The sequence below is a fragment of the Camellia sinensis genome, chromosome 11 (assembly GCF_055761805.1).
Source record: "Camellia sinensis isolate YWXY chromosome 11, ASM5576180v1, whole genome shotgun sequence".
Lineage (NCBI taxonomy): Eukaryota > Viridiplantae > Streptophyta > Magnoliopsida > Ericales > Theaceae > Camellia > Camellia sinensis.
In genome coordinates this window covers 9,231,018-9,303,106 of record NC_138971.1, presented here as the reverse complement: position 1 = coordinate 9,303,106, position 72,089 = coordinate 9,231,018, and the positions used below count along the sequence as shown (strand labels likewise).

Here is a 72,089-nt window from a genome sequence, read left to right as displayed (position 1 = left end):
AGATTACAATATACCCGATGACGTCCACTTGATTTTAGCCGAAAAAGATGTCATACCCTGGGGAAATGAAGGCTTTGTCCCCTTCACCCTTTTGTCCATAATTGAAACCGGACTACGATTTCCAGTCCAACCCTTAATTTGTGAGTTTCTTAGGCAAACCAGACTATGCCCAACCCAGCTATCCACCAACTCATACCGTATCATAATGGGAATAGCCGAACTAAACCGCCAAGCCGGTCACAACCTCGGTTTGGCCGAAATCTTCCACCAATACTCCATTGGTTCAAAAGAAGATGGGTGGGTCTACTATTTAAGAATACGCCGTCGCCGAGAGAAGATAATTAAATATACACCGGATAAAGACTTAAACGATGACGATTTTTTCTTGGTGTCTGGGAACTTTGAGGATCATCAAGCCCAGATTCCTGGCCGACGTATAAACTGGAAAAAAGGAGAACCCGGTATATTTTACTTCGGTTTTCTTCCGTGCTTTACTATTTTTCGGTTTTTCAATCTTTCAGCCGAACTAACAGTTGTCTTCTTTCGCAAATTCTGCCCACCTCCATTCTTTATACAGCTACCCAGATCTAGCGACCTTGCACGCCGCACTACGGTATCCAGAACGTAGTTGGGCCAAGCTGCTAAAGTTCGAGCCGACCTATAGATACAGCGGTCGTCGAAAAGCGAGGGTGACCGACTTTCTACTAAAGGAGGCCCCAGAACCGGACCCAACCTTGCCAGAAATCAGATTAATCCCACTAACCGCTGAAGAAGAAATGGCTAAAAGGAACAGAGTAAGGGCGTTTCTAACCGAAACTAACAGACCCGAGGTATCACAAACCGGTCAGACGACGAAGACCGTGGTAGCCCTTCTATCCCAGCAGCCATCCTCATCTCGGGCGAACAAGCGTGCCTGGACAAGCCAAACCGAGCAACGCCTAGTCGACGAAGACGAGTCCATCCTTCCACTAAGCCCTCAACCCAGCCTTCAACCGAAACAATCTGACCGAGCTGACTCCTCCAAATGGGCTCCAATTCTCACCTTTCAAAACCGAAATATCCAGGAAACTGACTCGATTGTTGTTGAGAAGGATCACTTGATGGCTTTCAATCTAGCCAAGAGTGTTTGCCTTCCAAAAGATATGGAGCACCACAACAAGCAACTAAACACCGAGCTGAAGGCCATCCGGTCATCAACAAAATCAATGATCCTGGTAGGTGGCTCTCTGTTTTCTTTGTCTAACTTTTTCCCAACTGTTAGTCCGGCTAAAGAGAGTTATTATTTTGCAGGCCATTCAGAAGAACAACATTGCACATAGGAAAGTGCTGGAGCTCCGGAAAACAACGAGACAGGCAATGGCGGAAGCCGAAGCCAAGACTGCCGAACTAAAACGCTCTCAACAAAGGATGGCTGAGCTGGAGGCCGAGGTAACACGTCTAACCGGACTAGTTGCCTCGGCTGACAGTGATAAACGGCGAGCTGTTACCGAAGTGAAAGACAAATATTTGTGGGAGATGGCACAACTTGAGGGCGCTAAAGATGCCGAAATAACGGTTCTGAAGAAGAAGGCTAAGGACGCCGTGGTGAAGGGTTTCAAGGATGGCGAGGCTGCGTACATCCAACAATGTGAAGCTGCGAAGGACTTGTTCTTCAAATGCGGCTGGAGGGGTGCTGTGAAGCAGCTCAGTTGTGGGCTTGACACCGATGTCTACAATGCTCCGCAGTATTTCATTCCAGCCTCACTGGTGGAGTATGCTGCCGACCTCCAGAAACAATTTCTTGATGCGTCTGACAATGAAGAAGAAGATGAGCAAACTGAGACTCCGGTTGTCAACGCGGCTGTCAACGATCAATTAGCTCGGTTGGAGCCGGTAGTCGAAGACTTGACGACCGAAAATGTGCTTCCAACAGAGACCATGCTTCCAATTGAGACTGCTCGTCCCTCTGAAACCGGAGTCGGTGTTGAAATTGAAGCCGATCTCGATGATCTTTTTGACTAATTTTGTATTTTTCTTTTTCTTGGACTTGTAACCGGGCTAAGGACCCCCCTTTGTATTTCTTCTTTGATGAATGAAAAATTCTTTTTTCTTATTTCGGTTGATCTGTATGTTTGTACTTGTAATGACTTTTCCATGATCTTTTCACTTCCAACTGTTATCTCGGTTTAAATTCTTGCTTTCTAATAGAAGAATGGCCGAGATACTTTATTTCGATCTTATCTGAGCAATCTGATTGAGCTTACTAGCCAACCACTCTTTAGCCGATGTCCTTACTTCGGTTAAAGAGTACTAAAAGTTGGTTTAATCCAGCCAAGCACTCTTTGCCGATGTCTTTACTTCGGCTAAAGAGTACTAAGAGTTGGTTTAATCCAGCCAACCACTCTTTAGCCGATGTCCTTACTTCGGCCATCGGCTAAAGAGTACTAAGGGTTGGTTTAATCCAGCCAACCACTCTTTAGCCGATGTCCTTACTTCGGCTAAAGAGTACTAAGTGTTTGGTTTAATCCAGCCAACCTCTAAGTTAGTTTTTCCAGCCAACTTAGAATAAAATGTTTGGTTATTCCGACCAAACGTCCTGCAGCCTGGATCCTTATCCTGGGCTTAGGAGGGGTGTTAGTTTAGTCCAGCCAACCTCTAAGTTAGTTTTTTCCAGCCAACTTAGAATAAAATGTTTTGGTTGTTCCGACCAAACGTCCTGCAGCCTGGATCCTTATCCTGGACTTAGGAGGGATGTTGGTTTATTCCAGCCAACCTCTAAGTTAGTTTTTCCAGCCAACTTAGAATAAAATGTTTGGTTATTCCGACCAAACGTCCTGCAGCCTGGATCCTTATCCTGGGCTTAGGAGGGGTGTTGGTTTATTCCAGCCAACCTCTAAGTTAGTTTTTCCAGCTAACTTAGAATAAAATGTTTTGGTTGTTCCGACCAAACGTCCTGCAGCCTGGATCCTTATCCTGGGCTTAGGAGGGGTGTTGGTTTATTCCAGCCAACCTCTAAGTTAGTTTTTCCAGCCAACTTAGAATAAAATGTTTGGTTATTCCGACCAAACGTCCTGCAGCTTGGATCCTTATCCTGGGCTTAGGAGGGGTGTTGGTTTATTCCAACCAACCTCTAAGTTAGTTTTTCCCGCTAACTTAGAATAAAATGTTTGGTTATTCCGACCAAACGTCCTGCAGCCTGGATCCTTATCCTGGGCTTAGGAGGGGTGTTGGTGTATTCCAGCCAACCTCTAAGTTAGTTTTTCCAGCTAACTTAGAATAAAATATTTGGTTATTCCGACCAAACGTCCTGCAGCCTGGATCCTTATCCTAGGCTTAGGAGGGGTGTTGGTTTATTCCAGCCAACCTCTAAGTTAGTTTTTTCAGCCAACTTAGAATAAAAATGTTTGCAATGTACCTAAACTTCACTAAGGCTAACTTTTACAGAGAACAACTCGTGCTGAAAAGAATCGATTGTTTTATTGAGGAAAAAGAAATTACACATGTTTGAAAAGAAGAAAGCTAAAAATAAAATAACTTGAGATTGGCCGTGTTCCATGGCCTAGGGATTGCTTTGTCGTCCTTGTCTTCTAGGTGGTATGCCCCTTTGCTTGCTAACCCAACCACTTTGTAAGGACCTTCCCAGTTTGGCCCTAACTTGCCATCTCCTGGTATCAAGGTGTTTCCCATCACTTTGCGCAGTACCCAATCTCCGATCTTGAATTGTCTTGGATGAACTGTTTTATTGTATTTCTTGGATAACTTTTGTTGATACGAGGTGATGTGAACCAGTGCTCTTTCTCTTCTTTCCTCTACAAGGTCGAGTTCCAAAGTTATGGCTTCGCCATTCAAGTCAGGATCAAAATTTTCACTTCGAATTGTGGGGAGACCAACTTCCAGTGGGATCACTGCTTCCATGCCATAAGCTAAGGAGAATAGTGTTTCTCCAGTTGATCGTCGTGGTGTAGTACGGTAAGCCCATAAAACATGAGGGAGTTCCTCTGCCCACTTGCCTTTGGCTTTTTCTAACCGTTTCTTCAGTCCATCCAATACTATCTTGTTTGATGCTTCTGCCTGACCATTTGCTTAGGGATATGCCGGTGTAGAATTGTAGAACTTTATCTTGTACTCTTCACAAAAGCCTCTGAAGATTCTGTCGTCGAACTGAGTGCCGTTGTCTGAGATTAGTGCTTTTGGTATGCCAAACCGAGTGATGATATTCTACCAAACAAACTTCTTCACATCTTTTTCTTTGATTGATGCCAATGCTTCTGCTTCTACCCACTTTGTAAAGTAGTCTGTTGCTGCGAGAAAGAACTTTCTGTTTCCGGGTGCTGTTGGAAGTGGTCCTACTACGTCCAAGCCCCACATTGCGAAAGGCCATGGGCTAGTCAATGGAAGGAGTTCTCTAGCTGGTTGATGTATTTGATGTATGAATTTCTGGCATTTCTCGCACTTCTTCACATATTTCTCCGAGTCTGCCTGCATGTATGGCCACCAGTATCCTTGCGAAATGGCCCTGTAAGCTAGCAATCTTCCACCTTGGTGGCTTCCGCATACTCCTTCGTGTATTTCGAACAAGAATGCTTCCACTTTGCTGGGATGAACACACTTTAGATATGGTCCTGAAAATGACTTTTTGTATAATGCCAAAGATGGGAAGAGCCAAAATCGCTACGACTTCGCTCTTATTCTGTTGGCTTCTTTTTTCTCTTCTGGCAAGATGTCGTCTTTTAAGAACAGGATGATGGGATCCATCCAAGAGGGGCCTAGTTCTGTGCAACATACCTCTTCTGCTTCGGGGTCCTCAATACTTGGTCTAGGTAGGTAGTCGATCAGTAGTGGATGAGGTATGGAGGTATTTGCTATTGAGGCGAAGCCTGCTAGTTCGTCTGCTCTGCTGTTTTCCTCCCTGCCAATTTGTTCTATCCTTACTACTTCGAATTTCTTGATCTCTAGTCTGACCAATTCTTGGTATTTGGCCATCCTGTCATCCTTTGCTTCATAGTCGCCAGAAATTTGATTTACCACCAGCTGTGAGTCGCTGTAGACCATTAGTTCGGTGGCCTTCATATAGAATGCCGATTTGAGGCCTGCAAGAAGCGCTTCATACTCTGTTTCGTTGTTTGATGCTGGGAAGCCAAGGTTGATTGCCTGCTCCACTACTAAGCCGTCTGGAGAGATGAGGACTATGCCAAGTCCTACACCATGTCGGTTGGATGCTCCATCCACAAAGAGCTTCCACATCTCTCCAACGAATAACTTCCAGCAAGTGGAGGGGTCAGATGATGTTGTGGGATCAAGAATGTCGCTGGTGTTTTCTTCAAGGTCCATGCTTGCTGTCTGCCCCTCGCTATCTGATTGTACCAAGTCTTTATTTGTTGGTGAGTCTTGATTTGGAGTAGTATGGTTTGGCTCTTCCTTCTTTGCTTTGCTTTGATCTGTCTTGGCGTCTGACTGAGTATCCTGTACTAGGGGTTGCGCTATTCCTGCGTCAACTTCCATCCCTAGTTTGGTTATGTCAGTTAGGTCGATTGGGCAGATATGATGACTTCTAGGAGTAAACTCTGCGACGAAGTCTGCCAAAGATTGGGCCTTTACTGTGGTTCTGGGTTGGAACTTGATGTCGAATTGTCCCAACTCTACTGCCCGTTTCAATATTCGCCCAGAAAAGTTCGCTCTCTCAAACAAAGCTTTTAGTGGAAAAGCTGTGAGGACAACTATGGTGTGGGCGTGAAAGTAGTGTGCCAATTTCCTGGAGGCCATTATTAAGGCCAATGCTAGTTTTTCCAGTGGCAAGTACCTTGTTTCGGCTCCCAACAATGTCTTACTGACATAATAGATGGGCAGATGTTGAATTCCTTCTGCACGAACCAACACTGCGCTAATTGCGTGCTGAGAGACTGCCAGGTACAAGAAAAGTTCTTCACCAGGTACTGGGGTAACAAGCAGTGGTGGGGAAGACATATATTCCTTCAAGCTTTCCAGAGCTTGGTCGCATTCTTCGTCCCACTCGAACTTGGCTTTTAAAGCTTGAAAGAATGGTCGTAGTCTGTCTGACGACCGGCTTATGAACCGATTGAGCGCGGCTGCCATGCCGGTGAGATGCTGCACTTCTTTCACTGAGTTTGGTCTCTCCAAATCCTGAATTGCTTTGATCTGGGAGGGGTCCACTTCTATACCCCGGTTGGTCACAAAGAAGCCCAGGAATTTACCAGATCCTACTCCGAATGCACACTTGGATGCATTGAGGCACAGCTTGTGCTTCTTCAGGATCTCAAACATTTCGCCTAGGTCCTTAAGATGGTCATTCTCATCCTTGCTCTTGACCACCATGTCGTCGATGTAAGCCTCCATTGTTCTGCCTAACAATGGTTCAAACATCTTGGTGACCATCCGTTGGAATGTTGCCCCTGCGTTCTTTAGGCCAAAGGGCATGACCTTGTAACAGTATAGTCCTCTTGGAGTTGTAAAAGATGTGACCTCCTGGTCTAGTTCATGCATGGCGATTTGGTGGTAGCCTCTGTATGCATCCAGAAAACTAAGTCAGTTGTGCCCCGCCGTTAGGTCTACTAGTTGATCTATCCGTGGTAGAGGAAAGCTGTCTTTTGGGCACGCCTTGTTGACTATTTTATAGTCGACGCAGACACGCCATTTGTCATTTTTTGTTGGCACTACGACCGTGTTGGAGATCCATCTTGGGTAGTGCACTTCTCTAATTGCTCCTGCCTCCAGCAGGTTACCCACTTCTTCCGCTACTATCTCGACGTGGTGGAGTGCCGATCTGCGTGTGCGTTGGATGATTGGTCTGGCGGATGGGTGGACATTAAGTTGGTGACAGATGAAATTTGGATCAATGCCTGGCATGTCGTAGGGCGTCCAGGCGAACACTTCGATGTTAGAGGTTAAGAATTCCAAAACCTCTAATCTCTCAGTGCTGGACAACGACAAACCGAGCAAAAAGAACTTATTCGGGTTCTTTTCATCTATTCTTACCTCTACCAAGTCCTCCACCGCTTTCTGATCAGTCGCTTTGCCGACATCTGTGAATAGCTCATTGCTTTCAGGTTCTTCCACCGAATGAACGTATCCTTTGGCAGCGCGGCTGCCCTTCACAGTGGCGAAGCATTGCTTCGACATGATCTGATCTCCATAGACCTCTTCAATTACCCCGGTATCGTTAGGTAACCGCATTACTTGGTGGTAGAATGACGCCACTGATTGCATGGCATGCAGCCAAGTTCTGCCCAAGATGATGTTGTAAGTGGAGGGGACTTTCAATACCCAGAACTCCACTTGTTTCGTCACGCTTCCTACTCTAACTGGAAGAATTATTTTGCTGACGGGCCATTCTGGCATGGAGTTGAATCCAATTAGGGGAGATACAGCAGGCGCCAAGTCTTTGTCTTGTAGCTTCAATTGTTTAAATGTTTCGTAGTACATGATTTCACATGAACTACCCTGGTCAATCAGAATCCGCTTGACGTCAAAATCCTTGACTCGGAGAGTGACGACCAGGGCATCATTGTGAGGGCAGTATATTCATTCCAAGTCTTTATCCGAAAAAGACATGACGTTTGTTGCCTCTGTCTTCCCCTTCTTGATGGGAGGTTGGGCACTTAACACCTCTTTAAAGTGTTCAGCCTTTTTGATTGATCCCCTGAGCTCGCATACACGCTTAGGTTCAAAGATTCCATGTATCACATTGATAATGCCTTGAGGTGGGGCGTCAATTGGCATTCCGTTGGGGTGGTTATGGTCCTGGGGGGCTGGTTACGTCCCTCCTTCAATGTACTTATCCAAGTGTCCTGCTGCCACCAGCTCCTCCAGGTGCTGTCTTAATGGCGTGCAATTCTCAGTGCGGTGTCCCTTTTCTTTACGGAAGGTGCACCGTGATCTTTCGTCGTAGTCTTTCTATGCCTCTCCCAGCTTAGCTGGCCACTTGACGAAAGGCTTATCTCTTATCTCGCTCAGAATCCGATATATCGGTTTCTTGAACACCGTGGTTATGGCAGTGCGGATTCTCAACCATCTTTTATCTGGGTCTTCTCCGTTATCTCGTCTGCCACGCCTGTTTTTGTTCGGTCGATCTACCGTATTAACCTTTGCTGAGGTCTTTTTTTCTGGTACTGTGGTTGCCCCAGATTTTGCTTTGGCACGTGCGCCACCCTCTTCTACCCTGATGTGCTGATGCACTCTTTCCATCAAGGCTTCCATGGTGAGGGGTGGCGTCATGGTGATCTAGTCCCTTAGTCTGTTCCCGGCTGGAAGGCCTCTTTTATACTGTGCAATGGCGAGATTGGTGGGGCAGTCCCCAATCTGATTGAATGTCTCCCAGTAGCGACTATTGTAGGATCTTAGGGTCTCTTTATCGCCCATGTCGATGGAGAGTAACAGGTCGATCTCCACCGGGGTTTTAGTGTTTGTTCGAAACCTTGTTACGAACGCCTCTGCCAATTGCACCCAAGAGGCTATGCTGCCCTCTGGAAGTTTCTCGAACCAAGTCAAGCCTAGGTCGCCAAGGCTAGATGGGAAGAGTATGCACATTAAGGCCTCGTTTCGCCTGTATACAGCCATGACCTGGCGAAAGTGGCTCAAGTACGAGTAGGGGTCCGTCTTCACTTCATATGTAGTGAATTTGGGCTGAAGGAAGCCTGATGGTAGGGGCGCGTTTTCAATCGCCGGAACAAACGGCGAAGTGTGCAGCCTTGCTAATGCTTTGTCCGTTGATTCGTAGGCAAGGCGCGGTATTGGCATTCCAACCTCAACGCTTCCATGCGTACGAGGAGCCAACCGCTGTAAAGCAGAAACTCTGTGTGGATCCCGTGCCCTGGCATCCTCCTTGCATCGTGCCTTTTCTTCGAGCACGGTTCGTAAGTCGGATGACCTGGGTAACTCTGTCTGTCTAGATCTGGTTTGGTGCGTATGTGAGGGCCAATACGTGCTTTCTTCAGTGTATCATCTTTCAGATCTCGTCCTCTCAGACCTGGAGTGACGAGTTCTGGAAGACCTGGATTGAGTATCGCCTGTCCTGAGGCTTCTGCTCTCTCCTTGCGAGGGTGTGGTATTCCTGCTACAATTTTCTGAGTGGTAAGGGGGCGTCTTGTTTTTGTGCCCCTCTCCTGTCGCCACTTCTTTTATCTTCATCTGGTGCTTCAAGGCTTCCATGTCCGCCGCCATCTTTCTTATTAATTCATCTTGCTTCTTTACGCGATCTTCTAGAGCTTGAGGATCAATCCTCCGCCTTTGCCTGTCAGGACTTTGCGAACGAGGGTGATGGGGGCTGTTAGTCCGCCTCCTCCCCTTTGTATCCCTCCTGAGATTTTGCCATTGGGACTCTGAGAGGGTAATTTTTGGGAAAGAATTGGGCCGAGCTGTGAGTTGGGCCCTGCGGCCCAAAGTGTGAAGGAATCGGTAAGAAGTCGTAATGTTATTTCGGCCCAGTAGAGGTATAGATGCTCCGGCCCAGGAGAAGTGAAGTTATTCCGGCCTAGGAGAGGTGTGGTTACTCCGGTTCAGGAATGTGTGAAGCAACTCCGGTCCGGTGGCAGTTTGAAGTAAGTCCGGCCCTGCATTTAGTCCGGTCGTGACATACTATGGTTAGGTCGGTCAGAACTTGCTACTTGGAAGATTGATCTATACACACCATGGTTGAACAGGGGAAAGCCGAGATAAGGAGTTGAAGGAGAAAACCGAGCTAAGGGCAGTTCGGCCTTCTCTGTGGCTCTGCGTAGCCAAGCTTATCTCGGTCATATAGTAGTTCGGCCAAAGTGAAAACCATCCCACTTGGTTTAAGCAGTGGGGGAGGGTGTAAAAGGATAAGCATTATCCTTAGGAGTATGAATCCTAGGAGGACTCTGCATGGAGAAATAAAAGTCCTACTAGGATTGTGCCACAGGAAACTTATAAAAGCTCACAAACATCACCTTGGAGGAGGTAATTGAAACATAATTCTTTCTGAGAGCATAAAACTTTGTCTATTTGTCAAGCTTACTGACTTAGGCATCGGAGAGGTTTCCGGCGCACACCCGCCGGCTAGCTCACGTTTGTGTTTTCAGGTTATAAAGCGACGTCGTACGGAGGAGCGTGGACTTGGTCAACAGGATTATACGAGGAGAATTATTTCCTCCCCGTACAATTGGCGCCGTCTGTGGGAAGAACAGACAAGAACAAAAACTTCTTGACTAAGCTTCTCCTTTTTCTCAAATCAATGGCACACATTGAAGAACTACCGCAGTCCGCCGTCGACGGGCTAACTCCAGACGGGGGCGCAAGACGAGAAGGATTACCCTCTGTCCCTCCTATGGCAGATCTGGAGCCCCAACAACATAACTCCAGGAGGAGTGGCAGGGGAAGGCGGAATAGCAGCCCTCGTCACTCTCAAAGTCCTGACAGGCAAAGGAGGAGGATTGATCCTCAAGCCCTGGAAGATCGCGTGAAGGAACAAGATGAACTAATTCGGAAGATGGCGGCGGACATGGAAGCATTAAAACGCCAGATGAAGACTAAAGATGTGGCGACAGGAGAGGGGCGCAAGCACAAGACGCCCCCTCGCCACTCAGAGAATCGTAGTAAGAATACTACACCCTCCCAAGGAGAGAGCAGAAGCCTTAGGACAGGCGACACTCATTCCTTATCTTCCAGGACTCGTCACTCCAGGTCTGAGAGGACGAGATCTGAAAGATCATACACTGAAGGAAGCACGTATTGGCCTTCACATTCACACCAAACCAGATCTAGACAAACAGAGCTGCCCAGGTCATCCGACTTACGAACCGTGCTCGAAGAAAAAGCACGATGCAAGGAGGATGCCAGGGCAAGGGATCCACACCGAGTTTCGGCCTTACAACGGTTGGCTCCTCGGACGCATGGAAGCGTCGAGGTTGGAATGCCAATACCGCGACCGGCCTACGAACCAACGGACAAGGCATTGGCAAGACTACAGACTTCGCCGTTTGTTCCAGCAATCGAAAACGCGCCCTTACCATCAGGCTTCCTTCAGCCGAAATTCACTACCTATGAAGGGAAGACGGACCCATATTCACACCTGAGCCACTTTCGCCAAGTCATGGCTGTGTACAGGCGAAACGAGGCCTTAATGTGCATACTCTTCCCGTCAAGTCTTGGCGACCTAGGCTTGACTTGGTTCGAAAAGCTCCCAGAGGACAGCATAGCCTCCTGGGCCCAATTGGCAGAAGCGTTCGTAACGAGGTTTCGAACAAACACTAAAACACCGGTGGAGATAGACCAGTTACTCTCCATCGACATGGGTGAAAAAGAGACCCTCAGATCTTACAACAGTCGCTACTGGGAGACATTCAACCAGATTGGAGACTGCCCCACCAATCTAGCCATTGCACAATATAAAAGAGGCCTACCAGTAGGGAACAGACTAAGGGATTCGATTACCATGACGCCACCCCTCACCATGGAGGCCCTGATGGAAAGAGTGCATCAGCACATCAGGGTAGAAGAGGATGGCGCACGTGCAAAAGCGAAATCTAGTGCAACCGCAGTACCAGAAAAGAAGGCCTCAGCAAAGGTCAATACAGTAGATCGGCAGAATAAAAACGGGCGTGGCAGACGAGATAACGGAGAAGACCCAGACAAAAGATGGTTGAGAATCCGCACTGCCATAACAACGGTGTTCAAAAAACCAATATATCAGATTCTGAGCGAAATAAAAGATGAGCCTTTTGTCAAGTGGCCAACCAAGCTAGGAGAAGCTCAGAAAAATTACAACGACAGATCACGGTGCACCTTCCACAAAGAAAAGGGGCACCGAACTGAGAATTGCACGCCACTGAGACAGCACTTGGAAGAATTGGTGGCAGCAGGCCACTTGGACAAATACATTGAAGGAGGGACGCAACCGGCCCCCCAAAATCATAATAACCATCCCAACAGAATGCCAGTCGACGCACCACCTCAAGGTATTATTAATGTCATACATGGAGTTTTTGAACCCGAGCGCGTATGCGAGCTCAGAGGATCAATTAAAAAGGCTGAGCACTTTAAAGAAGTGCTAGGTGCCCAACCAGCCACCAAGAAAGGGAAGACCGAGGCAACAAACGTCATGTCTTTTTCAGATAAAGACCTGGATCGAATATACTGTCCTCACAATGATGCTCTGGTTGTCACTCTCCGAGTCAAAGATTTTGACGTCAAGCGGATTCTGATTGACCAGGGTAGTTCATGTGAGATCATGTACTATGAAACATTCAAGCAACTGAAGCTACAAGACAAAGACTTGGCACCTGCAGTTTCTCCCCTAATTGGATTTAACTCCATGCCAGAGTGGCCCGTCGGCAAAATAATCCTTCCAGTCAGAGCAGGAAGCGTAACAAAACAAGTGGAGTCCTGGGTATTGAAGGTCCCCTCCACTTACAACATCATCCTGGGCAGAACATGGCTGCATGCCATGCGATCGATGGCGTCATCTTACCACCAAGTAATGCGGTTCCCCAACGACACCGGTATAATTGAAGAAGTTTATGGAGATCAGATCATGTCAAAACAATGTTTCGCCACGGTGAACGGCAGCCGCGCTGCCAAAGGATATGTTCATTCGGTGGAAGAACCAGAAAGTAATGAACTATTCGCGGACGTCGGAAAAGAGGCTAATCAGAAAGCGGTAGAGGACTTGGTGGAGGTAAAAATAGATGAGAAGAACCCGGATAAGTTCTTCTTGCTTGGCTCATCGTTGTCCAGCACTGAGAGATTAGAGGTCTTGGAATTCTTGACCTCTAACATCGAAGTGTTTGCCTGGATGCCCTACGACATGCCAGGTATTGATCCAAACTTCATCAGTCACCAACTTAATGTCCACCCATCCGCCAGACCAGTCATTCAACGCACACGCAGATCAGCACTCCACCACGCCGAAATAGTGGCGGAGGAGGTAGGCAACCTGCTGGAGGCAGGAGCAATAAGAGAAGTGCACTACCCAAGATGGATCTCCAACACAGTCGTAGTGCCAAAAAAGAATGGTAAATGGCGTGTCTGCGTCGACTACAAAACAGTCAACAAGGCGTGCCCAAAAGATAGCTTTCCTCTACCAAGGATAGATCAACTGGTGGACCTGACGGCAGGACACAACCGACTTAGCTTTCTGGATGCATACAGAGGCTACCACCAGATCGCCATGCATGAACCAGACCAGGAGGTCACATCCTTCACAACACCAAGGGGGTTATATTGCTACAAGGTCATGCCCTTTGGCCTAAAGAACGCAAGGGCGACATTCCAAAGGATGGTCACCAAGATGTTTGAACCATTGTTAGGCAGAACAATGGAGGCTTACATCGACGACATGGTGGTCAAAAGCAAGGATGAGAATGACCATCTTAAAGATCTAGGTGAGATGTTCCAGATCCTGAAGAAACACAAGTTGCGCCTCAATGCGTCCAAATGCGTATTCGGAGTTGGATCTGGAAAATTCTTGGGCTTCTTGGTGACCAACCGAGGTATAGAAGCAGACCCCTCTCAGATTAAAGCAATCCAGGAGTTGAAGAGATCAAACTCAGTCAAAGAAGTGCAGCATCTCACTGGTATGGCGGCTACACTCAACCGGTTTATAAGCAGGTCATCAGACAGACTACGACCATTCTTCCAAGCCTTAAAGGCCAAGTTTGAGTGGGATGAAGAATGCGACCGAGATCTGGAAAGCTTGAAGGAGTACATGTCTTCCCCACCACTACTTGTTACTCCAGTACCTGGTGAAGAACTCTTTTTGTACCTGGCAGTCTCTCAGCACGCAGTCAGCGCAGTGTTGGTTCGTGCAGAAGGAATACAACACTTGCCCATCTTTTACGTCAGCAAGACATTGTTGGGAGCCGAAACAAGGTACTTGCCCTTGGAGAAACTAGCGTTAGCATTAATGATGGCATCCAGAAAATTGGCGCACTACTTTCACGCCCACACCATAGTCGTTCTTACAGCCTTCCCACTAAAAACTCTGTTTGAAAGGGCGAACTTTAGTGGGCGAATTTTAAAGTGGGCAGTAGAATTGGGACAATTCGACATCAAATTCCAACCCAAGACCGCAATAAAAGCCCAATCTTTGGCAGACTTCGTCGCAGAGTTTACTCCTGGAAGTCATCATGTCTGCCCAGTCGACCTAACTGACACAACCGAACTAGGGACGGAAGTTGACGCCGGAATAGCGCAACCCCTAGTAGAAGGTAGTCAATCTAGCACCAACGCAGACCATACTAAGGACAACAAGGAAGAGACAAACAAAGGCTCACCAGCAGTTCAAACAGAGGACAAAGGGCAGACAGCCAACATGGACCTTGAGGAAAACACCATTCTTGACCCCGCGACATCATCTGATCCTTCCACTTGCTGGAAATTATTCGTTGGAGAAATGTGGAAGCTCTTTGTGGATGGAGCATCCAACCGACATGGTGCAGGGCTTGGCATAGTCCTCATCTCTCCAGACGGCCTGGTTGTAGAGCAAGCAATCAACCTTGGCTTTCTAGCATCCAACAATGAAGCGGAGTATGAGGCGCTTCTCGCAGGACTTAAGTCAGCATACTACATGAAGGCCACCGAACTAATGGTATACAGTGACTCTCTGCTGATGGTAAATCAAATTTCTGGCGAATACGAAGCAAAGGATGACAGAATGGCCAAGTACCAAGAGTTAGTCAGAACAGAGATCAAGAAGTTTGATGTAGTAAGAATAGAACAAATTGGCAGAGAGGAAAACTGCCGAGCGGACGAACTAGCAGGCCTTGCCTCAATGGCAGATACATCAATCCCTCATCCATTACTCATCGACTTCTTACCAAGACCAAGCATAGAAGACCACGAAGCAGAAGTATGTTGCACAGAATTAGGCCCTTCTTGGATGGATCCTATCATCCTGTTCCTAAAAGACGGCATCCTACCAGAAGAGAAAAAAGAAGCCAACAGAATAAGGGCAAAGTCGCAGCGATTTTGGCTATCTCCATCTTTGGCATTATACAAGAAGTCATTCTCTGGGCCTTACCTCAAGTGCGTTCATCCCAGCAAAGTAGAAGCATTCTTGTTCGAAATACACGAAGGGGTGTGTGGAAGTCATCAAGGGGGAAGGTCGCTCGCTTACAGGGCTATTTCACAAGGATATTGGTGGCCATATATGCAAGCAGACTCAGAAAAATATGTGAAGAAGTGTGAGAAATGCCAAAAATTCGCGCACCAAATACATCAACCAGCAAGAGAACTCCTACCATTAACTAGCCCATGGCCTTTCGCAATGTGGGGCTTGGACATAGTAGGACCACTTCCAACAGCGCCCGGGGGCAGAAAATTCTTTCTCGCAGCAACAGACTACTTCACAAAGTGGGTGGAAGCAGAAGCATTGGTGTCAATCAAAGAAAAAGACGTGAAGAAGTTTGTTTGGCAGAGTATTATCACTCGGTTTGGCATACCAAAAGCACTGATCTCAGACAATGGTACTCAGTTCGACGGCAGAATCTTCAGAAGCTTTTGTGAAGAGTATAAGATAGAGTTCTACAATTCTACACCGACATATCCTCAAGCAAATGGGCAAGCTGAAGCATCAAATAAAGTCGTCTTGGATGGACTAAAGAAAAGGCTAGAGAAAGCAAAAGGCAAATGGGCAGATGAACTTCCTCACGTCTTATGGGCTTACCGCACCACGCCTCGGCGATCAACTGGAGAAACACCATTCTCCTTAGCCTATGGAATGGAAGCAGTGATCCCACTAGAAGTTGGCCTCCCCACAATTCGAAGCGAAAATTTTGATCCAAACTTAAATGGAGACGCCATAGCCTTAGAACTCGACCTTGCAGAAGAAAGAAGAGAAAGAGCACTAATCCACATCGCTTCATACCAACGAGAATTAATCAGAAAATACAGCAAAAAGGTGCATCCAAGACAATTCAAGATTGGGGATTGGGTACTACGCAAAGTAATGGGAAACACCTTGATCCCAGGAGATGGCAAGTTAGGCCCAAATTGGGAAGGTCCTTATAAGATGGTTGGGTTAGCAGGCAAAGGGGCATACCACCTAGAAGACAAGGATGGCAAGGCAATCCCTAGGCCATGGAATACGGCCAATCTCAAGTTATTTTACTTTTAGCTTTTCTTTTTCAAACATATGTAATTTTTTCTTCCTTCAATAAAATGAGAAATTCTTTTTAGCACAAATTGTTCCTTGTAAAAGTTAGCTTTAGTAAAGATTAAGTATATTGCAAGCATTCTATTCTAAGTTAGCTGGAAAAACTAACTTAGAGGTTGGCTGGAATAAACCAACACCCTTCCTAAGCCCAGGATAAGGATCCAGGCTGCAGGACATTTGGTCGGAATAACCAAATACTATAAGTTAGCTGGAAAAACTAACTTCAATGGTTGGCTGGTATAAACCAACTCTTGTTACTCTTCAGCCGAAGTAAGTGCAAGGCTGAAGAGTGGTTGGCTGGAATAAACCAACACCTGTTACTCTTCAGCCGAAGTAAGTGCAAGGCTGAAGAGTGGTTGGTTGGAATAAACCAACACTTGTTACTCTTCAGCCGAGGTAAGTGCAAGGCTGAAGAGTGGTTGGCTGGAATAAACCAACACCTGTCACTCTTCAGCCGAAGTAAGTGCAAGGCTGATGAGTGGTTGGCTGGAATAAGCCAACACTTGTTACTCTTCAGCCGAAGTAAGGGCAAGGCTGAAGAGTGGTTGGCTGGAATAAACCAACACTTGTTACTCTTCAGCCGAAGTAAGGGTTTGGCTGAAATTGGATTGGCTGGATTAAACACTTTGTACTCCTCAGCCGAAGTGATTATATCGGCTAAGGAGTGGTTGGCTGGTAAGCATAGTTTAACCAGCCAAAACCGAAATAACAGTTGGAGTAACTGAAGGCATTACAAAGTACAGACATACATATCAGAACCGGAACAAGAGTTGAATCAAAATTTTTCATTCACTGAAACTATTACAAAGGCGGTGCATAGTTCGGTTACAACGGCAAAAAGCAACAAAGAAAAAATACACAATCAGGAAAAAAGTTCTTCAATATCAGCATCAAAAGCTGCATCACCATCAACTTGAAGATCGGTTTCTTGAGGGAGCTCATTCACAATGGGGAGAGTCACTTCGGCTGGAATCATGGTTTCACTGGAAAGATCAACTGTCAGGTCTTCCACAGTGGGCACCGACCGAACTGGCTGGTCCACATTATCGACCGGAGTATCTTCAGGAGCAGAGGAGTCATCAGAGTCTGAGTCCTCCAGAAACACTTGTTGCAAGGCGTCTGCATACTCCGCAAGGGACTTCGGTATAAAGTAAGCTGGAGGGTCGAAGACCTCGGTCTATTGATCATGACCGAGCTTCTCCACAGCCGCCCTCCAGCCGCACTTGAAGAACAGCTCCTTGGCGGCGTCGCATTGTTTGACATAGGCGTCTTCTGCCTTCTTGTAACCTTGCTTGTACCCCTCCTTTGCGGCTTCCTCCGCGCTCTTTTTGAGTGTAGTTTTTTCGGTGTCTTTCCTCTTCTCAAGCTTCACCAACTCCCGCAGATACTTGTCCTTCATTGCAATGGCCGCTTTCTGCCTTTCGGCCTCCGCCGAACTAACCAGATCGGCAAGACGGCTGTTCTCCGCTTGTAGCTCGGCCATTTTCTTTTCGGCTTCTTCTAGCTCGGCTGCTTTTGCTTCGGCTTCAGCCATTGCCTGCCTTGTGGCTTTTCTGAGTTCTTGGACTTTCTTGTAAGTAATGTTGTTCTTCTGTAAGGCCTGACAAAACAAAGACTTCTCTTGAGCCGAAGTAAAAGTTGGAAATTAGACAAAAGAAACGGACAGAGCTACTTACCAAGATCATGGACTTCGATGTGGACCGAATTGACTTCATTTCGGTGTTTAATTGCTTTAAGTGGTGCTCCATGTCCTTGGGGAGGCACACACTTTTGGCCAGGTTAAAGGCCAATTGGTGATCTTTTTCAGCCACAACCGAGTCAGTAGCTTTGATGTCTCGGTCGTTGAAGGTCAGCGGCGGAGCCCACTTTGGAGATTCAGCTCGATCAGTTTGCTCCGGTTGGAGGGCAGGTTGAGGACTTTGGGGGATGGATTCAACCTCATTGACAAGTTGCTGTTCGGTCGATGTAGATCGGGCCCGTTTGGAAGGACGAGATGAAGAAGGCTGCTGAGAAGGGAGGGCCACAACGGCAGGCTGCGTTTCTAAGGATGGTTGCACTTCGGCCCTGGTTGTTGCGATCAGAAGGGCCCTCACTCTGCTTTTCTTCGCCATCTCTTCTTCAGCTGTTAATGGGACAAGTCGTATTTCGGGCAAGTTTGGGTCCGATTCAGGTGCTTCCTCTAGAAGGAAATCGGTCACTCGGGCCTTTCGATGACCGCTATATCGGTAGGTCGGTTCAAGGTTTAGAGGCTTGCCCCAACTCCTTTCTTTACACCGTAGTGCGGCTCGCAAAATCGCAAGGTTGGGATAGCTATATAGGGAACGGAGGTGGACGAAATCTGCAAAAAGAGAAGTGTTAGTTCGGTTAATAGACTAAAAAAACCGAAATAACATACAAGGAAAAAGACCGAAGTTAAATTACCGGGCTCTCCCTTTTTCCAATTTATAGGTCGGCCAGGAATTTGGGCTTGAAAATCCTCAAAGTTCCCAGAGACCCAGAAAAAATCATCGTCATTGAGATCTTTGTCCGGTGTGTGTTTAACTATCTTCTCTCGGCGGCGGCGAATCCTAAGGTAATAGACCCACCCAGCATCTTTTGAGCCGATGGAGTATTGATGAAAAATTTCGGCCAGGCCGAGGTTTAGTCCGGTTTGGTGGTTCAGTGCGGCTATTCCCATTATAATGCGATATGTATTGGTGGACAGTTGGGTGGGGCATAATCTAGTCTGCCTAAGAAATTCACAGATCAACGGTTGGACAGGAAACCGTAGTCCGGTTTCTATTATGGATTGAAGGGTAAAAGGGACGTAGCCTTCTTTTTCCCAAGGAATAACATCCTTTTTGGCCAACATCAGATGGACGTCATCAGGAATTTGGTAATCTTTCCTAAATTCGGCCATGCCACCAGGGGTCTCAACTAGATACCTATACTTACCCATTTGGTGTATAATTTACTTATAATTTATATCGGTGCAAAAATCGTGCTTAGTAGCTCGGTTGAGCGCACGCAGGAGTGCCTGGGTAACCTAAGTCTGCAAAGTAAAAAACAGAGGGGGTTAAAGCACTGATCAATGGACCGTGCTACAATTTAAAAGCAAGGTATAAGAGCCCTACTTCGGCCTCAAAAAACTGGTTCTATCTCGGTTCATCAAAAGGTTTGGTAGCTCGGTTTGAGCCAGTTGCTCGTTAGACCGATTTATCGTCTAGGGGCAACTTTCTGAGTTCGGTCTAAAAAACTAAGAAAGCTGGTTTAGCCCCAAGGCTTAAATAGGTTGTAGTGTGAATAAAGTTACTTCGGATAAGCCTCTAGGGGCAGCTTTCTGAGTTCGGTTTAGAAACTAAGAAAGCTGGCTTGGCCCCAAAAGCTTAGTTCGGTTGAAAATTGAGGTTTCTAGTTTGATATGTTCAAAACTCGGTGATCTTATTTCGGCTAGAGAGAGTCAGGCGTTGGTGACTCTTTGAGACTTTCAAGTTCTAGTTCGGTTATTGACTACAGTGATCTACCTATTTGGGGCAAACAGGATCCTAGTTCGGTTGCTACCTAGTTTTGGATCTAAGGCAAGTTTTTTACAGGAGTTCATGCATGTATAAGCTCTGCTATTATTTTTTCATGAAAGTACAGAAGCGAAGCGTCAAAAATAAAAGAAAATGTTTGCAAAAAACATGCAAAACAAAACTATACAGATTCGAAAGCAAAATAAAGGAAGCAAAGTGAGTCTACTTACCAGGTGGAAGAAGAGGGATCTGATGATTGGAAAGTGGCAGCAAAATCAGTTCTCAAAAGTGAAAGAAGAACACGAACGGCAGGAACACAGAGAGAGAAGATGAAGAATGGAAGGTGAATGATTCAAGAGGAAGAAAGGTTATTTTGTGAAAGAGGAGAGAGGGGAAAAAAAAATGGCAAAAAGGGGCGGGACTGTTCAAAAAGTGCGAAGTACGAAGGCGGCGTGATAACAGCTCACGGCCTATCAGAGCCCGCCGCGTGGCAAGGGAAAGGGAAGCGTTACAGTCGTGATTGAAGAGACGTTTTGACCGGATAAAGCATAAGCTCGGAGTAGAACTAGCTCGGCTGGATACGTTGAAGGGTTTTTATCTCGGCTGGAAAGGCTTGTAGAACTTCAGCTCGGTTGAAGGATTTGTAATCTCAATCATGCTATGCAGATGAAATTAAGGGGCAATTGAGAGGGTAATTTTTGGGAAAGAATTGGGCCGAGCTGTGAGTTGGGCCCTGCGGCCCAAAGTGTGAAGGAATCGGTAAGAAGCCGTAATGTTATTTCGGCCCAGTAGAGGTATAGATACTCCGGCCCAGGAGAAGTGAAGTTATTCCGGCCTAGGAGAGGTGTGGTTACTCCGGTTCAGGAATGTGTGAAGCAACTCCGGTCCGGTGGCAGTTTGAAGTAAGTCCGGCCCTGCATTTAGTCCGGTCGTGACATACTATGGTTAGGTCGGTCAGAACTTGCTACTTGGAAGATTGATCTATACACACCATGGTTGAACAGGGGAAAGCCGAGATAAGGAGTTGAAGGAGAAAACCGAGCTAAGGGCAGTTCGGCCTTCTCTGTGGCTCTGCGTAGCCAAGCTTATCTCGGTCATATAGTAGTTCGGCCAAAGTGAAAACCATCCCACTTGGTTTAAGCAGTGGGGGAGGGTGTAAAAGGATAAGCATTATCCTTAGGAGTATGAATCCTAGGAGGACTCTGCATGGAGAAATAAAAGTCCTACTAGGATTGTGCCACAGGAAACTTATAAAAGCTCACAAACATCACCTTGGAGGAGGTAATTGAAACATAATTCTTTCTGAGAGCATAAAACTTTGTCTATTTGTCAAGCTTACTGACTTAGGCATCGGAGAGGTTTCCGGCGCACACCCACCGGCTAGCTCACGTTTGTGTTTTCAGGTTATAAAGCGACATCGTACGGAGGAGCGTAGACTTGGTCAACAGGATTATACGAGGAGAATTATTTCCTCCCCGTACAGACTCTAAGTCCGCCATGGGAGGGATAGAAGGTAATCCTTCACGCCTTGCGCCCCCATCTGGAGTTTGCCCGTCGATGGCGGATTATGGCAATTCTTCAATGTGTGCCATTGTTCCAAGAGGAGAAGCTTAATCAAGAGGTTTTGTTCTGTCTATTTTTCCCACAGACGACGCCAATTGTAAGGGAAAGAAATAAACTTTCTCGTATAATCCTGTTGATCAAGTCTGCGCTCCTCTGTACGTCGTCGCTTTGTCACCTAAAAACGCAAACGTGAGCTAGCCGACGGGTGTGTGCCGGAAACCTCTCCGATGCCTAAGTTAGTAAGCTTGACAGATAGACAAAAGCTCCGTGTATTCAGAAAGCAAAGTTGTGTATTACCTCTCCAAAGGTGATATTTGTGAGCTTTTATAGGTTTCGTGTGGCATAATCCTAGGAGGACTTCTAATCCTCCATGCAGAGTCCTTCTAGGATTCATACTCCTGAAAGATAATGCTTATCCTTCAACACCCCCCTCACTGCTTAAACCAAGTGAGATGGTTTTTACCATGGTCGAACTCCAACATGACCGAAGTAATCATGGCTATGCTGAGCCGCAGAGAAGGCTGAACTATCCTTAGTTCGGTTCTTCCTTTCGCTACGTCTTATCTCGGTTCTCTCATGTACAAACCATGGTGTGTTTAGACCGAGCTACCGATTAGCAAGGTTCTGACCGTTCTAACCACAACACGCCATGACCGGACTAACTCTGAGACCGGCCTAACTCCAAGTCGCTTCCGGACCGAAGTAACATTACATTTCTCTTGGGCCGGAGTAATTTTGTACCTCTCTTGGGCCGGAGTAACTTTATGGCCTTTTTACTCAGCCCTTCGTATTGTGGGCCATAAAGACCATCTCCCAGCTCGGCCCAATTTTCACAAAAAATTACCCTCTCAAGTTGCATTGAAAATCGTAAATGATTGATATGTTTGACTTTTTTTTTTTACTTACTTTTTTTTTACTATTTTAACCTAAATGCCATGCGGAGTTTAATTATCTCCCCAATTTTTTGTGCATCCCTAGCTTTATTTGTCTATATTCTGTAAAATTAATTAAATTTGTTTAACAGATGTCATCTTTGTAAAGGCAACTCTAGAGCCAAAAATAGTTAGGGAGTCCTGGATCTCGGGGCAGAATTAAATTTTTTGTCCAGCGGTCAAGATATTTACACAAAAAATATTTAATTAGTTTTTCTATATTACTAATTGAAAATAATTTTCTTTTAAGTGTTTTGAAAAAAAAAAATTTAATGAGAAGAAAAATATATATACATCTAACAAGCAAGTTTTTTCATTTTTTCCTTAAGTTTATTGTTTTAAGTCATTTTAATAATTAAGATAATCTAACAAATAAAAAGTATACATACTTTTTTTTCTAAGTATTATTATTTTTAAAAAATGTACAAGTAACATGTACTTGCAATCTTAAAAAAAAAATAAAACAAAACAAAACATGTACTTGTGTATTAATAGAGTAATGTTATATGTACTAATTAATGTACATACTAATGTACAAACAGATGATGTGACATCATTTGTATAGTTTTGAATATTTGTAACTTGTATAATAAATGTGGTCAATAATAATATTATAATACTAGTTAGTATACTAATGTGTATATTAATTAGTGCATGTAACACCACCGGTATTAATAAGTTCCATTTGATGAAATAAATGCTAATAACTAATAACTTCCATTTGATAAAATTAATGCTGTTAACTAATAAATGAAATAGTTGGACCCCACACCCCTATAAGACATTTGATCATTTATTTGGTAGAAAATTTGTGACGTATAACATTTTTCTTTCATTATGGATAATGCTAGGGATATCAAAATTTCTACCAAATAAATGACCAAATGTCTCACATGGGTGTGAGATCCGCAATTTTGTTTACCCCATACTCATGTGAGACATTTGATCATTTATTTGCTAGAAAATTTGGGACCTATAACATTTTCCTTTCATTATACATTTTAAAAGAGGGCTGCTAAATGCCCTTACTTATTTATTTTGGACCCCCACTCACATAATTGAATCTTCTCTTTGAATTCTCACCTTCATACCAAATATACCCCTATTCTTTAGACCCAACTCTTCTTCTCCTTTCTACCGAAGGCAACCCTGCTCCGGCGAGCCCCACGTCCTCCCTCTTTTCTCTTTCTCTTTCTCTTCTTCTTCCTATTCCCTTTCCATTTCCCCACTCCCTAACCCTAAATCCAAACCATACCCTAACCCTAACCCTAATCTCATCCCATCAACTCCGGTAACCATCGTTGGTGGCCAATTCACAACCCCTCGTCGCTTCCTTCTCTCATCTTTTTCTTCTTCTTCTTCTTTTTCTCTCTCTTCTTCTTCTCCCTTCACTTCTACTACTGCCGGTGACCCCCTTCTTCCAACAGCAACCTCTCATAGTCGTCCTCCTATAATCGCCTTTCTTCTTCTCCCAGTCGCTCTCTTACCGTCGCAAACTAGATCTGAGGACAGGAGATAAAAAGAAGAGGGTTTGATCTCCCTTTATCGAATTCGCAATCCCTCTCTCTCTTCTTCTTCTTCTTCTTCTTCTCTACTCTCTCTCTCTCTCTCTCTCTCTCTCTCTCTCTTTCACACACACACACACACACATACACACACACTCTGTCGGTGATGGTGAGTTGAGAGAGGGGGCACGAGATATAGGGTTAGGGTTTTAGTGGTGATGGCAGCGGCGATGGGTGGTGGGCAATGATGGTAGCGGTGCGACGGAGGAGGAGCGGCAACAATGGCAGTGCAGTAGAGGAATTGAAGGTCACCGAAGGAAGAATGTTACAACCGGAGGTGATCTAGGGTTTGGAAAATTATAATTGAGAGGTTAAGGATGAGGGTAAATTTGGAATTTCATGTTTGGACAAAATTGGAATTAGAAAAAATAAAAGGGGAAATTCTACTTATACCACAATTTTATGTCTTCACATGTATTTTCTCATTACACTTTTAAAAACTAATTAAAATTCTCATTACATTCTTTATAATACCAAAACTAATCCTAAATTAATCTCTTTTCAAAAACCGTTACAGATTTTTTTCATTGCACATATTCCTTTTGAATTACTCCGGTGTTATGTTACCAAACAAACTATATTTGTTCAGCCATCTATTATTGCACATTTACAGATTCACTTTCCTTAAAATATCATTTTTTTTCCCCTAAATTTATGATGGATTTGTTCGGTTATACATTGCCAAACAATTTGGATGATTCTGGTGTCATGTTGTCGAATTTGTCCAGTCATCTATTGCTGCACATTTACAAATTCACTTTCCCTAAAACATTAAACATCCATAAAAACATAAAGTGTACAAACATCCATAAAAACACATAAAATTTGTCAACACAAATATCTTCAAATATGTCAATACAAACATTTATAAAAGCACACTGAGATGCTATCACAATCCATCTATATTGATAGTTTCGATAGTTACTACATCAGAGCTAACAAGCGTACGAAATTTGATCAATACGGGTAGTATATGCTTTCTCCTATCTATTAGCACACAGGTGATGTAAACAAATCCAATTACTTGTTTTCAGAGGTACTAGATAACCAGAAAGCAGATAAATGTAACAAACCTCGTCTATAATGAATTCACGACTATAGTCTATTAACAAGGCACTACTAGCCTTACCATAATAAATAGAAGCATAAGCCTTAAAAATTAATAAATAAATAAAAATGTCAAAAAAATGAATCTAGAAATGATTAGTAGTGAGTTACCGGATATGTATTTTTTGTTTGACAGTAGGTTACTGAACAAATATTTTTTGTTCGACAGTAGGTTGCCGAATATGTATTTTTTGTTCGGCAATGTAATTTCGGACTATTTGATTTTGTTTGGTTCTAGTACATCGAACAAAAATGGAACAACCTTCTTCAAAAACGAAGTGAAAATATAAAAACTAAATAAATAAAACTCACCATTTTATTTTTTTTACTAGTCCTTCGACACCATTTATTTGTGCATTATTTTTTTTTATGATCAAAACACTGATTCTTACTTTTTGAAAATAGATATATAGTAAATAAGAAGAAATGAGAAAGGAGCAAAAGAAGTAGGCATTGAAGTATAATGGGCATAAAGAGATAATCGAATCTATTTAATTTTTGTCTTTTGTCTTTACAAGTAATTTCACACATATGTAAAATTGGGGGGAAAAAATATATCAAATGAAGGGTGTAAAAAGGTAAATGTGCTATGTAAGTAGAATTTCTCAATAAAAGATATGGGGGGATCCTAAGAAAAAAGGTAGGTGTAAATAGCGCTACTCATTTTAAAATACTAATGGAATTTATAAAAAAATGAATTACATTAATGGTCCCTGTAGTTTGGACCTTGTGTCACTTTGATCCATTATCTTTCAATTGTGATACATTTGATCCTAAATTTTGAATCCCGTTCCAAATAAGGACAATTGAAAATACTATTGCTCCATTTCAAGGGCAAGTCGTCGATTTGATAAAATATAAATTAGTTTGATAAAAATAAATGTCAAACAATTATTTTTAAAATTTTAAAAATTATTTATACCCACCAAATATAAAATTATATAAAAATGATAAATCTTTTACATTTTTATTTTTTTATCAAATTAATTTTTAGTATGTGTTTGGATGATGATCATGTAATACGTGGTTATTTTTGTTGATATTTTTGGATGGTTATCATGTAATAAATTGTTGTATTTGTTGTTAACAGATATTTCTTGATGGTTATTATGTAATGGATGGTTATTAGGCTTTTAATGTGTAATCGAAATGTTTAATATATGAAATATTTTTAGTTTTGAATTTTTTCATTTAATGAATTGGTTTAATAATGACTTCAAATGTAACAACCCGAAAATTTAAGTTGTCTTTTAAATTTTATATTAGTATTATTTAATTATAAATGAGAAAACCCTAAATGTTTAATTAAATGTTCCATAAGAGTAAAATAAACTATTAAATGTTACGGGTGTATGAGATAAAGTGTAATTAAATTAGGGATTATTATTTGGGGCCAAATTAATAGAATATGGAATTATAATATTAATTGGGCCAAATTAAAGTTAAAGATAGTAAATAAATAAATATAAAAGTAAGATTAAATAAATAATAATAATAATAATAATAATAATAATAATAATAATAATAATGGATGTAGTAGTAAAATAATTAATTAATTTTCTGTTGGTATACGGTAGAGTGTAATTTAATTAGAAATTAATTTATCTATATAATTATATTAGAAAATTTAAATATTTATATAAGATAAATATAAATTATGAATCAAATCTTCGGAAAGATATGCGTTGGCGACACGTTGGCCAACCAATGGTCTCATCTCCTGATAAATAGGGAGGTGATTCAGCTGGGTGAAGGAAAGAAAAGGAAAAGAAGAAAGGTGATTCAGCTGAGTGAAGGAAAGAAAAGAAAAAGAAAGAAAGAAAATGAAGAAAGATAGGAAGGAAAGGAAAGGAAAGGAAAAGGAAGGAAAAAAAAATAGTGGAAGTTGAGAAGGTTTTTAGTAATAGAAAGAAATAGTGAGGTATTAAAGTTAAGGTGAGTTATATTATATTTTGAGGGGTAATGATGCATCCCATTAAAAGTGGTGCTCTAAAGCATCACTAATGAGTTGGCAAGTATTTAAAAAAAAAAACAAAAAAAAAAGGAAATGAGTGAGAGCACTAATGATGTGGCAGTAGGCCCCACCAGGAATGATTTGATATTTTGGCCTTGGTGTTGTATTTTTTTTCTTTTTTTATTGAGTGTCATGTCATTAGTGGTCTTTTTAGAGCTCTAAAATTAGTGGTCTCTATCATTGTTGAAAAAAAAAACAAGACACAAGCAGTAGGCCCCGTCCATTGCCACATCACTAGTGGTGCTTTTAGAGCACCACTTTTAGTGGTCTCAAGCATTATTGTACTTTGAGTTACCCTTATATATTTTAAGTATGTTTTGACTTACCATATTTATTTTATATAAGTTATGTTTTATAAATTATATTAATATTTCAATTACGTGGATTATTTTCTGAATCTTATTTGCTTAAAATGAAATTCATGGATATGTTTGTTTATAGGACAAATTACACTAACAGTCCCTATAGTTTGGAACTCGTGTCACTTTAGTCCTTGACTTTTCAATTGTGATACATTTGACCCTGAATTTTAAATCTTGTTCCAAATAAGGACAATTGAAGATACCATTATTTAATTTCAAGGGTAAAATTGTCAATTTAATAAAATATAAACTAATTTGACAAAAATAAATGTCAATAAAATATTTTAAATTTTTTGAAAATTATTTTTATCCACCAATGATAAAATTATGTAAAATTGATAAAAATTAATAAAAATTACATGATTAATTTTTAAAAATTAATTTTACATGATCATCATTCAAACACATAATAAAAATTAATTTGGTAAAAAAATAAATAAATGTTTAAAAGATTTATCAATTTTACATAATTTTATTTTTATTGGGTATAAATAATTTTTAAAAATTCAAAAATATTTGTTTGACATTTATTTTTGTCAAATTAGTTTATATTTTATCAAATTGATGATTTTATCCTTGAAAAATCTAATGATATCTCAAATTGTTCTTATTTGGAACAAGATTCAAAATTCAGCGTCAAATGTGTCACAATTGAAAAATCAGGGACCAAAGTGATACAAACCCCAAACTATAGGGAGTATTAGTGCAATTCACCCTTGTTTATATTTTAAAGAATATTTGACTATAACCTTATAAACAATTATATTTTGTAAGTACCACATGAGAGTCCCACACCTTGGAAGACTTCAATAAACATTGGCCTCTGTTTGGTCACTTTATGGCCCTCTGTTGTCATGGATCTATTGACATCTGTTTTGTGCGGAGCAAAATGCTGTATGGAGATAAGTGCTACACTATTGTGGAAGCCACCTCTATAATCCGTACGAGCCACCTATTGAATCCGTACTTATGTTCTGACTATCACTCATGTGACCTCTGTTCTGTTCTGTTCGGTATCGTGGTTATGGTTATTTATTTACATAATTTCTGTATTTTAGTTTCTGTCACTTAAATAATTTATTTACCAAATTGAGTTATGTAAATAGTCTGGCTTAACTAACTATCCATGGTTATTTTGTGTCCCTTGTACTGTTGGCATAACATTTCTCACTCTGCTATGTGCTTATAGCTATTTACCAATTTTCAGGAAACAGTGCAATTCAAAAATAACTTTTGGAAAGTTTTAGGCGCGGGGCTGCGAAATAGATACACACAGCACTTTTATGGATATGTTTATATGTAAATATCGGCCTTTTTGGTCAATAAGTTTTGTAATCAAAATAGAAACTCCGATGATTGTTTTGGTACCCTCATTTAAATATTACTTCCGCTCGCGTTTATTAATTTATTTAAGAATTGACTGAAGGTAACTTCAATTACTGACCATCACGATATTTAACCTTGGGTACGGGAAGCAGGTCGTGACATCAAACGTATCGCTAGGCCAAGTTTGACTTTTGAAAAAATAGAAACTAATTTAACGAAAATAATATCAAAAAAATTTATTTTAAAAAATTATTTCTACCCTCCCAAAAGATAAATTATATAAAAATGATGTATTTTAATTTTTTTTACCAATTTAATTTTTAGTTTCTTAGACAATTTTCTTTTTTTCTTTTTAAATAGATTATGAAAACCAGACTGTATAGAATTTTATAATCAATAAAGTTCCAAAATTATTCATTAAAAAAATGTTATTATATTTCAAACAATATAAAAGTTAACTAACATAAAATAAATTGTATGACAACTTCATTCTTGAAATAAACCTTTTGCAAAGAAAATATCTTTAATTGTCCTTATTTAAAATAAGATTTAAAATTTAAAATTAAATATATAACAATTAAAAAATTAAGAATCAAAATGACAAATCCCAAACTACAAGGATAATCAGTATAATTCGCCCTTTATAAAATTAGGAAGTAATCTCATTGTGCATTTTATAAAGACTTCTAAAATATAGAGTTCATTTTCAAAATTTTGGAGGTGGCCGAGTTGACCTGTTTAAGTTTTTTTTTTTTTTTTTTTTTTTTTTTAATACTAATATACAAATAAACTTATTTTTAATATTCCGTTAAAATGTATTTATGAATCATGTTTTTCTTTTTAAAAAAAATGTTAATACTAATCATTTTTTTAATTAAATGTAATTCAAATAGTATTTTGTGTTAAGTAAAAAAATGCGATTAATAATCACATTACTTAAAAAAATAGAAGAAATTTAAATATAAAAAAAAATTCAAAGTTTGATTCTTATAACAAAATAAATTTTTAAATTTTTTTTTTTGTTTAAACGCTTTTTATTTATTTTCAATTTAAACTATCTACCTATTTTCATTAAGTAAAAATGGCGGAGAAAAAAATATTTTAGGTATTGAACTTAACGAAAAATAATATTTTAAATATTTTATGTATACTTACAATAAGTTTAAGGGAGACTTATTTATAAATCATTTTTCAGACACTTATGGTAGGCTAAGTCCTATGTAATTTCTTATAGAGTCTCAAGTCCTATTTAGATAGGAATGTATTCCACAAGATCCTACATAAACTTAACGTGACGTGACACTTGCATAAACATAACGTAACGTGATATCTATATAAATGTAACGTAACCTGACACCTACATAAACGTAACGTAACGTGTCACGTTACGTTTCGCAAACTTAATGAGTTTTTATTTTTTTTAACACGTTAAGTTTCGCAAACTTAATGAGTTTTTATTTTTTTTAAATTGAATGTGAAAATGTTGCTGGTTTATGTTGGTGTCACGTTACGTTTCATATAAATATGATCTATGTTAACATTCAATTTCCTATATAGAAAATTGAATGTTGCCATAGATCATAGGTGTCACGTTACGTTTATGTAGGTGTCACGTTACGTTACGTTTATGTAGATATGATCTATGACAATATTCAATAGGAAATTGAATGTTGCCATAGATCATAGGTGTCACGTTACGTTTATATAGGTGTCACGTTACGTTACGTTTATGTAAATATGATCTATGATAACATGTTATATTTATGCAGGTGTCACGTTACGTGTAAGTGTCACGTTACGTTACGTTTATATAGATATGATCTATGGTAACATTCAATTTCTTATATATAGTTTTACTATTATTTATGATATTAACAACTAATATTGAGGGTAAATGTGTCACAAACTTCTCACAGGACTTATGGAAACATAAGTTTTTTAGTAGGACCATATGTAGCATAGGTCTGCCTAATAGGATTTATAAATAATTTTTCCTAAGTTTAATGACTAAAATATTTTTTCTGTCAATTTTACTAAATAAAAATAGACATATGGTTTAGATTAAAAACAAATCAAAGGAATAGGGTGTTTAAATTGACAAAATTAAAAACTCAATATTTATTTTATTATAAGGGTCAAACCTTGAATTTTTTTTTTTTTTTTTTGTAATTTCTCTAAAATATTATTAGTAATCACACTTTATGTAATTTGAAAAATAAATTTATTCATACATTAATTATTTAGTTTCATAATTAAAAAAAAAGAGTAAATTACAAACACTCCCCTGAACTTTACTTAAATTACAAATTATCTCCTGTGTTTTAGAAATTACATTATGCCCCCTAAGGTTTCTAATTTCATAACAAATAGGTCATTTTATTAATAAATCATCAAGTTAATTAACAGTTTTTAATAATATTAAAATTTTATTTCAATTAATAATTCAAATAATTTTATTATTATATAGGTGAACAGTTAGAAATTTCACTTTTTCAATTAATACTGTTAAATAAAAAATTTCTAATAGGGAGGTATTTGTAATTTTTCAAACTATAAGGGTAATTCGTATTTTAAGCAAATCTCAGGAGATGTATTTGTACTTTATCCAAAAAAATAATAATAATAATTTAAACTCCCGATATCTAGGAATGGCTGTGTTTTTGTTTTTTAAAAATAAAGGCTTTGTTTGTCAGTAGGTAAAATAGGTATAAAAAGTCATTACAAGTTGTCATATTATTATCTTTACATTTTGTATATTTTTTCATAAAAAATAAAAAATAATTAAAATAGTCCATTCTCAAAAGCAACTTTTGATTTTTAGTTTTATTTTTTTGGGTTGAAATAAAGAAATTAACAACTTTTTTTATATTTTAGTTTTTTTTTTAATGTACTTAACCTAGATATATTTGTTTTTTTTATGAGAAAGTACAAGACTTAATACATTACATATTCGATAATAAGTCGTTAAATAAAACACATTAGAGTACAAAATTGATTCCAAAAACGGTAGAGAGGACCTTCACGCAAATAAAATACGAGTCTCCACATAGAAAAAAAAAACAAAAAAACAAACCTTCATACATGGATGAAAAAACCTCCATGAAATGAGGAAACATTAATCACCTTCATGATTCGTTCATCATCACAACTACTAGCTATCGTACCTTAATCCCCGACTTTGTATTACAAAATAAAATATTCTAATCTGAAATGGTTGCCTAGCATATAAAAACATATTTAGCAATGTCAGATTTTAGTCATGAATCAAAACTGAGTTTATATCTTAAAGCTTTTTCGGTGACAAACCAATAATGAAGGAGAGAAGAGCGATAGTGGCAAGTATAGTAATAAATGAGAAAGAAAAAAAAGAAAAAAATTACGTAAGAAGAAACAAAGGGGAGAAGAATGTTAGAAACACCACCCTTACCTCCTAAGGATCATAGAAAGAGAGAGGGTCTTGTTGTACAAATTATGTAGTTAAATAACCAAATAGATTCATAATTAATAATTGAAATTTCTGAACAAGCAAATCATGCTGAAAATTACAATACATAATAAAATAAAATAGCAAAGGAAAGCAAACCAAAGCCTGTACTAGACAGTGTCCTTAAAACAAATTCGCCGCCTCACCGGTTGGGTGCTTGAGGTTGTTCAACGTCTGTCTCCCAAGATACGACGGTTAGACCAGTTACAACAATGCACCGACTGAGTAGTTTCGGTGAACAGAACTTTGCATCACTCTCTCACAGAAAGAATATAATATACAAACTAGAGGAAAACTTTTGAAAACAAGAATAGCCAATCTTCTAGTCTTGAAAAATGAAGGAGAGGGCCTCCTTTTATACATATGGAGGAAGAGAAGAAAAGGCTCTTGCAACAAATGCAAGAGATTTAATTTTGCAAAACTCCTAATTTGTGGCAATTTAATCCATCATCATTATATTTGCAAAACTCCCAATTGATGACAATTCAATCCATCATCATTATAGAGGAGTTACACTCATTTTATACACATGTGTAATGTGTATAATTCTGCAGCCACCTTTTCGAATACCTCTTTCATGAGACCAGCTTAATGAGTCAATTTCTCATTCAAATTTTAATAGTTTTTTGTCATTCTTTTTGTGGTGTAAAAATTTCATTACAAAGAATCTAAACCCATTTTAATTCACCTCAATTGAGGACTGGCACCCACTTTAATGTTGCATTAAAGTCATCAAAAAACCATTATTTTTGCAACAATTCCCTACATGAATAAAAATTGATTGAATAACAACAAACGAACAACGCTTAACAACAAAGACTCGGAGAGAGTGCAACGGAATAACCCCGGCATCGGAAACGGTAGCTTTTGGCTTTGAACCCCTTCTAGTGAAGTCTATCGGATTTACTAGTTGTCCAGTGAACATAAAGTCTTGAACTGTTCTGTCGTTTATGTAAACCAAGACAATAGACCTCACATAGGAATTACTCCAACCATCGTTCTGTTCTCACTATTGTGTTCGGTTTGGCCCTGGAACACTAGCCTGGTTCAGTGAGTGGTTTAAAGAATTCGGCCTTGTCAATTCTTATAGAAGTGGCCTCACTTGACACTCACATAGGTGACTCTACTTGAGTATGCTGCTATACTCAACTCAACAACTCAACACACCAGAGTCATTAAAAGCTTAGCTTAACCTTTACACTCGCAGGTATCACTGATAAAAGAAATAGCTGGAGGTTTAACCGCCTCAGTGACATACCACCATTACACGTAATTAGGTTGTCCCATTGAACCTAAATCTTGGGATCTCCAGTCAACTAGGTTGGGTTTCCATTCCGGTAACACCTTACACTAAAGGCCTTAACCCCATTCCTTCTGACGACTTCTCTACTAACACTCGATTTAACTATTTAGTTAGCGGATTCGTAATGTTGTCCTTAGACTTTACATTGTGTAAAGCGACAACCCTGTTCGAGAGTAGTTGTTGTATGGAATTATGTCTACGACGAATATGTGTAGACTTTTTATTATACATATTACTCTGTGCCCGTCCAATAGCCGATTGGCTGTCACAATGAATATAGATAGCTAGCACAGGTTTTGACCAACGTGGAATATCCTCAACGAACTAGCAAAGCCAACCAGCTTCTTCAGTTGCTTTATCCAAAGCAATAAACTCAGATTTCATCGTTGATCTCGATATACACGTTTGCTTGGAAGATTTCCATGACATGGCTGCCCATCCAAGGGTAAACACATAACCACTAATGGATTTGGAGTCCTTCATATCAGATATCCAATTAACGTCACTATACCCTTCTAGTACCGCTAGGTATCTGGTATAATGCAACCCATAACCCTAGGTGTAGTGTAGATAACCTAACACCTGCATAATGCCCCTCCAATGAGTAGTATTCGGATTACTCATGTATCTACTAAGCCTGCTAACAGAGTAGGCTATATCCGGCCTTGTGCAGCTCATCAGATGCATCAAACTTCCAATGACTTGAGAATATTCTAGCTGAGAAACACTTTCACCATTATTCTTGGTCAAATGTAGACTCACATCTACCCGTGTCCTAGACACACTTGTATCTAATTTACCAAATTTATCAAGTATCTTCTCAACATAGTGAGATTGAGAAAGTACAATACCATCAGATGTTCAAGTAATCTTAACACCTAGAATTACATCTGTAAGGCCTATATGTTTCATGTCAAATTTGGAGTTTAACAATCTCTTGGTAGTTCTAATCATTTCATCATTACTACCAACAATGAGTATGTCATCTACGTATAGATACAAAATAACATAACCTCTGTCAGTGTCTTTGACATATATGCATTTGTCATACTCATTGATTTGGAACCCATTTGACAATATTGCGTTGTCAAACTTCTCATGCTATTGTTTAGGCACTTGCTTCAAAGCATACAATGATTTGACAAGCTTATAAACTTTCTTCTTTTGTCTTGGAGCTGAAAACCCTTCGGGTTGCTCCATGTAGATTTCTACATCTAAATCTCCATTTAAGAAAGCTATCTTTACATCTATCTGATGTATCTCCAGACCACGTAAAGCTGCTATCGCAACCACTATGCGAATGGATGTAATCCTTATGACAGGTGAATACATATCAAAGTAATCCAAGCCTTCTCGCTGTCTGTATCCTTTGATAACTAGTCTAGCTTTAAACTTATCAATTGACCCATCAGCTTTCATCTTTTTTTAAAAAAATCCATTTACTCCCTAAGGCTTTACTGCCTAGGGGTAGATCAATCAACTCCCAAGTATGGTTTTGTAAGATTGAGTCAATTTCACTTTTAATTGCTTCTTTCCACAAAGGACTTTTAGGTGAAGTCACAGTTTCATGAAAAGTTCGAGGTTTTCCCTCTAACATATAAGTCAAGAAGTCCGGACCAAAGACTTTGTAGTCCTAGCCCTCTTACCCCTTTTTAGCTTATCTGCGTCCTTAGCTTGAATATCAACTTGATCATCTGGTTGATCAGCTATGTGATCATTGTCACCTTCAACATCTTTCACGGAACTCAGAACCCCTTCTTAGATATGTCAAGGGAATACATTCTCAAAGAAAGATGCATTTCTGGATTCCATGATAGTATTCTTATGTATATTTAGAATAGCAGACTGAAACATAAGAAATCGATATGCACTACTATATTGTGCATAACTGTTGAACACAAAGTCAACGGATCTTTAGGCTTATCCTAACCATCTTGGGTTTAAGTATTACTACTTTTTGCATAACACCCCCCACATTTGTAGAATTTATACAAAGGCTTTTTGCCTTTTCTAAAAATTCATACAGGGTCTTTAAACAATTCCTTGTGTTACAATGATTATGAAACTCTCAAAATCATATCGTAGTAAATATATTCCTAGAATGTCATCAACTAAATTAGGCACCCAAACATATTTGGTCCAACCTATCACTCTGAAGCCAACAATCTTACTATTAGAAAACACAAATCCAATGTTCAATAGTCTACTATTCGGAACTTCATAACATGGCCAGTAGTCTTATCACTAGGAATCACTAATTTCTCAGCATGTGGTCAATAGACTTTCTACTACTAGGAATCACAATGTCTTAACCTGTGATCAGTAGTCACTTTACTATTAGGAATCACAACATCCTAACATAGGATTAATAGACTATTTCATTACTCGGAATCATCATATCTTGACATGTGATTCCTAGCCTCTCCACTACTAGGAACCATCATGTCTTGACATGTGATTAGTAATCTGTTCACTACTAGGAACCACAATTTCATAACTGTGTAGCCAATGGTCTAACACCTCTTAGAAACCACCAGTTGTCTGTCTCTGTGATCAATGATCTTGTACTCACTAGGAGCCACAAATTTAAGAATATATTTGGAATTTAAAAATTCAAAAATATATTCACCCACTCTAACGGGTTGTCTCATCTTTGCTTTCAAGCAAAGTCACATAACAATCATATATGTTATAATTGACACAAGGATAAATACTAATCACCTCTGATTGATTCAGAGATACTATCATGCAATCTTATGATTTCCTTTAATCACACTTGATCTCTCTAGATCTTCCTTTAAGAACCTTCCAAGGCTTAAGGTTGGCAGGTGGAACAATATTTCTGTTGTCACATCTTGAAGCAATTTTTGAAAAATCCCAACTGAATTGCACTTCCTATATTTCCAGAAATTAAACTTAACACTTAGAAAATCTCACAGTTGGAAATTTAATTCAAAACTAATCTCACCACTTAACCTAGAATCGAACATGATTAAGAATGTTCCTAGGAAGACTGAATGGGTCACATCGGTCCCACTTAAAGCCCAGTTAACCTTTTGACAAAACTTTCAAGAGCATGTTGACTCCTAGTACATGGGAAACAAATTTAGAATTAAGTTTTTCAGGGGATAAACCAGGTTATAACAAACCAATTCCCAAGCAAATAAAATTTGCTACCAAAATTATTCCTCTCATAAAAGTTAACTGGTACTCCAGGAACTGAGCCCATTATTTTTGAATAAAAATCAGAAATATTTTAGATAATGCTAAAATTTGGTTTCTTTTCTCAACACCAAAACACTTTGAAAATGATCAGCTTATAAACCAAAACACTTTGGAAGTAATCAGATTATAACCAAAGACTTTCTCCAAACTTGGTTTTCCAACACTTTGGGAATAAAATGATTAAATCCAAAGATTTCCTGAAACCCCAAAGGTTTGAAACCAAATCCATCTTAGTTGTCATTTCTGAACAAATAAGAACTATTCTTTAGCCAAGGCTAAACACTTTGGTTTCTATTTGAGAAAACCAAACAAAGTTCCAAACTTACAAGCAATTTAAAAATTGCTAACCAAATTACAAGCAATGTAAAAAATTGCTACACCAAAGATTAAGCAAATAAAATGCTTCTAACAATACAAGCAAATAAAATTTGCTTTTACACAATTGGTAAAAACCAACTAAACCTAAGTAAAAAATTGCTTTAATTATAAAGAGAGTAACCAATCCATAAGGATTTTATATAGTCGAAAACCTTTTCCTTGCTTAGAAATTCTTGTTCATCACAAAGGTTAGTTATCCATACTTTTTTGTTTTGACATCCCAAATACTATTCATTTGGTTTTATATTTGTTTTTCCAATCTCTTTCGCGTAGGTATTCCTGTAAAGCAAATTAGCAGAAAACTACAAGAAAATACAAGCCAAACATTATAAAGAAACTTGAAACCATCTAGCAAACTATTTAATAATAAATTTAACTAATGAATTAAAATGCTAGATGAGTTACCAAATAAAATTTATAACTTCATAATTAAAATTAAAACTTTTAATTGGCAAGAGTTATATATGAATTTATGACACATTAAACATGTACATAATTATGGACAATTAACATGTATATAAATAATTCTAGAAATTATAAAACAATTCGCATGCAAATAATTTTAGACAAGTTACAAAACTAAAAAATTTATAACTCCACAATTAAATTAAAAATTTTAATTAGCAAGAGTTACATATACTTTATAGCTTCACATAATTAAATTCAAATTATGAGGTAGTTATATATGACATTATTACACTAATAAAATAAATTTACAATTTTATTTACACAATTTTGATAACTCCAAAACCTTAAATTAAATTTAATAAGCAAGAGCTATATAACATTTAATTCACAAAAATCATGCAAGTGACTCTAGCAATTAAAATCATGCAAATATTCTAAAATAATAAGCATGAAACAAAGCCATTCTTGTTAATTTACTAAACATGAATTCGAAGGAATGAAACAGAGGCCCTTTTATATAAATTAAATATCTAAAACTAATAGCAATGTAAGGCAATCAATTTCAATTACTATCATGCAGTGGGAAATATTACACATGGAATTGAACTCTATAGCCATTAACATACAATTCTATTGTTCTGAACACAATAGCAGTCTATAAAGAAATTGTTGGAACAATTTTCTGTGTAAAATAAATAATGTGAAACTAAATCAAACAAATAAAAATAAATAACTTGCATAATTTATTTACTGAACCGAAAAAGTACAAAAAGATCAAGTCGAGTGTGTGACACTTTATCCTTAAGATAGATTCACCTCGTTTCGGTGCTTACGGATAAATGGCGTCTATCTCCCAGGATACAATGATCTACACAAATTGTAGTAGCACTCCAAACAATCTGTACGGCGAACTAGAACCTGTGATCTATACTCTCTGAATTTTCTATAAATAACTAATATGAAAAATAATGCAAAATGGAGCAAAAAACGGAAGGGAACAGATTTTTTTTGGATTTTCAAGATGATTAACACTACTGGAATGATCCAGTATTTATAGGGAAGAGGTGCCTGTTCGGATAGATATGAATTTGAATGAACAGGTGCAATCAACCCTGAACAGATACAGTTTCGAAATTGAACATATCTGCTAACTGTTGGCAGTGTTAAAACTGTCTAAAACTATCCGGAACTTATTGGCAGTTTTTCAAACTAGTTTAGAACAGTTTGAAACTGTTGAACCTGTTGGAAAATGAACTAAAAGAGGGCCCTATTTGGACAGAAAAATTTGGCTCAAGAATTAAATTAATTATGTTTAGAAATTCAAATAACTTTCTCGCAAGAATTTGAAAAAATTTAAATAAATTTTGTCCAAAAAATTAATGTTAAGACTGACCCAACCCACACCCACACCCACACCCGGTCGGGGCAGCGGCGCGCGCACATGTATGGTGGTTTGAGCCAAAGGTCATTTTGTCCATAACTCCTCCCTTCTACAAACTTGGGGTGCCCCTTGGGGCCCAACCTAAGTATTCCCCACCTAGAGCTTATATACCCACATAAACTCACTTAAAGTTTCAATGTGGGGCAACCCATTTCAAGGAAACTCATATTTTACTCTTTAATAGTCCATTCCATGAATCCGAAAACGACGTCAACTGCTCATTCACTCATAAATAATTTTGACATACCGTCTTCATCGTGTGACTTGCCATGCGGCAAGGAACACGTCACCTTTTTTAACCCACTCCAAAAGACGTGTGATCCCCACTTAAATTTGGGCTCAAAGTTGGCCCAAAGTAAGCCTATAAAACCATAAATTCCAACATAAATATATTTTCTATTATATTTTACACATGCACTTTCATATTTTATTACTATGGTGCTCCGCAGAGCAAGGAACAGCAGGCAAAGCTATATATATATATATATATTTTTTAAATTTATAGGCATGCAAAACAATGGGCTTTCTACTTGCTACTGGTAGTCTACTCAAATAACAAAAGCAAAAGCATGCAACTTTTCGAAAACACTCGCAGAAACCAATAATGTATGAATCTATTTATCTAGTTTCATGAGAAACACATAGTCTGTTTTAACCTTGTTGTACAAATTGTGTAATTAAATAACCAAATAGATTTATAATTGATAATTGAAATTTTAGAACAAGCAAATCATGCTGAAAATTACAATACATAATAAAATAAAATAACAAAGGAAAGCAAACCGACGCCTGCACTAGACAGTATCCTTAAAATAGATTCGCCACCTCACCGATTGGGTGCTGGAGATTGTTTGACGTTTGTCTCCTAGGATACGATGGTTAGACCAGCTACAGTAATGCACCGACTGAGTAGCTTCGGCGAACATAACTTTGTAGCACTCTCTCACAGGAAGAATATAATACACAAACTAGAGGAAAACTTTTGAAGACAAGAATAACCAATCTTTTGGTCTTGAAGAATGAATGAGAGGACCTCCCTTTATACATACGGAGGGAGAGAGGAAGAGGCTCTTGCAACAAATGCAAGAGATTTAATTTTACAAAACTCCTAATTGATGGCAATTCAATCTATCATCATTATATTTGCAAAACTCCCAATTGATGGCAATTCAATCCATCATTATTATATTTGCAAAACTCTCAATTGATGGCAATTCAATCCATCATCATTATAGAGTTACAACCATTTTATACACATCCAATACCTCTTTCATTAGACCAACTTAATGAGTCAATTTCTCATTCAAATCATAAAGGTTTTTTGTCATTCTTTTTGTAGTATAAAGATTTCATTACAAAGAATCTAAATCCATTTTAATCCACCTCAATTGAGGACTAACACCTACTTTAATATTGCATTAAAGTCATCAAAAAACTATTATTTTTCCAACAATTGACTATGGTTTCTTAAAGAGAGAAAGGGGCTAGATTTATTTAGTTTAAAATTATCAATTTACCTAGATATATTGTAAAAGTAAAATATTTATGAAGAAATTAAAAAAGATTAATAAATACAAAAAATTATGAAATTTACTAAATTTTTGTATTTTTTAAAAAAAATATTACAAAAAAATTATTTTTTAATGCAGCTAGATTAGATACATTTAAATAATAATAATAATAATAATAATAATAATGATAATTGACATGGGTAAACCCATAAAGGATATGGCCCACCACCTAAGGTCCAATCCATGATTCAAATACTAAAGCTCAACACTCGTGAAACCCAACGTTACACCAAACACCAATGACATCTAAACACTTGGCAAGTAGAGAATCACCCACATCAGCAGACAAAGATCCTGCAAAGTTATTGCACCACACATCAGCCATTAATGAGTTTTCCTGTAGCATTTATTGCGATAACCCTTCCCCGTCGGGACAGAACGGCCTCACCATGAACAAGGTAAGCTAGAGCATAGACTTTCGGCCAAGGTAACAGGTCGAAAGGGACAACGAAATGATTAGTAGAGGATATAAGCAAGCATCGAAGACAAGGAAAGGGTTAGGCTTTTTTATCACTAATCTATCTTTACATTCCATCTCTCTTTCTAACTTGCTCGTCGGAGGGTTCGTTGGGGGACTCCCCGTTTCCCGTTGAACTCTTGTGCAGGTCTCTCTATGGGCTTGGTACCCTGGGCATCGGTTTGGGAAGCGTGGATCAATCCGACCCGTTCCATCTGGAACACGCTGTATCATCAATAATAATAATAATAATAAAATAAAAAATAAAAACTTAAGGGTAAGAACAACTGTAAGGGAGGAGGCAATTTGGGCATTTGAGGCATTTGCCTGTTGAGGTTGCAATTTATTGCTTCCAACAAGCTTTGCAAAGCTATAACTATAGTTAGGTATTGTTTCATAAAGCTAAAAATTGGAAATTGAATATTGAATTTTTTAAGTTGTAAAACTGTTTGATGAAAAATTAAGTATTGAATTAAAAATAAATTATTTGATATGTATAAAATCAAATTTTAAATTTATATTTTGTAATGGTGGTGGTGGCGGCGGTAGTGGTGGCAGTTGCATGGTGGTGGTGGTGGCGGCAGTGGTGGCAGTTGCATGGTGGTGATGGTGGTGGTGGGAGTGGCGGTGGCGACGATAACGATAGTAGTGTTAGTGGCATGGTAGTGGTAGTAGTGCTGGTACTCGTAGTAAATCATGGTGGTATTTGTGGCAACAATGACAATGATGATGAAGGTGATGGTAGTAGTGGCGGCCATGATGGTAGTGATGGTGGTAGTGATAGTGATGGTGGTGGTGGTATTAGTGGCGGTGGTAGTTGTAGTAGTGGTGGTAATGGTAGCAGTGGTATGGTGGTAATAGTGATGGTGGTAGTGGTGGTAATAGTGACGGTAGCATGATGGTACTAGTGATAGTGGTGAGTTTATAATAATACATATTGATACTTATATTAGTATTTATAAATTCAGTTAGAATTAAGTAAGTTTTATATGACTTAAAATTTTCTTAAATTTTAGCCTACATAAGGCCTCATTTGGGAATAAGCTAATTTAGTAACTTTTTGACTATTTGGCTAAAATATGAGCTAAAAAAAATTACTATGGCCCTGTTTGGTAGGGTTTATTTTCAGCTTATTTCAGCTTTTAACTTAATTTAAGCTATTTTGATGTGTTTGGTTCAGCTTAACAATACAGCTTATACCTTTTTGTAAATCAAAAATCAACTTATTCTTTGAGTGGGGGAAGAGAAGCTTAATTTATAAGTCAAAAATCAGCTTATGTTCACAATTATAAGCTATAAGCTGTTTGGCTATAAGTTATAATCACTTTCCCACAGCTCTACCAAACGGGGCCTATGTTTGGGATGACTTTTTAGCTTTTTACGAAAAGATGTGTAAAAAGTAGAGAGAAAATAGAATCTTTGACTTTTTGATATGGGTTGTTGGCTTTTTGATTTTTTTAGTGACTTTTTGACTTTTTGACTGAACGGGTTGCTTCCCAAACTAGTCACTTAAATTTTTAAATGATATAAATTATGGTTATCAAGCAGATTTAATTAATTATCACTTAATCAACTCAATTTTAAGTGTTAAATCATGTTATCAAACACCCCTATTTAGTCTCTTTTTTATTTTTATTTTTATTTTTTTATTTTCACTCTTTACATATGGCTTGTATTGGAAGTTGGGCAATACTTTCTCCTCGCCATATTCATTTCGAGCCTTTTAACAATCAATTCTTTCAAAATCAAATGTGTTCATCTCTCTCACACTCTCTCTATTAAAGAATATAATTGTGTAAAAATATTATTTAAAAAAAAAATTAATAAATATATATTGAAATAATAAATATTTGTAAATATCACGTCACCACTAATACGTGGTATGTCAGAAAAAAAAAATTGTATTTTTTTATTTATGTTTTACAATTTTTTTTTTTTGAAAATTAGTTAAGTTACTTTGATTGATTAGATAAAATAAAGAATGTTATTAGAGTACACACTAATTAAATTAGTTAGACAAAATAGAGAGTACTTTCCTGTCTATTTTTGCCAGGTGTTTCGCCAGTAGGGTTGGATTACTCTAACAAAATGCGAAAAAAAGAAAAAGAAAAAAAAACATATCACTCAAGCACATATGGTTATTAGAATCCCAATTTGAATAGTAGGATCTACTACTCTAGTTGGGTCAAAAGAGTCGAATCGCTAGGGATGTACAACAAAAACCAGTGAAACTGATAAACCGATCCAATCCGTTTCAAACTGTCGATTTGGTATATTTTTTATTAGCTTGGTTCTGGTTTTGGCTCTAAAAATGGTGAAACCATTCAAATCGATGATATTTTCGATTCCAAAGCTTTGGTTACAGTTCCGAACCAAACTGGACCATGACACATTATTTATTATTTATTTATATTTTTATATATAAAAATTAAAATATATAAGATTTGAACACTAACTTTCATTATGAAATTGATAAATTATAACCAATTTAACTAAATTAATTATTATTAATTAATTTATTAATATAAAAATCAATATCATATTTATTGTTATATAAAATTTATGGAATTGTAAAATTGAACCAAACCAAACTGGTTTCAACGGTTCAGTTCTGATCCAGTTCCATACTTTAACGGTTTGGTTATGATTTTAATTTTTTGGAATCGATTCCTACGGTTTGGTTCCTGATTTACTCTAAAATCGGACCAATTCGATTTGTGAACACCCTTACAGATCGTACTAGAATTTTAAATTCAATAGGATCTTAAAGTAACTACGATCCTAGTCATAAAATCATGTAGAATCACATTACGATCTCGATTTTACTACGATCCCAATCCTACTAAGGCCTCGTTTGGGGACTAACATTTTATCTAAAAAGTCAAAAAGCTACAATAAATTGTTATATCACTCTCTCTATTTTCTACACATCTTTTTATAAAAAATCAAAAAATTATTAAAATAGATTGTTCCCAAATGAGACCTAAAAATAAAATTCTTATAATTTATTTCTTATATATGTATGTATGTGTATATATATAAAATAAATTTAACTATAAACTTTTTCTCCAAATATCTCTTCTCATTTATGCTAACATAAAAGATGCAATATATTAAATTTATCATTTTTCTTTAATGATTTTAAAATTATTTAACATATATTATCATTATTAATAATTTATCATTTTATTTTCCAATGAAAGTAAAATCTTATGATTCTCGATTTGATTTTACAGTCTAATCTACAAGTCCTCCCAACGATCTTACTTAAGATCCCGATTTTAACAACCTTGCTCAAACTTAATAACTTTGTTTGGTTTTGATTGATTTTCTAAAAATTGAGTTTTTTATTTTTCGTATTTTTTTTAGTGAGTTTTTTTAATATTTTAAGTAATTTTTTTATGGGCCATTTACATACAAGTCTCATTTTGTGAATTTATAATCCACTAAGTCCTAGATAAAATTATTTGCTCCTTTAGGTCCCATTAATTTTTAATAGAGCAATTTACCCTTCCAACAAACTTACATCATTTTCCTCCTTCCATGTGAGATAATCATCATAGTATCTTCACCCCTACAACCCTGGTCTTCAAGAACTAGGAACAACCAGAACACTGAGCAATGAGATCGCAAATCGCGATTATGCGAAGGGTCGTGAAATGAAATCGGAATGATTCAAGTCGAATCTTGATCGAAATCATGTTGCAAAGTTGACGTCAGTGCGAAACAGCAGCGCGAAGCGAAACAGGTGGTGCGAAGTTAACTTGTGTTTGTGATGGGCTTGCATGGGTTGCGATGATCAGATTGCAACATTCAACAGACCTTAGAAAGAACAATTGAATTGAGATCACAACTCAAGAGTCACATTGCTCCCAGATCTGGTATTCGAATCGAGTTTTCGACCTCACCCAAGACCTTCGCAACTCAAGAGTCACACTGCTTCCAGATTTGGTATTCGAATCTCACCCAAGACCTTCAAATCAAGTTCAGATCTCATCTAGGGTTTCATATTCATGTTCGGTTCGCAACTAGGACTTTAGGTTGAAGTTGATTTGATGTAACAAAATCGATTTTCCTTCAGATCTAAGTTTGCGAAGTTCAATTCTCCTTAGATTTGAACTCACAAAATTCGATTTTCGTTCTATTTCTGCATTCACGATGCTCGATTTCAAGTTCTAACCAACAACTATGGTTCGAAATGTGCAAAATCTCAACTCCAAGACTTACGATGAAGTTTGAATCAACTCAATCATAGTCGTTTTTTGAAATTGAGAACATTCTCAGTTTATAATATTATCAATTTTAATCATAAAAAATTTTGAAAAATTTCTCAAAATTGATAATTATAAATTTCTTAGTTTTGATAATAATCTCAATTCATACTAGAAAAAATTGAGAAATTTCTTAGTTTTGATAATTATAAATTGAGAATATTATCAGTTTTGGGATTAAAGGGCAAAACGTCTTTTTACCTCTAAATAGGACTTATTGGTTCAAAAACTTTTTGATAGGACTTAAGCTATCACCAAATATGTAGATAGGACTTTTAAGTAATTAATCATTTTTTTATTTTCTAGATGCACATAACTTAGACACACCTAAAAAGTAAAATATATATAAAATTTAATAAATATACGAGAATACAAAAATGTACTAAAATTTTGTATTGTTTTATATTTTTTGTATTTAATGAATTTTTAAATATTTTTTTCGTAAATATTATTAAGTGAATCTAAGTTAGGTACATTTAAAAAATAAAATAAAATTCTTAAAATATTAAAATTTTTAACTAAAATAAAAAGTATAAAAATAAAAAATTGAATTTTTTGAAAAATATATTTAATTTTCTAAAACCAAATAACGTGAATGCTTTTATTTAATTTTAATTTAATTAATTAATTTATCAGCTTGCTTGGTTCCATTTTTTAAAGAACACTTTTCAGAAAATTATACTTTCTTATTTTTCGTGTTTTTTTTGTTTTTACTGAATTTTTTAAATATTTTAAGCAATTTTTTTACTTTTTAGATACACCTAACATAAAATACACCTAAAAAGTAAAAAAATCTTTTAAAAATTCACTAAATACCAAAAATACAAAAAAATACAATAATTCAGTATGTTTTTTATATTTTTATGTATTTATTAATTTTTTCACAATTTTTTTACTTTTTAGATACATTTAAGTAAGGTGCATCAAAAAAATAAAAAAATATATTTAAAATTTTAAAAATATTCGCTAAAAATAAAAAAACACGAAAACTAAAAAAATTCACCTTGCTTGGTTCCAGTTTTCCAAAACATTTTTTAGAAAATTCTACTCTCTTATTTTCTGTGTTTTTTTGTTTTTACTGAATTTTTTTAATATTTTTATTAATTTTTTTACTTTTTAGACACACCTAACATAAATACACCTAAGAAGTAAAAAAATTGTAAAAAAATTTTTTTAAAAATTCATTAAATACCAAAAATATAAAAAAATACAAGAATTCAGTACATTTTTTTTTTGTATTTTTATGTATTTATTAATTTTTTAAAATATTTTTTCACAAATTTTTTACTTTTTAGATACATCTAAGTAAGGTGCATCTAAAAAAGTAAAAAAAATGTTTAAAATTTAAAAAATATTCACTAAAAACAAAAAAACACAAAAACCAAAAAAATCAATTTTTAAAAAATTTAATTCAGAAAACTCAAACCAAACACAATGATTAATTTTTAAAAAACTTAATTCAGAAACTCAAACCAAATATTTATTTATTTTTATTATTTTTTTTTTTTTAGGGAAGAGTCAAATTGGTTAATCTCCCTTTCCTTTTTTCACTTGACAAACAAATTTAGGGGTTGTTTGGGGTATCTTAAATAAGTATACTTTTTGTCTTTTTAGACTAAAAAATTAAGAAAAAAAATATAGATATTTGAGTTAACTTTTTAACTTTTTATAAAAAAATATATAATAAAAAATTATAAAAATTAACTTATAAAAAAAATTAAAATTAAAAATTATACAGTCGTAATTATTGACTTTTGATAAATAATAGAATAATGCTTGGGACCCTTTTTAGGGGTCACCCCCTCATCTCCTTTGCCATGTGGCGAGTGGTGATTGGAGGAGGAGGAAAAAAAAGAAAAAAAAAAAATATAACCAATAAAAAAGAGAGAGGGTCAAAAGAGATGACACAAAAAAAAGGATAAATCATTGTTGTAAATAATAATAACTTTTTAACTTTTATGCGAATCTTGGCCTTAAAATCCCAAATACAGCCTTTTCCCATTTTCATTCATTCTATTGAGGTCTCATTTTTCGTTTAGAATTGTATTTCACTTTTGCAGAGCCCAAAATCCCAGAGAGAGAGAGAGAGATGGCTCGACAAGCCACGAAACTCATCGCCAACCTGTCTTCAAAGCTTTGCCCTAAGGCAGACTCTATTTTGTCCCCTTCTTCTTCTCATGCTTTGACTCAGTCTCGCCATTTCGCGGCTGTTCCGGCGCCTCCTCCGCCTGTGTTTGTCGACAAGAACACTCGCGTCATTTGCCAAGGTATTACCGGCAAGAATGGCACATTTCACACCGAACAAGCCATCGAATACGGCACTAAGATGGTAACACATGTTTATATATATATACACGCAAATCTCTTTATATGCCAGCGTTTGAAAATTTCAGTTGGATCGTAGTGTTGGGTGTCGATTATTTATAGATCTGTGAAGTGGGTCTCTGTTATATTCCCTCTTTGTACTGATCTGAAAGTGGGTTTTGTGTTTAGAAGTTTGGAATCAGATTCTATAGCTAATAGTGAATCACATATTATAGTAATAACTCATGATTGCAGATAATTCTATATATTGTTTAGTCCCATCAATATTTTCAAGCTTGTCTTGAAGGTTAATGTGGGTGAAAAGTTTGGAAAATAGTGGTGACTGGTGGATTCTTCATGTTTAGTCAAACAAGGGCTGAGTTTGATATCTGAATTTTTGGGTTTGCTGAATGAGGAATATGGGTTGGTTTTGAAAAATGATTAACACTTGTTGTGGCATGTTTATTCATTCAGTTAACAATCTGAAATTGGAATTGTGTGACAAAGCATCAAAAAACTGTTATGAGTTGTGTGCTTTATATAGTAGAATAGGTTTTCTTCACTTATTGTTAATATTTTGGGATATCACTGATCTTTCCATACAAGTTTTACGCCGCCTGTCTTCTTAAACATGTTTGAAATATAAGAGCTCTCATTGATTAGTTTTCATTGAAATTGATTGGTCAATGATTTTACGTGTAGGTGCATTTTTATCATTTTGACACTTGGTTAAAGGGGTATTTTTCATATCTACAAAAATTTGAATGACCTCTTCCTTATGGGATTCTTACACCACCTCTCTTATATAGTGTATATATTATGTTTATGTATATATGGTATTTGTATTGCCATCATTTTGTATAGAATGAGAGCAAAATTGCATATTGTTGATGTAATAAAATGTTTGCCTAAAATATATAAATAAGCTTTTATTTTTATTTTTATGTAAGTAGGTTGGAGGTGTTACCCCAAAGAAGGGTGGAACCGAGCATTTGGGACTTCCCGTTTTCAACACGGTTGCAGAGGCAAAGGCCGAGACAAAGGCTAATGCATCAGTTATTTATGTTCCTCCACCTTTTGCAGCAGCAGCTATTATGGAGGCAGTGGAGGCTGAATTAGATTTGGTTGTGTGCATCACAGAAGGAATTCCTCAGCATGACATGGTAACCTATGTTTCTTTTAAATATTTATGTTCCTTCACCTTAAAAAACCATTCCCCCCCCCCAAAAAAAAGTTGATTAAGTTGAGTTGAATTAACCTCACCAAACATCCAACAACAACTTTTCTTAAACTATAATCCAAAAAAGCAAAGTAAAAGCTTTTCCAAACATATAGTTTGAAGAGTCTAATGTTGGGAGTGCCTATGGAAACATTTATATATTTAATGTATGAATATGTTAATATATTGTATGACATTTTTTCGTTGCATAGTAGTAACACATGTTAAAATAAATACATTGGACAATGGCGTGAATTGCAAAATGTTTTTTGTAAATAGAAATTAGTATTACGTAGATACGAAGCACTAGAATAAAATTGAGTTTTTTTTTTCTTATAATGTTATGGTCTTGTTTGGTTGCTTTTCTTTTGTTCATATATGTTTGAGAGATTCCATCACAGTTAGGAATGCAATTTTTTCTATATGGAAACACGGTTGTAACTCGATTCTTGCACTGAACCATAATTGAGGTTATGGAGCAGATTTGTTACCCTTGGGAGGTTCTTGCAACGAAGGGCAACAATGGAAGATGATATGAAGTTGTTCAGGGGCTCTGACCAGTATCTCAGGTGTTGGGGGTTATTTTTGCTAGCTATAGTTGACTATTTGAAAAAGAAACTTTAGGTTTGTAAATTTGGTTTGTGTATGTAGAGGAAAGGGATTCAGATTTGGTTATGGCTTCTAAAGCTTTGAAATTGGAGGAAGCAAAGTGAAAAGAAGAAAGAAGGAAAAGTCTAGGCATCACACACCTGGATTCTTGCAGACATTATACCTAGGGTTATGTTAACATAGTGCCAAAGAATCAAGAGATGATGTTACTGCTTAGGTGGAATGGTGTATTTCTACAGTTTTTTGTTTTAATGATGATAGTCACAACTTAGGCAGAGTATGCTAGCATGTGTTACATGGACTCTTCTACTTCTCCCAGGGTACCTATGTCCATATGACAAAGGTATGAGTATGGATATGTGTCCGACACCCGTACCCAATTTAGACACTTGAATCATCTACTTTTTTATGATGTTGAAGAAGAATTCACTCACATTTACTAGTGCAGAAACATTTCTAGCTTATCTCACAAATGAGATACACAAATACTATATTTTTCCTAAATCTCATTTAATTTGAAGTATATTTCTAAATCATTTACAACATTTAATATGCAATATATACAAGTGTTTGAGACTTGGTCCCATATCCATGCCCAACTTTTGGATACATATCTCAATATCCTAAAATTTAGGTTTAGGAAGATTTGATGCTTGGCCCCGCACCCGATACTCATACCTGAGTCCATGTAACATAGATTCTGGCAGATTTGTAAGCTGCAGCTTCTGATTAACATTTTAATTTGTTCTCCAATCAGACCTTGTTTCATTGTTTCATAAATGAAAATGTAGTTTATGTATGCAAATTACGTACGTTCAAGGGATTTAATGTAAATGGCCTTATTTGCCTTACTTTCATGGTTTATGATATGAGACAATAGCTTGTTATTGCATTTTACATTTGTGTTGATAATTGCAAACTATAGGTTCGGGTGAAGGCCGCTCTTAACAAGCAATCAAAAACTAGGCTTATTGGTCCAAACTGCCCTGGTATTATAAAGCCTGGAGAATGCAAAATTGGTATTATGCCTGGATACATTCACAAACCGGGGCGTGTAGGAATTGTTTCTCGATCTGGCACATTGACTTATGAAGCGGTGAGTTCCACTTTGTTGATGATTCTTCTATTGTCTTTTGTAAAATTGTAATAGTGTTTTACATTATTTTGGGAAGGTTGGAAACAACACCCACCAAAGCCTGGTTGCAGGTTGTAACTGTGAGGGACTTCATGGGGCAAATTTGTGAAGTAGATGGTATCTTGATTATGCTAATACCTCTGACATTGTATCCTGCTTTGATTGGTTTGACTGTTACTAATGATCAATTTTCTGAATGATTTTGTTTTATATCTTGTAGGTTTTCCAAACAACTGCTGTTGGCCTAGGCCAATCAACCTGTGTTGGTATTGGTGGGGATCCTTTTAATGGGACAAACTTTGTTGATTGCATGCAGAAGTTTCTTGTTGATCCTCAGACAGAAGGTACAGTCTAAAATGAAATTAATCTTATATATTTGTGAGGATGATATGTCCTCCATGTGGTAAAGAGGACAGCATGTGCTCTTTGAAAAAAATGGATGTTTATTACTGAAATATTTGACTTATCTAATTTGAATATTTAAAATTCTTTAGACATAATTGGGTATTGACAATTAGCATGTAAACGCGTCACTCGTATTTTATATATGGTACGCTGTCAACCATAGCACAAAAGATACACCTCCAGTTGATTAAAGCAGTTGATTTTTCTTTAAAGCAAATAACTCTAGTGAGCAGTATAACTCAAATGACTTGGTTAGAAAAATCACTGTGATGTTGTAATTTTCTCAGTGTTTATAAAAGCAAAAGGCGCATCGAGGCATTAAAGTCTCTTGGGGCCTAATCACGAGGCATGAGGCAAGTTGCAAGTAGTAAAAAGTTCAGCAAAATTATAATATAGGCAAAAAAATCTCAACATAAGCATAAAATATTTCTAGAATTCAAAAATCATAAGACATACCATCCAACATTCCTAATACGAAATATTTAATAAAATCATATAACATCCAACGAACACCAATGTTTAAGTTTTAAGGTATTGAAAACAAAGCAACTAAACATTCCATCCTACACTTCCATGGGTTCACCTATCCTAAGGACCTAAAAATCAGCCTCATCAGTCATCAGCAAGCAAATCATCTTTCTCAGCATCATTGGATTTATACACTTCTGCATCTTCCTCCTCTGCCTCATTAGAATCGCCTTCTTTCCATGCTTCTTCATTTATAAGTTGAAGTGTGGCCGATGATCTTGAACCCATTGGTGTTGCCCTTGAAGTTTGGAAGTATAATTTAAAAAACTACAGGGAAGATCCTAATAATTGTCAGACCTTAAGAATGATAATAATAAACTGAAGGATCGAGATGGGATGTTGGCGGTATGGTAGCTTTGGGAATAATTAATTGAATTTATAAATTATAAGTGGTAAAAGATATTATGTTTTGATGGATTTATAAAAAGAAAGATGGATTTAAGTTTCTTGTTGAAGTCTGTATTTTATATGAATCAAATACATACATTCATGTGTATGTGTGTCTATATAGTCTGTACACTAAATATTAGTCTTCCTAAAATAGGATTTCATTATAAAATTAACTTAATATACTTATAAATTAACAAATTAACCATAGAGAGTGGGCCATCTTTGACTACCCTCATGACGTGTCATTTTAAAAATATATGAGGAGACACACATGGTTCTCACATAGGAGAGAGACAAAAGTTTAGGGAACATTACTTTTATATCTCTATAGATGATTGGTGCAAGATGGCATGTAGAAATGGAAGTAGTTGGACAAGATTGGTGTGGGAAAGAAAACCTCAAGATCTAGATATTTTCTTTCTTTGATTACTTAAAGCTGCTGGTTGGTGGTGCTCGAACAAATAAAGGAAATTTTGTATTGTGAAAGTGCCAACAATTCAAGCTCAGGCTTTAATAATGCCGCCGCTGGCATTTTAGAGCCCATGCAAGGTAAAACCCATGTTATTGCTTCCATTGTGCTAACTGTTCTTATTATAGTTTGCCATCAAATTGGGCATTGTGCTTTTTTGTCTTATGTATTGAGAATTGCTAGTTCTACTTTATTTTGTAGTTCCCTCAACCTCGTGTTGTTTTTGCTATCATTTGCATTTCCAAGTTTTCTTTCAGCCTAACCATGATATTTTGATGAGTTAATATTGATATTGGTAGTGCTTATTTGAGGAAGGCACAAACTAATTCCTAAGTTTTATTTTTTATATTTTATCGGCAACAAAGAAACTTTATTAATCATTAAAAATATGACATATAAAGGAGGACGAGAAGGCCCCAAAATCAGAAAGGAAACAAAAGGTTGTCACGCTCTACAAATAGCATTCCAATCCCTAAAAATTCCTTAAATTTTAAACGAGGGAGCCACCAAAACCCAAAAAAAGAGGCTAAAAACACAATTTTCTCTCAAATTCTCTTCAAATCTTCTACTTTCTTTTAAAATACTCTAGCATTCCTTTCAAGCCATAAAACCCAGAAGACCGCGCAAACCATACATTTCCATAGAACTTGAGCCCTTCTGTTTGATCCTGTAATGCCACATCATCAAAACTCTGCCCCCGTGGCAAACTGACAAGACACCGAACGGACATATCACATGCCTAATACATGGCCAGCCCTACGGGTGCCATGTCACCAATACCTTGCCTGTATGGTAGACCGCCAAGGCACCATGCAAAACTGAGACTACATGCATAGCCTAAGCGGGAGTATGCACATAAGCCAAAGTATGAAGAGTCCTGCAATAGGCAACACTATGGCCCCGTAGGTCTATGGTCTTTCATACCTTGCTTGCTCCAAGTTCAACAAGAAGATAGGCAGGCCCTGCCCTACTTGTACATGTTGGACAAGCCCTTGGCCCACTCATCGACTTGGTTGCTTGGGTCGAGAGTGGGACCCAGGCATCACCGCTTCATCAGAGGATCTTGGTTTGGAGGCTGAAGTCAGGGGATTGTCAAGATGGTTGTCTTTTTGCTAAGTCAACTCCATCTTGATTAGGCTTGGAGAAGAGATAATGGGGGCCTTACACTCACTACCTGATGTATGATATGTTGCTCTTTCGCTTGCTATCAAACCACATACGATAGCAGGGCTTATATCAGCTTCCAGCAGAGTTGGGAAGAAGAAGCCATCTGTCCAACAGGTTGCTTGGGCTTCAATGCTTCGGGAGCCTACATAACATATCATATATGCAGTAGGCAAACTCACCCTCTCATACGTACTGAGATTTACACACAAGTCTTACACTCAGATATATGCAATAGGCAAACTCACTCTCTCAGACGTACTGAGATTTACACACAAGTCTTACTCTCACATTCACACTCATACTTGCACACTTAAGACATATACACAAGTGCTCAAGGTCCATCACTGCCAGCCTCTCCCTCTCCAAGCTTGCCTTGGCCTCCTCCTCTCTGCCTCTAGTGATCTTAGGCCAATGAAGTGCCTGCCATCTTTTCAGAGGTCACAACCAACTACATCTACCCACACATACTCACAAATCCAAATCTTCTAAAATCAATACAAAACATAAGCTTGCAAGAGTGTGTAATAACCCAATCGACTTCCGCCAAATGACACTCTCCACCATAATGATATTGTAATAGTGTAATGAAAGAATTGATCTTTGAAGCACGGATACGGATACGGACACGAACACGGGATACGGCAATTTTCAAAAAATGAGAATACGGACATGGCGGGGGACAATGCGAATTTTTTATTTTATTTTTATAAATTTTTATGTGTTATGTAGATTCATATTACATTGATCCTAAATCAAAATTTGAACTAGACATTTTTCTTGTAAATTATAACCATTACAAATTAACATTAACATTAGAAGGGAAAGAAAAAAAAAATAGTGTATATATATATAAACCTAAATTTAAAATAAAATAAAAAAACAATTTTACAGATATATATATATATAACCATATAATTACAAAAAAATAAAAATAAACGTATATATATAGCCACACCACAGCCGAAAGAGATATATACACGTTTATATATATATATATATAAACGTGTATAAAAAAAAATTAGTTTGCTCGAAGTCGAGTAAACTGCGAAAGAGAAAAAGAGAGAGAGAGAGAGAGAGAGTGAAAGAGAAAGAGACAGAAAGAGAGAGAGCGAGAGAGAGAGAGAGAGAGGTTTACCTTTGAAGACGACCGAATGGTAGACAACTGATGGAGATTGACTGGGTGGAAGACGGTCGATGGAGATGGACTAAGGTGGTGGATCGGCTGGTTCATGTCGGCGATAGGTATGATTAGGGCTTCACTCTCTCGTTTGTCACTCTATTCCTTCACTCTTTCAATTAGGGCTTTTTGATCCTTCTTCTTGTTGTTGTTGTTTGTTTGTTTTTTTTTTATTTTTACTTTTTAAATATTATACTTTGACCCCAAATAAATATAACAACATTAAAAATATGCCCCGCCGTGTCCCGATATGGACACGCGTGTCCTCGCCGTGTCCCTTACAAAAAATTTCATTAAATTAAAGTGACACGCCATGTGGCGTGTCCCCAGCGTATCCGCGTGTCAGACACTGCCACGGCGCCAATTTTGAAGTGTCCATGCTTCATAGGAATTGATGATTCATACTTTACTCAGCCTTCCCTACACACCATTGTTGAAACAAGAGTCAGTTTGGTTTTCTATTTTGAAGCGTGTTGTTGGTTTTAAGTTTCTTGTGAGCCAATGTCTATGCAAAAACTTTAAGGGGCACACAAGCACCCCAAGAAATCATGTAAGGTGGAAATATTGAGATGCTTGAATTATCGATGAGGTTATCAAAAAAAGACTTCCAAGCTAATGGATGGGGACATGGACATGGTGGCAATAAAATATATTTTTTTCTTATGTCTCTTGAAGAAAAATAATAATTAAATTAAGTGTCCCATACGTGTCCTCGTGTTCAATACGACTACATCACTTATTTTGAAGTGTCGGCGCTTGATAACTTACAAGTAAACAACCCATGTGGATGAGGAGTCCACACCTAAGAAGCATAGACACAACATTGACACGCCGACATGGAGATTTTTTTAAAAATGTAACGTACGACATGTGGGGAACATGTGCAAAATATATAATTTATATATTTATTATGTCATACTTTGAAATCTAAAGAAGCATAATAGATCTAAATTTACATCGTTTTTATTTTCTCGTTAGATTTCAAGTTATTTTATTCAAACTTTAATGTGTTTCATGTGTGTCTTAAGTGTTGGAAAGTATCCGACAAGTGTCATTTCTTGTCAATGTCCGGCATGCTGTCGAACATGGAGCTACTTTCTTAGAAGTTTCCATGCTTAAGTCCACACTCTTTTATTAAAAGAGCCAGAAGACAATGAGACGTTCTCGGGATTGCCAACAAAGATATACATTCATTGGCCTTACAATCATTAAGGTTTTTTAAGAATTTTTAAAGTCCCAGGAGATAGGAAATGAATGGGATAAGACTGTCAAAGCAATTACGATAGTATTAGTATGTGTTGTAGCTAAAAAATATAATTGCGGAAATAAAAGAGCAAATGGAGTATCCTCCTCCAAGTATCCTCCCAAAAGCGAATAAGCTCCCCATTACCTACAACAAGACGAATGGACTAAAGTGAATCTCACCCCCTTTGGGGATCAAAGCTTTTCCTAACCCTTCCAATCTCTTTCCAACCTCCTCCAAAACCAGGGCCCAAAATTCTTCATCATAATCTTTTTCTTTTACTTTTACTTTTACTTTTACTTTGTATTTTTTTCACTTCTCCTTTATGAGAAGTACACACTTGCCGTGCAGTGATATATAGAAAAGATAGGCCTACAGACACAAGCCAGACAAAATGGGGCATTGGCCTAATATGGTAGAAATAGATTAATCTTTTTCTCTTAAAAAGGGGAAAAAAAGAAAATACATTATATCCCTGGTTATTTTTTCAGTAAAGAATTATTGAGTATGGAAGATCAATTGAGAAAAGTATACATGCTATTAAAATCTAATTAAGCATTCCAATTTCATTTCAGGTATCGTTCTTATTGGTGAAATAGGTGGTACAGCTGAAGAGGATGCGGCTGCACTTGTAAAGGTGAGTAATAATCATATTTATTTTCAACACATAAATGACAAAATGAAAAGTGAAAAACACTATTGTAATGTAGTAATCTGTTGTGTATTGAGTCCTGACTAATAAGCTCTTGAATGGCTGGTTCAATTGTTGTGAATGATGAGAAACATCTGAGAAGCTGTCAAAGAAGCATCTCTTGGTTTGTGTAATTTTCTGTTTTGCGGTTACCTCTTCTGAAATATCTCTCACTGCATTGACTACTTGCACATGAGATGTACATTGCTATTTGTTGGAAGACTTGTTTTCAATTTATTGGTCTATTAGGGAAACTTTTAAATTCGTGCTTTTTTTAAGTGACAATGATTTTATCCATAATACTTATAGCTGTGGGCAACCGTCCTTTCTCTCCCTCATCAATGGTAACAATCAAACTCGTAACTGACCCTCCCTTATTTTTTCTCTGAGAAATTAAACTCAAGAGTAGTAATAAACTTAAATTGATGTTTAAAATTCAGTTTTGTATATATCCTAGTTGCCATTGTGTTAGATTCTTCTTCTTGCTTTGTTGCTTCATCTTTAAGAAGCACAAACATATGCTACAAAACGAACACACAATTATGAAAATTTTCAAAAAATGTACTGCATGACACGACACACGCACAAAATATATAATTTTATATCCTTATTATGTCATATATAAAGATAAACAGTTAATTTATGATATGTATATGGATATTAGTTAAAAGATAATATCAAAATGCAACGTAACACTAATTTTTGAAGTCTAAATGATGAGAATATGTACAAGTTCATGTTGTTTTTCTTTTATCATTAGATTTCAAGTTATTTTATTCAAATTATGTGTTAAGCGACACGTGTTCCCCAAATGTTATTTTATTCAAATCATTGTGTTAAGTGATAGACACATGTGTTCCCCAAATGTCTGAAGCGTGAAGAGTTTAGAAATTTTTTGAAAATAGGACATGTTTGGTCATGTGTCCAATAAGTGTCTAGAAGTCCTTGGAATGTCAAGAAATGTTGGTGTTGAACACGGTGTTTGACACGACACACCACCTTCGTAGAAGTGTCTATGCTTCTTAGCTTCATCCCTAGATAAATAAACTTGATATAATTTAAATATTGATTTTAATGAAAAATAATTGATGCAAGTATTTTTGGTGCGTTCTTATGCTATCTCACTTTATTGCGGTTTTCAACAAATCTCTTGGGTTTTGCAACTTGTAGCCTGAATTTTATTTTTCCATGCAAATAAAAACTTGAATTTCTATTTTACAAGAAATGCTTGGTTTTTTGTTTTTTTTACTAATAGAAAGGGGTGCATTCTTTACACTATTGTTTCTTGGCAAATTCTTTGACTTAGCTTTTGTCATCTCCCATTACCACTACTGCCACCACCATTCCTACCAAGCCACCACCAGCACCACGCCACTGCCCCCACCACCACCTCTCCGTCACAATTATATTAACTTTAAATGGATATGTCGTACACTCTGCAATTCATCCTGCAAGAGACATGCTTTTTTTGAACTATGCAAGAGATATGCTTGATGTACATTTTTTCACTCAAAATTTGTTCAAGATTGCAAACTTTCATGTTACTCTTTGATGTATTTTTCTTAATCAGCTTCTTTGATTTCAATTTGTGGAACTTGAGCATGCGATTGTGTGTAAAACTGAAACAGGAAAGTGGGACTCAAAAGCCTATTGTTGCTTTTATTGCTGGACTCACTGCTCCACCAGGCCGGCGTATGGGTCACGCTGGAGGTACTACATTGTCATCTCTTTAAATTTGTACTCCTGTAGTAATCATATTTTTGTTGACAATCCAAAAAGAAAAATTGTTGTGTTATACCTGCACAAGAGTTGGTATTTTGTGTTTAATCACATTATAAAAGTCAGTGGTAGATTTTTACTCCTGTAGCTATTATATTTTTTGTTTGTTTGGTTTGATTTCAAAAATGTTTTTCTGACTTCTTATTTTTGGTTTTTGTTTTTGTTTTTTTGTCTTTAGTTAAAAAAATATTTTAGTAATTTTTTTTACTTTTTAGATGCACCTAATCTAGATGCATCTAAAATTTTTTAATTTTTTTTAAAAAAAAAATTGGCTAAAATATAAAAGTTCTCTAAAGACAAAAGATAAACATATAACATAATAATAAAAAAGGCCAGCACATTTCCTCCTTTTAAAGAATTTTTTTCCAGATTTCTCCACATGTTTTATTTTTTAGGTGCATCTCTATTAGGTGCTTCAAAAAACTGGGGGAAAAAAAAAATGACTAAAAAAAGGGAAGTAAAAAAACATTTTTTGAAAACCAAACGAAATGGTGTTGTTTTATGCCTGCATGAGAGTTTTGTGTTGTGTATTACAATTTACACCATCTTCTATATCATAAAGAGTGTCACATTAATAGTCACTGGTAGATTTTGTAGTCCGGTACAGAAATACAAAATTTGTTGTGTTATACCCTGCATGTGAGAAAATTTTGTATTGTGTTTAGTACACCATCAATGTCATACAGAGAGGGTCACTTTATAAAGGTTAGTGGTAGATTTCTAATCTTCATTAACTCCGTTATTCCTGTTTGAAATGCAGCTATTGTATCGGGGGGAAAGGGTACAGCACAAGACAAAATCAAGACGCTCAGGGAAGCTGGGGTAACAGTGGTCGAGTCTCCTGCAAAGATTGGAGCTGCAATGCTCAATGTCTTCAAACAGAGAGGTCTCGTGTGAGTCACTTTCATACGAATTGTTTGATCTTATTTTTGAACTGACCTGACAATTTATGCGATGAGCCTTGGGTCTGAAGCCTGGTTTTAGTATATGATTAGAATAAGAAATATGTTGAGAAAACTGCATTGGTTGTGAGATCCGTGGAAACATTTTTCCAATATTTCTGTTTTCCTATAGCCTCCTTTATTTATGTTTAGATTTGGATACTTCAATTGAAGTGTTTTTACAACACAGGTTTTAAGAAGAACTTCTATTGTTATGGATTTTGAGCTGTGTTTTCATTTCTTGAAGTTGTTGAGAATTATACATGATTATCTCAAAGATTATAAGCTTGTAAAAAGTCAAATCATGAGAATGATTATTGGAGTAATTTGAAAATGCATAAAATACGGAGTACCTCAATGGATGAGACTAGGTAAATGATTACAAGTATTCATTGTATTGTTAACTCATAAAATTTTGTTTGGGGATTGATGAAGAGCTGTTTTTTTTTAAAGGAATTTCTTTTTAGAAGGGCATATTATACATAAAAATGATCAGAATGTTGTGCACATCAATGTTATGATTTTTTTAAAAAAATAGATGTGATCGAACATATAGCTATCAATGGTCAATAATTTTTTTTTTAAAAAAAATTTAAGACAAATATGATCGAACGTAATGATGCTCAATAATTTTGTTTTTTATTTTTTATTTTAGGACTAATGTGATTGAACATATAGTTACCAATGTTTGTTAACTTAATTTTTTTGTATGAATAATCTTTAAAATGAGTTTGTACAAAATGAATGATATAAATTATTGACATGGGATTAAATTCAACAGTACCATTTATACAAAGCTCTTGGGTAGCTCCCCAAATTCAGGCTTGCCAGGGAGAGGTAGGTACTCAAGACTTGTAAGCATATCTATGCACTGATACAGATGGATTGTTTGGCAAAGGCTATTTTTTAGATTTTTGGGTTAAAATTTATAAAAAGATAAAAATAAATTACAATAGTTAATATGACAAATTATTATATCAAACTCATAATCATTTTATTTTTTTTTTCACAAGCGTCACATTCAATTACAAAAAAAAAAAAATGTATCTTTTTAAATATAAAAATTTTAATTTACTAAAATAATTAAAAATTAAAATAACAACCCCCAAAAGAATTGCACTAACCTCTACAATTGAATGCCTAGCAAGAAAGAAACCACGGTTTCCTAAAGGAACAATTATTCAACGCCCCTGAAATAAGTCGAAGTGCGGTTTTACGTGCAAAAAATTTACAAAAAATAAAATAATAAATTTATGACTTGCAGTGATTTTTTCACTTTTTTGGACTACAAACCTCACTTTTCAAACATGAAATTAGATTATGTTTTTCATGGTTACAAATCAATGGGCGTTTGATATTCATTTTTTATTTTTATATTTTTCCGTCTTTTCTTACATTATGTCGTACTTCAATAGAAGGGTAAAGCACTAGTAAAGGGCAATTCTACTTACACTATTATTTTACTTCTTTATACTTTTCATATGAGTTTTTTTTTTATCTAATTTTATCCATATATGAAATTATCTTTAGGACAAAACACTAAAATTAAATATATTTTGCTATCTCTTTACACCTCTTGGTCTTGAATCCCTACTCCTCTTTTTCCTTTCTTAATTTTTCTTTTCTCTTACGCATCTCTTTTTAAAGAGTGAGAATCATAGTATTTTGATTAGTAAAGAAAGTAATGGATGAAGAAGCAGCGGTAAAAACCATAAAAAAGTGAAAATGGTGAGTTTTTTTTATTTATTTGGTAGATTTTTGTTTCGCTTTTTTGGACTGGTGTTAGACTTTCGTGTGGTGGTTCGAAATCGAACAAAATAAAATAGTCCGGCATCATATTGTTGAACAAAAAATATAAATCTGGTAACCAACTACTGAATAAAAGATACATTTCCGGTAACTCCAAACAGAATTTTTTTAATTTGTTCGATTTCTCGTTACCATGTATTTTCAGTTTGATTTTTTTTTTGCTTGGAATGATTATACTTTACTCATTGCAACAACGCAAGTACTACAATATTCGTGGACTCTAGTCATGAATTCATTACAGACGAGGTTTGTTAAGTTTTTTTTTATATTTTTTTATGAATACAATTTTTTCTTATTTTTAATTTATATTGAGTTTTATTAATAATTTGACGTATAAATATATGTATTATCTTTAGTTTTTAGTAGTCGTGAAGTATTAATTAAATGGGTTTCTGATGTTGGGAAGAAGACTTGATTTGTCATTATTATAAAGACATCAGATGCGGGAGGTAATGGCAGAAAGCCAAGACTTACACTTGCTTGTAAAAGAAATGGTTGCTGTAGAGACAACAGGAAGATCAAGGGAGAACGATTGAGGTTGATAGGTTCTAAAAAGTGTGGATGTCTATTTCTATTAAGGAGGAAAAAAATACCTACAAATTACCAAGACGAATTGTGATAACATGTTTGATCGATGGATGCAAACAATGACAGATTTTATGGATACTTTATGGATATTCATACATTTGATGTTTTTATCAATAATTTTATGGATACTTTTTATGTATGATTTTATGGATGCATGTTTGATTTATGAATTTTTTAATGGATGCTTCAAGAAAAAAGTAAATATTTCAATGTACAGTGATAGGAGCCTAGACAACTCTATTGTAGTTTGGCAACATGACACTAGAGTTATCCCATTTGTATAACAATATATCACTGAACATGCATTTCACAAGTGGCCCAAATTAATTTCTTGTTATCATCTAATTGGACGGCAACATAATGCTGGGAAAAAAAATTATTGTTTGATAATATGACACTAGAATAATTCAAATTAATTAATGTTATATTACCAAATAGGCCCACCACAAATTAAAAAATTATTGTTTAGAAGAAAGTGTCTTTGTAAATGTATAGCAACAAAATGCTGGAGAGATCTTTTTTTCTGGCAACATAGCACCGGAATAATGTAAATTATTTAGCACCGTGTTACCAAAATTAGTGGTGTAAAGAGATGAAATAGTTAATTTAGGGTTAGTTTTGGTAATATATTTGAGGTGTAATGAGAATTACATTTTTTTTAGTGGTGTAATGAGATGGAAAGTGTAAAGAGGTTAAATAGTGGTGTAAGTAGAATCACCCCTAGTAAATTTTAAAATGTGATCTTTTCGCTGTGAAAATTACATAAAATGGTAATCACTTACACATTTGGGTTTAATTTTTAAGGGATAAAAGTAGATTTCTTCAAATGTGAAATTACACATTTAGGCAATCCACACTATAGAGGTTTTGAATTTTTCTTTTTTCTCGAACAAATATCACATTACGAACAAGAATGTAATACTCCAATTTAACACACTAAAAAACTCCTTAGCGTAATTTTCCTAAATGTAACAACATAACGCTCCAAACTTTTTTCAAATGCATCACTTCAATATAACACACAAAAAAACTCCTTGGTGTACTTTTCCGAAACGTAATACTCCAATTAATATAATTTCAAACATAATACTCTGATGTAACACCCATAAAAACACTAAAAAATTACTTAGTATATTTTTTCCAAACGTAATTCTCACAGTTTGAAATTATACATTTATTTAAAACTTACTAAGGAATTTTTGTACTCATTTTGGAATGATTTGAAGAATCTCACATCCTTTTTTTAGAGTGTTATATTAGAGTATTACGTTTGAAAAAAGTATACTAAAAAATTTTTGTGTACTACATTGGAGTGTTACACTAAGGAGTTTTTTTTAGTGTTACATTAGAGTGTTACGCTTAAAAAAAGTATAGTAAGGAATTTTTTTGGAGTGTCACATTTGGAAAAAAAAATATATACATTGGAGTGTTAGGTTTGAGTGTTACATTAGAATATTACAGATTAAAATTATACATTTGCTCAAAACTTACTAAGGAGTTTTTGTATACTTTTTGAAATATTTGAAGAATCCCATATTCATTTGGAATGTTTGAAGAATCCTATATTTCAAGTTATTTTTATACTCCTTTTGAATTATTTAAAAAATCTTATATTTTCAAGTCTTTCCAAATAAAAAAAATATTAATTCCAAATTTGATTCTCATTGTGTATCTTACCTTTCTATTAAAAAAATATAAATAAATAAATAAACATAATAGAAATAAGGGTATAATTGTAAAGTCAAATTTTCAAATAATATATTAAATCTACATTTTTAAAATCAATTAGACTAATTGATTTATGGAAAAACTTTTGAGATTAATTAAATCACCCCTTCTTGAAATGAAATTTATAAATAAATTTTCTTAAAATATATATCATATTTATTATTATATAAAATTTGTAAAGTGGTAAAATCAAATCCAACCAAATTCATTATATCATTTGTCTCTAGCGAAAGAGTCAACTTGCCGCCTCTTGTATATATAAAAGGCTGAGGGATGTCTCAATGGACTTATCTGTTGACAATTGGATTAAAAGTGAACTTACTAGTTTGTTAAATCATATTTATTTCTCTATTTTTTTTTTTTCAAAAAAACACCTAAAAAAGTTAAAAAATTATATTTTCACTTATTTTTCAAAATAGGCCAGTGTCCGTCGGCTTATAATGTTTTTGATGTAGCTAAACAATTTGTCTCTATATTTTTTTTTTGGAGTAACCCTCGTCAATTGGACTGAAGGCCAACCCGACCCGACCCGACCCGAGCCCATTACCGTGTTGGTGACATCATCCAAATCGGGTTGGACCTAGGTCTTGGGTTTGAAATTCTACCTGGCATGTTGGCTGGCTCAGCCCAAATCTGTCAAAATAGGCCCGATGGTCTTAGCCACTGGACGAGGTTTGACTCTACCTTCATAGATCAACCTAATGTGATGCCAACCATTTAACATTGACCATATGTTTTTACCATATTATGTCTCATTAGACGTAATCAATATCCAACTAATGTGTGTCAGCTATATCAAATGATAAATGAAATGTAATAAAATGATATGATCATTGCAACATTACCCTTTCTTTCTATTTGACATTATATGCATATGCTATAAAATGAGCTGCTAATTAAATAAAATGATTTAAGAACATAATTTTTATATAAAAAATCCATTCAAATGATATGGTAGTGACAATTTTAAAAATTTGAGTCAGAATAGCTGGTGTTCTAATTTAAAATGAAAGAATCACCAAACAGTTAATTTTGTATAAATTTTTTTATGTAAATTATATATATATATATATATCATTACTCTATAAAAATTATTTTATCAAAATATCTATTAAAATAATATTCATGCACTAAACTTCACCTATACTATACCCCCAATAAATAAGTGAGGTGGGATTAGTTTTAATATATATATATAATTTAATTTTCTTTAATATAACAAAATTACAATATTACAACATTAAAATATTACATTTAACATTTATTTTAACTTTTGTATCTCTTATCTTACATCTTTTGACTTAGCAAGTTAAGTTAGGTTAGCATAATTGGGTGATTCACATTTTTATTAAGCTCGAACTCCAAATTAATTTTTCCATTTCAATTTTTGACTCAATTTGTTACATATTGCTTCTTAGTTTATTAGCTCACCAGAATTTGAATTGTGACTTGAAGTGATTTTGACATTTTAGATTTTTCAATTCAGCATGCTACAGATTTTGATTTTGAGATTTTTATATGTTTTTATTTCAGTATTTGGTTCGATTTTGTTAACTTTTGATTAAATGTTGCTTTGCAGTTTATAACATTCAACATTTGATTTGAAACTTGAAGAAGTAATCAATTGGATGCGGGATTTAAAATTTGGTCCAAATTGAGAATGATATTAGTTTACAATTATCAAATTGAGCATGATCTCAAAAATCAAAACAAAATAAATATGTAGGTGAAAATGTTCTCAATAATGAAAGCAAAAACATTTTCCACAAGTGAGAACCATTTAGGTATGGCTTATTTTAAGTTGGTCAATTTAACTTGAGGGAGAGTTTGGCCTTAGTAGGTTTATTTTGGAACCGATTTTGGTGATTCGAATTGTTCATTTTTTAGGACTCGTTGAGTTGAATATTCATACAAAAAATAAAGATGATCAGACATCGGTAGCTGTATGTTTGAATCAAATTTGTATTACAAAAAATAGATGACTATTCTTGAAATTACATTGATCGTCTATTTTTTTAAAACAAATATGATTAAAACATATAATTAATGATATCCAATCATCTTAATTTTTTGAATGAACATTTTACTCAACAAGTCATAAAAAAGTTAACGATTCGAATCACTAAAATCGGTCCCAAAATGAGCATACCAAGTCCAAACACTCTCTCAAATTAAAATGATAACATGAGAGAAGCCAAACTCATTCATAAACTATTTCATACTAATGAAATCAAAAATTGAGAATGTTCACATTTTATAAAGTGAAAATGTTCTCAATTAGAAAATCAAAATAAACATCCCACCAAACCATTACTAAAATCATAAGGTTAATAAACCATTTCATTTTTATAAATTCAAAATCTAAGGTCCACAATTTATGAAATAAATATGTTCTCTGCAACGAAATCAAAATAAAATATCTAAAAAGGTTTACAGATAAACCAATAAAACTTATATGAAAAAACTGGAGTTTAAGAGAATCAAACTTAATTGTTTTCACCATTTTCTTGGTTTGATATTCTAATTAGTTGCATATATATGATTACTCAATCAAAGTTTATAGCAATAGATGATTTTATAAGTTTGATTTCCTCAAATTTGAGATGATATCGATGGAAGAGTAAAAATATTTTATTTTACACGTCTTAGTGATTAGAACTTAAACTACCATTTTGTTTGGTTTCAATTTTCATATTCAATTTTTTAAAAATTGAGTTTTTTATTTTATTTTTTATTTTTAGTGAATATTTTTAAAATTTTAATTTTTTTAAAACTTTTTTAGATGCACCTTACTTAGATATATCTAAGAAGTAAAATATTTATAAAAAAATTAATAAATACACAAGAATACGAAAATGTATTGAATTTTTGTATTTTTTTATATTTTTTGTACTTAGTGAATTTTTTAAAGATTTTTTTTATATAAAGATTTTTAAAATTTAAATTTTTTTTTAACTTTTTTAAATATACCTTACTTAGACGTATTGAAAAAAGTAAAATATTTATAAAAAAATTAATAAATACACAAAAATATATGAAAATAAATATACAAAAATAAGAAAATAAATTGAATTTTTGTATTTTTTTGTATTTTTGATACGTAGTAAATTTTTTAAATATTTTTTTAATAAATATTATACTTTTTAAGTGTATTTATGCTAAGTGTATCTAAAAATTTAAAAAAATACTTAAAATATTAAAAAAATTCAATGAAAACAAAAAAAATATGAAAAACAAAAAAATTTCAATTTTCTAAAAAAGTGAATATAGAAAATTAAAGCCAAACCAGGTATTATTTCTCAAATGGGACTTAGAGATAAACTCTTCATTTGTTGCTTACCAATCTCTTAACTTTTGATAATAAGAAGCGAAATAGACAAAATAGAAATGAAGAGTTTATAAATCATAAATAAAAGATTATGTTTCTTACCATATCTAACCAAACCGTATTATTTATGATAAAAAGGAATATTTAGGTGCCGTTTGGTAACACTTACGTTTTTAATTTTCTATTTATATTTACAAAAATTTTAAAGATTCAAATAAAAACTTATTTGGTAAAAATTTTGATTTATAAATCAGTGGTCTCAGTTTATAAATTTGGCCAAAAAATAAAAACACAAAAAATGTATTTTCGTTTTGAATTTTGAGTTTTTTTTTTTTTACCACCCAACACTAGCCACTACCCGCCACTATTTGCCACCACCGTCTTCCGCTACCACCACCCACCACCCACCCCCGCCACCACCTGCCATAACCACTCACCAACCACCAACCACCCACTAGCCACCCACTCGCCACCCCTCGCTGCCACCACCACCACCACCACCACACACCACCCACCTGCCATCCACCCGCCACCCGCCATTACCATTCACCACTCGCCACCATCATCCGCCACCTACTTGCTACCACCACTTACCACCCACCTGCCACCACCACCCGCCACCTACTTGCCACCACCACCCGCCACCTACTTGCCATCACCATCCACCCACCACCACCAGCCACCTGCCACCCACCCACCCACCCGCCACCACCACCCACCACCACCCACCCGCCACCCACCTACTATCACCACCCACCACCCACCACCATCCACTCACTATCACCTACCACCCGCCACCGTCACCCACACACTCACCACCACCACCACCACCCATCATCACCTGCCATCTGCCACCCACCTGCCACCACCACCTATCACCTGCCACTACAACCACCACCACCCACTCGCTACCACCTATCACCCGCCACTGTCACCCACTCACCCACCATCACCACCCACCACCACCCGCCACGCGCCACCACCACCACCATCACCACCACCACCCACTCGCTACCACCAGCCACCGTCACCGACCCACCCACCACCACCACCCGCCACCTACCCACCACCACCACCCACCCACCACTACCCACCACCACCCGCCACCCATCTGCCACCACCACTACCACCCGCCACCGTTACCCACCCACCCACCACCACCACCCACCCGCCACCACCACCAGCTACCCACCCACCGTTACCACTTTCCACCACCGTTTTCCGCCGCCACTTGTCACCACTTGCCATTTCTCACTTTTTTTTTATATTTGAATTTTTTTTTAAACATTTTGTCAATTACCAAACGCGCTTGTAGTTTATGTTTTTCTAAAAATAAACAAAAAATAAACAAAAACCAATTTATAAAATTTTTATAAATATAAACTGAAAACGTAAACGTTACCAAACACGCCCTTACTAATTAGTCATATTATTTAGACTTGTTTACTTACACGTTTTCATAGATAGATTTATATCACTATAAATTTATTCATAATATAAGAGAAACCGATATAATAAGTATTAAAAATAGGAGTAATAAATATAGAAGGAAATACCACAAATAGAAAATTACTACTCCTTCCAAGTAGCTCAGAAGGAGTAATAAAAATAGAAGGAAATACCACAAATAGAAAATTACTACTCCTTCCAAGTAGCTCAGAATCAAAACACACATACGTACGCACACAGAAGTTGAATTGTAAAAGGTTTAAACAGATTTGATAGTTCTTCTGAGGTCATCTCCTCCTCCACCCAAAAAATCAGACCAGGCATCAATAACATCATCATCCTCCATCTCAAGTTCACCTCATGTCGTCCTCACGTAGCCAAACACCGTCACAAGTAAATCGAACTCTTCCATAGGCAAGGCCCAATCGATCGCAGTAGTCGAGCATGACCTCTCACAAGGGCATGCTGCGACTGATGCTGTAGAACATATCGATACTAAAATACACAATATTCTCTTCAGTTGATCATCTTCCCATTTGATTCCCTTCTTCTTCTTTGCTCTCTCTACTGCCTTTCTTTTCTTTTCTTCTTTGATATATACTATGGCACACGCAATACGTGTGTAATTCAGATAACTAATAATAAAAATAAATAATAAAAAATTTAATATGTTATTTAAATAATAAGTATGTTCTTAATGAAACTCAAGATTTTAGTTTCAAAACTTACTTACGTGTATAATAATTTTTTATTTTAACATATATAAAATTGTCACGTGACATGAGGAGAGGAATGTTTTACTAAATCAATTTAAGCTTTCACTTAATAATAGATATAGATATATACATACATACATATATATATATATATATATATTACAGTAATTTGTAGAAGAAAGTGCATTAATTGATTGATCCTTTCTTCTTCTTGCCATAGATGTTGGGGGACTGTAAAAGACTTCCATCCTTTGTCATTCCTTCCATTTGTTCAAGTTTCAACAAGTTAACCCAAGGTATTGTTGGAAATTGTTATAAATTCTGGGTAAAATCAGAATTTTTTCCTAAGTTCGGTCTATTTTTTAGGTGGGCCCCGTGCGTCGATTTTCACGGGTGTAGATGCGCCCGCGAAGGGGCCTTATGCTACTACAGTTCGGACTCTCGATTTGTGTCACGGTCCTTAATCTGAACCAAAGAGTCCAAATCTGGCAAATCGTTTTGAGAAAACAGATTTTTGAAAAAGTAGTGCCAAACATGGACTGCTTTGCCAGATACAGAGTCGCCACCTAAATATTTTAAAATGGGAGAATTTAGGAAACCCTGACTCGGTGCCGAAGGCCACATGTCCGTCATCACCGGAGTTGTCTCGGCTCGGGAGCTTGGGTACGATCGGGGAAGGTCAGCTATGAGCACCCCCTTTCGCCCGGTCCGAAGACCGACCTCTACTAACCGTGATATCTGATTTTGAAAACTTTATGTGTTCTTAGCCTAATTCTTAGCCTAGAATTACTATGTTATGCGCACAGCAAACAAGTATAGACTAGATTGCCTAATTTGGAAATAAGCATTGCATATCCGTTTGTTTTGGAAAATATTTCAGATTTTGCTACTCGTAAGTAGGCTAAAGCACGGATTTCAACGAGTTTTTCCAACTCAAGCAACCCAACCTTCACCCACAGGCATTAAAACAGTTTAACACATAAGCATTTAGCCGCATGGCAAGCATACTTTAACATTCACACACATGCGAGATGCTAAAGCATAAATACTTATATCGTACTCCGTGCCAAAACGATAAACTAGTTAGCAAACATGCGTGATCCTAGCTCATGTTAAAAATGACTAATGCAACACATACAGGATGCAATTGAAGTAGGCTCGGCTAACCTAAGCATGGCATATGAAATGCGATCAATTTGATGCACGTATTCAATTTGGAATTAAAATACAAATGCAATTAGCATGATGTACCGAGCCCAATGCATGCAATACAAATGCATGAATGCATGCATGCATAGCATAAGGTATGCTAAATTAAACGTGCCCTAATACTAACCATCAAAGCAGGTAAGTAAAAGGGAAGAACGAAGTGGGGATTGGAAGACATACACACCACTCACACACACTTATTACAGATTTGCCCTCGCTCAGAGGGACCGAATAAATATTACAAATTAATTAACTACGCAAGCTAATTAAATATTACAAATTGCCTAATTAATTAACAAATTAAATAAGCTAAGAAAAGCAGTAAACCGCCTCGGGGGGAGGGCCAAATGCAGCGCATGCTCGGATCTTGCTCGGAATCGCACCGCCATGCATAGTCTGCCTCTGTTTTCCTTCTTTCACTCCTCTGGAGGTTGTCAAAACCTCAGGACTGCTTCCTTGGACACTGAGGAGTGCCACCGGCTAAATGGAACTGTCACCGGCAGTGTGTTACGTCCATCGGCACAAAATGAAGCTGTCGGCAGAGAAGGGATTGCCGGTCGGCACTTAACACTGCCGGTCGGCAAAGTGTTCCTGCAGAATCTGCAATTGACAGCAACAGAGGGCAAGGCAAAGCATGACAGCACAATTCAAGGCATATATGCACCATTCATGTCCCTTATCATGTTTGTGACTCAAAGGGGCATGTGTCTCGATTCTCGGACCACCAATCACACATTTCCATGCATGATGGCCCAAAGAGTCAAGTATGCAACTTTCATGTCAAATGAAATGCAAACCAAACACACAAATCAAGGCCCAATTCCTATCACCAAGTCAAGGAACAAGACATGCATGCAAGATGCAATGTAACCTAGGCATGCAAGCTAAGGATGCAACATGGCATGGCAAGGCACTTATGCCAGCATACAAGCAAACATGAGGCAATGCAAATGGATGAAAAGATGGACTTACACATGATTTAGGCAGCTCTAATTAGGCCTAAAACAAGGGCCAAAGTGCTATAAAATGAGGGCTAAATGGCATGCAAACATGCATGCACACTAGGACCGACACTTAAGCATAAAAAGGCGACTCTCAAGCACACTTGGGAGAGGCATAATGTGGGCTAATGGCATGCAAAGTAAACAATGAATATGCATGAATTAGAGGCTCCAAACCTACCAATTAACACAAGCAATGCATGCTAGCATGATCAAAGCTCAAAGCAAGCTAAAGGGAGTATTGAACTACTCTTAGCAAGACCAAACATGGCATGAAAGGAAAGACCAAAATCAGAGGTTTAGCATGTTAAAACAAAGCTAAGAACACAATGACATGACATCCTAGGGGCCTAAACATGGTGGCATGCATGAAGGTACGAACATGGAGCATGAGATGACAACCTTACAAGTCATTAAAGGGACATCAAATGCAAGCTTACAAGCATAGTATAAGGTCTGAAATGACATGGTGGATGGTCCCAAATCACCAAATCAATGCAAAAATGTCATGCTATACATGCGCACACTTAAGGCCAACAAGCCAAAATGCAAAGGGGCTATATGATGCATGCCAAATCCGACCCAAACAACCATGGACAGACCTAAAACATGGCAAAATATGCACAAAACCTTCACAAGACTAAGCCTAAAACATGCTCCAACAAAGGCTAACAACCTAAGGCACATTGAGGCAATAACATGGCATTACATGGTAGGTATGCTAAGCATGCATGGTGTACCAAAACCAAGTAAAAAAAGAGGTATAATATGACATATTAAGCACAAAAAACAACTAAGGCATGGTCAACATGAAGCCTAGCTAGGTGCTCTCTCAAGAGGCCAAAAATGGTCCATTTTAAGGACAACAAGGAGAGGGGGTGGCCCTCTCCTTTTGGAGACTTCAAGGCACCATCTCCACCACTGAAATCCCTCAAGATTTCAGTGGTGAAGAGGCCCAAACACCAAAGTCCCGAAACTAGCACAAAATAGCACAAAATGAGGCCTTTCAAGGCCTAAGAGGGGTCAAACACCCTCAAACCACAAAACACCCTTAATAAACAATCAAGAGGGCTAAAAAACAGAACTTTTTGTATTATACACTAAGCACAAAAACAGTTCTAAGATAGGTAGAAATAAGGTGCAAAAATGGGGAATAAAGGGGTGAGATTCTTACCCTTGAAGACCTCTTCAACAATGA

General features: G+C 36.6%; 1 protein-coding gene across 1 annotated transcript; it reads left to right on the top strand.

Annotated features, from left to right (window-relative positions):
- The first annotated feature begins 46,960 nt into the window (after positions 1 to 46,960).
- Positions 46,961 to 59,285, top strand: LOC114268312 (succinate--CoA ligase [ADP-forming] subunit alpha-1, mitochondrial). The gene is made up of 7 exons (XM_028209465.2): positions 46,961 to 47,335; positions 48,264 to 48,473; positions 50,064 to 50,234; positions 50,494 to 50,617; positions 56,228 to 56,289; positions 57,972 to 58,053; positions 58,883 to 59,285. Exons 1-7 carry the CDS (start codon positions 47,096 to 47,098, stop codon positions 59,017 to 59,019), a joined length of 1,026 nt encoding a protein of 341 aa, XP_028065266.2. The 5' UTR covers positions 46,961 to 47,095; the 3' UTR covers positions 59,020 to 59,285.
- The last annotated feature ends 12,804 nt before the right edge of the window (positions 59,286 to 72,089 follow it).

Excerpts from the sequence above, each read along its gene's own strand:
- LOC114268312 (XM_028209465.2), top strand. The coding sequence starts at position 47,096 with ATGGCTCGACAAGCCACGAAACTCATCGCCAACCTGTCTTCAAAGCTT. Across the intron at positions 47,336-48,263 it reads TCGAATACGGCACTAAGATG|GTTGGAGGTGTTACCCCAAA; the intron begins GTAACACATGTT and ends TTATGTAAGTAG. Across the intron at positions 48,474-50,063 it reads GAATTCCTCAGCATGACATG|GTTCGGGTGAAGGCCGCTCT; the intron begins GTAACCTATGTT and ends TGCAAACTATAG.